This window comes from Panicum virgatum, chromosome 9N (assembly GCF_016808335.1).
Source record: "Panicum virgatum strain AP13 chromosome 9N, P.virgatum_v5, whole genome shotgun sequence".
NCBI lineage: Eukaryota > Viridiplantae > Streptophyta > Magnoliopsida > Poales > Poaceae > Panicum > Panicum virgatum.
The window spans coordinates 52,600,376-52,671,722 of record NC_053153.1 but is presented as its reverse complement, the minus strand read 5'-3'; the positions used below and the strand labels follow the sequence as shown (position 1 = coordinate 52,671,722).

Here is a 71,347-nt window from a genome sequence, read left to right as displayed (position 1 = left end):
CACCGCCAACTCTAACACCTCCACTACCTGGCGAGGAACTTCTCCTCTACATCGCTGCGACTACTCATGTAGTCAGTACGGCGATAGTAGTCGAACGCCCGGAGGAAGGTCACGCCTATGACATTCAGAGACCAGTTTACTTCATCAGTGAAGAACTCTCTGAATCAAAGGTTAGATATCCATCAATCCAGAAACTTCTGTATGGAATTCTAATCACCTCCAGGAAGCTTCGACATTACTTCGATGAGTACAAGATCTCAATAGTAACTGACTTCCCATTGGGGGATATACTCCACAATCGGGATGCCACTGGATGAATTTCAATGTGGGCAGTTGAACTGGGAGCCTTGGAAATCAATTCTAGCCAAGAACAGCAATCAAGTCACAGGGACTAGTCGACTTCTTAGCTGAATGGCACGAAAATCAAATTCCAGCGCCTCATAACATTCCAGAGCATTGGGTAATGTACTTTGACGGCTCACTCAAGCTTGACGGAGGCGGCGCGGGAGTCCTGTTCATCTCCCTAAAGGGAGAGCAATTGAAGTATGTGTTCCAAATCTTGTTCAAGGTCTCCAACAATGAAGCTGAATACGAGGCACTGTTACATGGCCTTCGACTAGCAGTTTCTCTCAGCATCAAGCGACTACTTGTTTACGGCGACTCTCTACTCGTCGTCCAGCAAGTCAATAAAGAATGGGACATCAACAAGGATACAATGGACGCATACATCGAGGAAATCAGAAAGCTAGAAAACAAATTCTCAGGATTGGAAATCCACCACGTAGATCGTGACAATAACGTGGGAGCCGATGTTCTTTCCAAACTTGGATCTACTCGAGCAGTTGTTCCACCTGGAGTTTTTGTTCATGAACTTCACCATCCATCAGTCAAGGTACAAAGCCAACAAGTCAATGACATGGATGCCCTGGCCACAGTCAGAGAAGTACTGATGATCGAAGAAGATTGGTGAATCCAGTTTATCGACTTCATTAAGGAGTTCAAGATTCCACCACATGTCGATCCTAAAAGCGCTGAAGCTGCCCGCATCATCAGGCATAGCAAGGGTTTCATCCTCGTCGGCGACAACCTATACAAGCGATCTGCTTCTGGCATCCTCATGAAGTGTGTTACCTTTGAAGAAGGCAAAGACATCCTCAGAGAGATACTCGAAGGAGTTTGAGGCAATCATGCCGCATCAAGGACACTTGTCGGCAAGGCTTACAGGTCATGTTTCTTCTGGCCAATAGCTGTTTCAGACGTAGAAGACCTTGTCAGACGATGCCCCGGCTGCCAATTCTTCGATAAAAATACTCACATCCCAGCACACAACCTGATAACAATCCCTCCATCATGGCCGTTCTCCATTAACCGTAGCTCCAGGAGGATTTAATCATGTGCTGGTAGCAGTCGACAAGTTCACCAAGTGAATCGAGTACAAGCCCATTGTCAAGATCTCATATGATATAGCAGTGGATTTCATCTCTGACATCATCCACCAGTTTGAATTTCCTCATACCATCATTACGGATCTTGGCTCTAACTTTACGTCACAATCTTTTTGGGATTTCTGTGACAACTCCTACATTGAGGTCAAATATGCTTCAGTAGCTCATCCTCGAGCAAATTTTCAAGTTGAGCGCATCAATGGTTTAGTACTCGACGGCTTGAAGAAAAGACTCTACGACGCCAACACCAAGAAAGGTGGCAAGTGGATTCAAGAATTACCCCATGTGGTATGGGGGCTGCGAGCGCAGCCTAACAAAGCAACTAGACAGTCTCCTTTCTTCCTCACTTATGGGTCAGAGGCTATTCTACCCGCAGATATCATGTGGAAATCTCCAAGAGTAGAAGCCTATCAAGAAGGAGAAGCAGATGAAGCTCGACAACTTGAGTTAGATTCAGTTGAAGAAGCCAGAATTAATGCTTTAACCCAATCAACTAGATATCTTCAAGGAGTCAGACGCTATCATGATCGCAATGTCCAGCAAAGATCCTTCAACGTTGGGGATCTAGTTTTACGAAGGATTCAAGATGAAACGGGATTGCACAAGTTAAATTCCAGATGGGAAGGTCCTTTCATCGTAACTAAGGTTACAAGACCTGGATCATACAGAATTGCGGATGCAGATGGAAATGAGGTATCCAATTCCTGGAATATTGAGCACTTGCGCAAATTCTATCCTTGATCCAAACAATATGATGATGTTAGTTGATGTCTTTAATAAAGCAAGGGTTTTCCACCAGTATATTGACTATATTAAAGGCAGTTTTCAATCTGACAGTGTTGCCTATTTAGGATAGCTTACACAGTTTTCCATCAGGATAACTACACAAGCCACATCCTTGTCCTCGATATGAGAACACAACCTACTTGCCTAGATCAAGAAGGTATATGGATACCTTTACTAGATGTCCACCTTGGGTAACTCGACGGAGTTCATCCTAATAAGTCAACTATAAGGAACTCCAGCCTTGTCTTAAAGGCAAAACAACTCTCTTGCTCGAGTATGTTATGGATACTACTACATTTTGTCCATCTTGGGTAACCCGACGGGGTTCATCCTAACCGATCAATCTTAGTAGTTACTCCAGTCTACAAGTTAGACACCCTATTCACAAGCTTGAATAGGTATTGGATATTTCTAAGATTGTTTCATCTTGGATAATTCAACGAGGTTCATCCTAACAGATCTATCTTAGAAGTTACTCCTGTCCTTGGCCAGGACACCCTACTCGCTTGCTCGAGTAGTTTATGGATATCTATACAGTCTTTTCTATTTGGGTAGTCTGACGGGATTCATCCTAACTGATCAACTACAAAGATTACTCTATGTGAGCATTCTACTCGATTGATCGAGTAGTTTGTATTTATCCTACGGTATCAGATTATACTTCTTAAGACACACCAACAAGATAAGAGATAAAATCTCACTGAAGATTACAAGAGTTGTTACAAGCAGATTACTCAGCCAAGTTCTTCAGAATTTCCTCAGCGATTACTTCTGATTCCTTACAATAGTCCTGGAATTTCTCATCAGAACAATTGGGAGATATTCCTTTAGCTATGGGAGCTAAATTAAACTGAGACAAGTATGATTTGACAACTCCAATCATGTGGGTCAAATAATTCTTGGAGGTAGCCGTCATGACATCAAAGATCTTCTTGGGAGCCTCTTCTAAACGCTCTACCAAGGACTTGCTATTCGACGACCCCTCTTCAGAATCAACCATGTCCACAATGACCTGAGCTGCTGCTACTAGTCGAATATGGTCACCTGAAGAACCTGACGCAAGGATATTTCAGCGATTATTATTGGCAAAGCAATTTCAAGACAAAAGTTCAAATACTCACAAGTCCGAGTAATCTGCAACTATTCTTGAAGCTTTGACTTCTCTTCTTAGAGCTTTGATTTCTCTTCCTCGAGGCTCTTGATCTACCGCTTCATGTTACAAACTTCTAGATGATGCTTTCGGTTTGCTTCGTATAGCTTGTTCCGAGCAGCAAGGGATTCATCTAGTCATTTGGCAATCAAGGCATTATGCTCCTCCAAGATTTTACGGTTGTCAACAGTCTTATATAAAGCATGAGACTTCAAGAAAGACCGATTGGCAACATCCTGTATCATAAAAGGCAAGATTGGTGAGATGTCACTAAACCACTCGACGCATGCAAGCAGCAATAGAGGAAGGCTCACCTTGGTATATTTGAAACACCATTGCATGGAATCTATGAGCTTTTTCATATTATCCACAGACAACAATGGATCATCAAAGAGCACCTTACCCAATTCTTCATGGGAAGATTTTGGCATCGACTGAAAAGGCACTAGTCGAGTAGTTGGATTCTTCGACCCTTCAACTCTGTTACCTCCACATCCAGCAGCACTTGAAGTACCTTCACCAGCTGCAGAAGGAGTAGACGCGGGTACCTCAAGAGTCGGCTCCTTTGACGCCCTAGAAACATCCACACTAGGGGAGAGAGTAGTCGAGTTCTCGATCAATCCAATAATTGGAGACTCAGGGGTGGATCGAGTACTTGTTTCTGGGCTACTCTCCATCCAGTTACGGAAGTCCTGGATTTGGTCTTTCTCTTGTGCTGAAAGATATTGGATCCTAGCCAGGCAAGATTTTAAATAAGAAAGCTAAGGCAAAAAGGATACAATTAAAGAATATCAGATTCTTATTGGCCAGCATCAACATGAGGTATTTTCCTCCGCAGCAAAGCTCCAGGAATGGCCTTCCATTTCTTGCTATCACCAGAAGCAGCATCTACTGAAGTTGGAGGCATACAATGCCATGTCTTATAATTTTTCTACAAAAGAAGCAAGGGTCCATCAGAAGATAAAAACTTTAATTACAAGTACTCGGCGGTGTTTTTCAACACTTACCCATGCATTTTTGGGAGGATTCTTGGCCCAGAAGAGTGTTGGAAGCTTCAAAGATTTGTCAAAATTATCGAGTACTTTACAACATCTTTTGATTACATCAGAATGCGCCATTGGTTCTGGCGACATTCTGGTAGCATCTTTTATCCCTTCATATCTAAAGGATGGATGTTGTCGATGCTGAAGAGGCTGGATCCGATGGCTCACAAAGGAGAAAACCATGTGGTCTCCGGTAACTCCCTTATTTTTCACCTGTGCAATGACTCTAAGGAGGCACTCAACTTGTTGGCCACCAGGTCCTATACTTGTCCAGCTTTCTTGGACTTGGGGGGCACCAGGAACTCTTTCTGGAAGAGGAGATTCAAAGTTCCCGACATGAAATCAGAATTTCTTCCACTCGAGTCCTTTACCCGCCGGATCATACGCTAAGTACTCGTCCCAAGTTTCAGGGCGGAGTATTAGTTCACATCCGCTGACGACGACAGGTTTGGTAGCATTTGGGACGGGGACAAGATTGAAGAAATGTTGAAAAAGGTGAAAGTGGGGAAGAATGCCAAGAAATGTTTTGCAGAAATGAGTAAAAATAGAAAGACGCAAGATGGATTAAGGAGTCAGATGATGCAATTGGATTCCCCAGAATTGCAGAAGAGCATACAAAAATTCTGATATGGGGAGTGCAAGGCCACGTTCCACGAAATCACGGAATACAATGGTTTCAAGGGTACTTTCCATAGGGTAATCTTCTCCCTCGCCTGCACGCCATTGGATCATGCCCTGAGTTTGGAGGAGACCCAAATTCTCCAGTTCTTGCATCGCGGATTCAGACATTTTGCTTTTGCGCCAACCCGTTGAAAGATTGACAACTGCTTCCTCTTCAACCTTGGATTTGTCCTTCTTGGGAGCCATCTCAACGTCACGAGTCCAAGCTCGGGGGCTACGAGAGGGGTTATGGACGGCACCGGGAGTGGGCAAGTATGGATCTGAATTTGACGGCGGCCAGGAGTTCAAAGGGTAAAATCCTCACAAGTTATCAGACGGATTTACATGGTCTCTGGTGGCAATTGTGTGAATATTTGGGAGATCAACAGATTCTTTCCTTTTCAGCGAAATTTTCATTACTTATTCTGCCTCGAGTTTTCTTTGATTCTTAAATCTAAATGGAGAGATTTAAATTCAAGACTCGAGGGTTGCGGGGTATGTGTATCAGATATTTATTTTTCATTTTTTTTGGAAAATAATGAAGCAAAAAGACTGAAGTGACCCTCAGCCTGATTCTGCGATTCAACCTAAGGCTCGGGGGCTGCTCCATATGGAGCGCGAGTACTTCACGCACCATATATGATCAAGATTTCGGGGCTTGAGCACCTCACAGCCTCGGAGCAATTAGAAGTACTTGGAGGACTGTTCGACATATCTGAAGGAATGCCCAGAAGACGTTCTGACTACTTGAAGTACTCGAAGATGCCCAGCCAAGTACTCGATGCCTGTGCCTGCAGGACTCGGCTACGAAGAGCTCGAGGGCTTGTCAGACCCGAGGCAGCGGGACTGCTTATAGGCATAGAATGTTAGAGTAAGGGATAGCCTATGGATGTACCTTACCTCTTTTGTAATTACCCGAATAGGCGTAGAACTAGCTGCAGTACAAAGAAAACTACCCGATTGTGTTGTAGTAGGATTCCAACTGTACTTGACTAGGACTTTCCATATAACCCTATCCCCCCGGATATATAAGGGCGAGCAGGGACCCCTCCAAATAATCAACACCTAAGGCAATACAAACCAGCACACAAGACGTAGGGTATTACGCAACTCACGGCCCGAACCTGTCTAAATCTTTGTGTTAAGGGTATCCCTATCATCGAGTTCCAGATCAGTCGATCCCTACCTACAAACTTTACTGCTAAGGGTATCCCTGAGCAGGCTTGGCGGTAAACACCGACATGGGCTTCGAAAAGGTTGGTCAGCACATATAGCATGATAGTGCGCCACTCTTGATGATTCAAGGTCTTGATGGTCGCTACACTTGCACTTCCGAGTTGCCCTCGGAAAAGACTAGGTTTGAGTCATTTTCCCCAACATTGTAACGAGGGGGTGGATTATGCAGGCTAGGAAGATTGTCAGCATAGTATTTTGATGTAAAGTTTGACACCTCCTCCAGAATATATGCCTTTGCGGTGGAAGCTTCAATTTTACATTTATTTTTGCATTTAGTTCGAATGACCTTCTGACATCTCTTAATTGAATAGCACCAATAGTCCTGCACGGGACCCATTCGTGCCTCGTACGGGAGGTGCCTCATACAACTATTGGAAGAGAACGGAGGGAGGACCAGCTTTAAATGCACCTTTTATTATTTTATAGGGGATGGCGAGAACACGTAGGATGGCCCAGGCCCCAGGCCTAGGCCGCAGCAGTAGCTATCAACTAACTCTGCTCGTGAACTCTATGATCCCCTGCTGATGGGGGAGTGAGCAATGGCTTAGGCCAGTCTCAATGGGTTTCATGAATAGTTTCATGACATTAAATACCATCAATTTTGCTGATATGGTAAGGAGAGAAAATGATGGAGTTTTATGAGATATGAGGAGAATTTCATCTCCATGAAACTCATCTGGCACATTTATCTAGTTTTTAGTCTAAATAACTGTGCCCATAAAACTTCTACTGACACTCAATCAAAATCAACTTCAACCATGGCCCTGTTTAGTTGGTTTTACATGTAAACGCAAAAAAACATTTCGTACGAATCTTGCCAATTTGAAGTACTAAATGAAGTCTATTTACAAAACTTTTTGCACAGATGGATTGTAAATCGCGAGACGAATCTAATGATGCTAATTAATCCATGATTAATCAATAATTAGTGGATGGTTACTGTGGCATCACTGTTGCAAATCATTAGATTCGTCTCACGATTTACAGCCCAACCATGCAAAAAGTTTTGTAAATAGACTTTATTTAGTACTTCAAATTAGCAAGATTTCTTTACACTTTTTTGCGTTTACAGCTTTTTTGCGTTTACGGTGAGAAAGGGCCTAAAAAACTCCAACTACCTAGAGGCTAGAGCCCTAGAGAAGTCGTGCTACAAACACACAGCTTACACATGCTTCCTGTTTTTTTATCCTTTTTTTGTAAAGATAACACGCCGTCCAACCATTCAATTGTAATAGTTGGATTTGGACGTCCATTCATATGGTTTATTTGGTTGGGTGCGTGAGTTTGAATATGATCTCGCCGTGAAATTGGACTTGGCGAATTAATTATCCATTTCAGAGCTGTTTCCGAGGCTAGCTTTGAATATTCAAGTTAAAGAAGAAACTCTGTCAAATACTAGAATCTTGGTCGACATTCAGAAGATGTAAAAGGTGATTCAAATTAGAGGGAGGCCCTTAAATTGGCTGCCCTCCGACTGTGGAGGTAGGGTGCACAGTGGCGGAGCCAGGGGGGTGCAGGGGTGCTCAAGCCCCCTACCACCTTGGCTTCCATGGAAGCCCCCAAGCCCCCCTACAAATTTTGTGGAGGAAGAAGAAGGAGAAAATTTTGAGGAGGAAGAAAAAGGAATGAGAGGAGGGAGGAGGAAGAAGGAAAGGAGAGCCCCCTAGCTCTGGATCCTGGCTCCGCCGCTGGTACAGTGTATATATGAATAGTGGCCATGCTTGCTTTTGCGCTTCTGATTTGATAAGTACCCTACTTTATTAATTAAGTCTTAAGTGTATGTTGTCATTTGGTTGCGCCGTGTCATATGGAGGAGTACTAGTTGCCTTGTTCTCTTGTGCATCAACTGCTTGGCTGGACCAGCAGCCGGTGTTCTCTGTGGACAGTTGCAAACAGCGCGTTTGCAATTGCATGGTTGTCGTCCTACTGCTACTGCATCTACAAGCACGTGTCGTACAGCTGGTTGGTGGCGTGGCACTGTTGCTAGGGCCATTGTAATTGGAGTGCCCCCTTGCCAAGGCAAGCACTCTCTCGCTCGCTCGCTCGCTCATCGTTTTCTCATTAATTAGGTGGACAGAGGTTTGTAGTACAGTGTGTTTCAGGTATGATAACGTCGTAAAAAGGGTTCAGTAGCTATGTAGACAGATTTGGCAGGCGAGTTAAGGGAAATACATGTCCATAAAAGGACCACCCGTGCCCTTTTTATCAAAGTCCGCACATTGATTACTGTTTAATTTAGTGTAAACCAAGAAGTAATGCAACGGTACTATCTTTGAAGTTTTGTTAGAAAACTGTATTGCTATGACATACTCCCTCCGTCCTAAAATGTAGTTCATTCTAGAACTCAAAATTTGTTCTCAAATATAAAAGTAAGTATTATGGTGGGCTATAAGCAGCAGGCTGAATGCTGAGATGAAGCAGAGAGAAAACGAGAGAGAGAGAAGTGGGCTGTAAATTTACAGCCAGCTTCGACACAAGAACCAAGAAAATTTTTGAGATAGACAAATGTGTCATATATTAATGATGGAGAGTTAAACCACTATACAAGTAGGCTGAGATATGAGCTGCAAAAATTCTTGCAGCCAGCAGCTGGCTAAATCATTAACCTTGCTCTAAGACATTCTAGATTGAAAGTAGATCCAACCATCTTAATTGTGCATCGTTTTCGGGTCTTTCTCAATAGAAAAACGTGCACACAATCATGTATAGAAGGTGCATGTGGGGGAGGTGCATGTGGAAATAGTATGCTATCTTAATTAGCATATATTTAATGATCCAAATAGAGTCTCAATCTTACTATTACTAATTGGAGGCTCTTTTCAAACCTCCACATGAAGCCACCTAGGATCCTAAGTGAATACTCTACAAAAATAGAGAAATTCTAGAAATTCTCACAGAAATCAGAAATATCTGGTTATTAATCCGACAACTCTAATTATAATAGCCAATGAATCTATTATCTTTCCTAACAATTACTCATCTTTGTCATTATGAAAATAGACTAAAGTAACCCCTAAACATGTATCTAAATTACTCACCTTTGTCATTATAGAAAACTAAAATAACCCCCTAATCTTGGTGTAAATTACCCACTTTTTCCATTATAAAAAATAATACAAATAATCTCCTAATTTACATATAAATTATTCAATTATATTAATCTGACCGGATATCTGAAGAAGCAATTTTCCCAAGCACTCTATTGACCTGGACGGAGTACGAGAAATATTCTCATGCGTATGCTCTGATGTGGCGAAATACCCAAATGGCGTTTGCTTGCCAATATTAGCCAGCAGCGTCCTTGAATTTGGGCCATTTTTCAATGCTTTCTTTTGCCGTTGGAATTTAAACCAATAATCTTTAACAATCAGAGTGATATTTGCGAGTGACGCATCGACAGCCGGTTTGGGCTTTATTAAATTGCACCAATATAAAATTCTAATTACTATTTTTATCATTATATATTATTTATGTTATTTTTGTATAAAATACTACCCACGGGATGTATTACCATATGTTCATGTATGATGGAAAAGATAAGAATATTAATTCACAAATAAATGGTTCAATTAAACATATATCAAACATACATGCATGGAGGTGTGATGCAAAATAAAATCTATTGCAACTAGATAATGATAAATATGTATTTAGAGTATATGTTGGAATATTTAATAGATGAAAGAGGGAAAGGTAAATAATTATAATTATTAGCTATAAGCTCTATTTTTACTAAGCAATTATACCTGTGCGTTGCTATGGACAAAACTGGTATAAATATCAGATATGTATAATTGCTCGTGTGTTAATTTGTAGAAATCTACATGATCAAATGGTGGACGGAGTGAGCTGGTCCGACTCGAATACGAAATGGACTAAGACCCTCCCGTCAATAACACGAGACGGATCAAACAAAAAATTGAGGTGGAAACCTTACTAACTTTATAAATAGGTACAACTATAGGAAAATTTGACCATGCATTGCTACGGACAAAGTTGGTATAAGTATCGGATACATACAGCTACCCGTATATTATTTTATATAGGGATCTACGTGATCGAGTTGTAGATGGAGGGATGTGGTCGACTCGCATACGGGTGTCAACGATATAAGACGGATTAAATCAAAAATTTAGATAGAAACTTTTACTCGCTTTAGAAATCAGTATATATTCATTCTAATTATTACGCGTGCGGGAGCACGGGTTGATAGGCTAGTGCATAATAATTAGGGGTAGTAGAGTTTTTTCTACACAACCATAATATGTCCTAAAAACTCCAGAATGCCCTACATTTCAGGATGGAGGGAGTACAATATTAACTCATTGAATTTTTATGTACCAAACTACAAGCTCTATACTATTATACTTGATGCAAAAAAAAAATATTTAGTTTGACGGCACCACATTTTCCAGTGTAGCTCACCTGGTAAAGTTTATTGTGGTAGAACCTGCTCATCCGGATTCAAGTTCTGGACTCAGCACAGGTGCTTGTATTTTTCTAAATTTATTTCAAGATTTAACCGGCGCTCTTATTTCGTTAGTAAGTGGCGTGACTATTGATAGTGAGACATTTGTGGTGACTTCGTCAATCTCGAGTATTCGCCAGCTCAATTTGTTCGGAGGTGCTAATAGAAGTAGGGTTGTGTGTATGCGGGTGTCTGTGCCTGCATTGTGTTTCAAATAAAATGAAATTATTAAAAGCAATAGGAGCAAATTAATTGGTAACAATCTGTTAAGGAGAAAGGAAGCTCCTGCACAGCAACAACAACATACTGATTATTGTTGGCCATCGCCTTTCTCCACGTCAGATGAGCGTGCGACGTTGTTTTCCACCCGTGGTCATCTCCCCTGACTATTGTTGGCCTGTACTGGATCGTTGCTCAGTCCTGGTTGCTAATAAATTCAGGAGTGTATAATGTTCTGTAAAGAACATGGTCTTAATTATTAGGTTATTGTTTGTGATTTTGGTGATTGTGTGACAACATAATTAATATGACTAATAAGTTTGTGAGATCATATTTATAGAATTTTTAGGTTCCATGGATGATGTCCAATCCATCTCCAAGATGTCCAATTCACCGCAGAGATGTTTCCAATCCACCGCTGAGATGACAAGTCGCAGTGAGAAAACAAAGATAGAATATATTTTGAAGTGTCCAAATGACCGCAGCAACGATTTGGACAAGTGGATGCAGAAGCAAAAGCACCGGTTTAACCGACACCAATACACCGGTCCAACCGGTTAGCACCGGATAAACCGATGAAGGAGCACCGGTGCATTGGACTAAGCGCGTGAGTATCAAGTCAGGAAAATTTAGTTGCACCGGTTGAACCGATGGTGCCAAGTTGAGGTATCGATGCATTCACCATACTATCCTTCAGAGACGATATCAAACGACCGAGAAGCAGTTCTTCAGCACCGGTTGAACCGATGGGGCAACGGAGCAATACACCGGTGCAATTTTCACGTCAGCTGTAGAAGAATCAGGGCAGAATCTTTCAGCACCGGTTGAACTGTCGAGGCATCGGTGCAATACACCGGTCTAACCGGTGACTACCATGTCAGCGTGTCAGAAGGTCAACGGCTAGGATAGAGTCGTGAGTGACCGGTTACACTGGTGCCCCCTCACCGGTCTAACCGGTGCCCTGCGCAGAAAAAGCCCAACGGCTACAAACGGCTACTTCAAATTTGTGGGCTATATATATGGCTTCCCCCGGCCATTTTGGAGTTGCTGGAGTTCAGGAACATCACACCCACACCCAAGAACATCTCCAAGCTATCCAAGAGCTTAGTGATCATATCTTTAGTTCTTAGCACATATTTGAGAGTGCAAGTACTAGGTTAGCTCTTTAGAGAGTGAGAGAGCAAGACTTTGAGCCTTTGTGCTGTGGTTCTTTAGTGAACCAATAAGATATCTTGGTGCGCCGACCCCTTGGAGCTCTGAGGCTCGCCTACAACGTCAACGGCCCTCTGACTTGGTGTGGAGCGGCGTGGACGATCTTGTGCGGGGGACGTGGAGACCTCCATCCTTTATGGAGAAGCTCCATAGTGGAAAACGGGATCAAGGTGACCGTGATTTTGTCCACGGAAGAGACTTGATTGCTGGAAGCGATACTCTTAGTGAGTGCTTCAACAACGTGGATGTAGATGTGCCTTTGTGGCTAACCGAACTACAGGATAAACAACCGCGTCGAGAGTTTGCTTCCTCCTATCCCGCTCTTTATGTTTCCACACTTTATACTAGCTTCTTTGTGTGCCTTTACTTTCATAGAGTAGTATCTTGATAGGAAATGCTATAGGTTGCTAAACTCTTTTGGGATAGGGGTTTCACACTAGCAAAATCATAGTTGCACATATAGATAGCATATTTTAGTTTAATATTGTGCAAATTAGTTGGAACCATAGATTAAAGTTTTAAGTTGTCTAATTCACCTCCTCTCCCTCTTAGACTAGAGCACACAATCCAATCACTTTCATGTTCCTGCAGTTCTTACCAAACTAACTGATTAATCATTTTTTCCTTGAGAATCAACTAACAAACAATCCGTGTAATGTGGGATCAGGGATCTTATACGATGTTTGTAAGGCATTTATTAGTACGTGCCTTGTTGAAAAATTGATATCATCCGTTGACTGAGAAAGGGTATTTTAGGGATACTGCAGTTGTTATTCAATCAAACACCTACTCCTATCTCGGCCTCTCTGTCCCCCTGCTTGAACTGATGAGCCTAAGGCCAGTCTCAGTGGGAGTGTCATCGACACAGTTACCGACTGAAAATTTAAGAACTGTGACAGTGGAGTGTTATGGTGATGACACTCCTCTCACATTTCGTGACATTCCTCTCTCCTCATACTATTGGTACATGTTAGCAAATTTAATGTCCCTGACACTCCTATAACACTCCCACTGAGATTGGTCTAACACACATGGTAAATTACAAAGAAACAGGACCGTCTTGAATCTAAAGTTTGTATCATATCCCAGCTGCCGGCGTGAATTGGATGCAATTCAACAACAACTTATCCGTTTGTGGAGCCCTCGATGTTCAGCTGTTGTTTTCGATCTCCAGTTTTGGACAGGTTTGCGATCATGATTCATGAATTCGTTCTTTTTTACACACTGGTCAAGAATTCATGATTGAACAAAGACCAGGAAACGTTAGCATATATGTAACCCTCCAAGAGATTCTTTCCATGTATCACAGCCACCTCAATAAAACTTAAGCATGCAAGTTGCCATTGCTTAAACAGAAACAGAGAGATTAGCCCTGAAGTTGTCAAGTGCTGGGCAACGTGGACCACGTTATTCACCAACACTTTCCATACTTTATCATTTGTTTAGGTTAGATATTTAGAAATTACCCATCTATCATTTTGCTATACTGGTACCTTTGTGTCTTTGTCACAAATTTTGTTATCAGAGCTATTAAGTCAGGCATGATTCATGAAGCTAACTATCATTCAGGAATGGTCCTGCGATTTTTTAATTGATGTTGATATATATGCATATGCATATGCGATTTTTGCCCGTTTCCGAAGGCAGGAAGGCCTAGAAAGTCATAGTTTTCAGACTATATTATCATAGTGTTAGCATCGATATGTGAAACACTATATGAACAGTAGTCTGATTGCTTTCCGCGGATACAAAATAAATAACAGAGAATTAGGTCCTCAGGGCCAACTGCTTCTTCTCTGTTCACTTTGCCTTTGTCACTTCGTTGTCCATCTCCTGTGCTGCTACCTAGGGATGCAAATGGGTACCCAATGGTGTTTTTTTTGGACTAGCTAATTAATTATGATGGTATACTACTCTAATTCATTTCTCATCCCAAATTATTTACGCATAATACCAGTCTAGTTCATTTTATCAACTTTTTGGGTCGACCCAATAACTCAAAAATTATCCAACTTGCATCAATCATGTTTTCGGAAACGCCAAATGTAACTGATTAATAATATTTCTTGTTTAATTTGTTTTTGAATTATCAATAATGTTTCTTGTTTAATTTTGCTCCACGTCCAAGTGCAATAATTTGCATATCTTGCCAGATCCAGAGAATCGTCTAAACGAGGTAGGTTTCTCCTTGGAGACTTCAGATCTGGTACAATGGCAGCAATTACATGTTTTTCAGAGTTCAGATGCATGGACAGGGACACGTGCTAACAATCTGTGCACAAGGCAGGTATATCCTTGTCAACACTGCAAATTATTCGGTCAGTATTAGCGCAAGTAGAATAAGCTAGCAGATCTCCTTCTTGTTCGTTTGAAAACAGAAAAGAACTATTTGTTCATTTCAAAAACAAAAGAAAGAGTAATTCACAAGAATCATTTCACTCCCTCTTAAATTAGTTTTCTTAGGGGTCGCCCAAGATAGGAATACGACCTGATTTTCCAAAAGCTTCACATGTGGGAGAGATGCACCATCACGCTGCGAAGCATCTAATCATGGCGAGTGAAAGGTAGCCACAGCCAGCCTGCTAGCTCTTGACTGTAGCTGCGTCCATACCATATGACGGATCAGCTCCCTTTCCAACACTAAACAACTGTCAGGCAAGCCATGACCCCATCCATCCATCTCCTGTGCTGCTGCCTTGCAGAGATGGGTTTCGTTCCTCATCGCTCGATCAGAACGAACATGCAGGCCAGCAAAGGTCTGATCGATCGAGACACACAAGTGTACGAGTTGGGGTCTGCATGCTAGCTAGCTAGCTAGCTTGTGGTTTCGCTTTGCTTTATTCCTTTCTTGTAGTCGCAGCACAGTGCCCCTCATGGCAGTAGCTTGTTCTTCTCCACGGGCCACGGCCGGTGTCCTTTTTTTCCTTTTCCCATGAAAGCAACCGAGTCAAGCAAAAAAATTTGCACCCTTTGTTTGTTGTCCAGTCATTGTTAATACACTTTGAGTTGGCCACGGTTGCGTCCTCCTCCTTTTTCCAAAGTCCTTACTAGATCTTGACTAATCGGCGGATTAAGCATGTAGGAACTAGGAAGATCTGGACATCGATCATTAGGTTGAGATCCATACGTTTCTAAACTACCTCAAAAAGCAGAGTGTCGAGCTAGCCAGCTACTGCACTCGTTTTATCAAAAGTACTAATTACCTATGCTATGTACTACTATACTATGATACTGTTAATCCTTAAGTTTTTCATGTGCAATATTGCATTGCATTTGTGTGCATGCCCTATACTGGCACAACATGATGAGGTTGTGATCACAGCTTTGAATCCAGTACAAGTTGAAAGATCTGCTTTGATTGGTTCCCCTCTTGCCTTTGCTTTAATTGCATTCATGAGGTGCTTTTTGTGGGACTGCACTGTACTAATAAGCATGCAATTTCCTGCTAACCCCCATATGAAATGCAGGTTGATGTCACCTCCTCATCTGTGTTATTATCTCTTTGGAAAAAGGAAACTGAGGGGGCGGGTCAGCGTCGACGAAAAGACGAAGCCAACGTGCAGTCCCACCACATAAACAACATACTATGGTTGTTACTTTGGAAAAATTCTACTTAACCCCCTGAACTATCAGGGATAGTCTACTTCAACCCCCCCAATTTTAAAACCGTCTACTTTACGCCCCCCAACTATCCAAAACCGGTCAAATAACCCCCTCAGGCGGTTTCGGACGGCGGTTTTACTACAGTAACACAATTTTTCCTTTTTCTTTTTTATTTATTTTCACTAAATCTTTGAAAAATCATAGTAGATCATAGAAAAATTATAAAAATAAAAAATCTAATTTTATTGGACTCTACATGAGTAGATCTACACAGTGAGCATATAATATGGTATAGTTTTGTACAAAATTTTTGATGTAGCTTTAGATATATATATTTTTCTATAATTAATTGGAATAATTCATATCTGCAGCTTCTATGGTCCAATTGGGGTGAAATTTTTATGATAAGAAAATTATTGTATGCTTGAACTGTAATAAAAATTTCATACCCTGGAGCTTGTTAGTTCTGATACAATTAGCGCTGGACAAACCAAAGATATGTTTGTTAAGTTAATAATTGTTGTTAGGTAAGCGCGTGCTTTCGACAAACTAACCCATTATGTCCTAACCAAGACAATTTGTTTGAGGCCTGCTGTCCTTTCTTCAGAGGAGAGGAAACCACAGCAGACTAACAAGCATATGTCATTTCTTATATTAAGTACTTCAACATAAAATTTACTAAATGGCAAATGCTAACCACCCCAACATCAACTACCGAATTAAGGTCGGAGGAAAATTGCGATGACATATTCTCTCCTTTATACTTGGTGAGTATTGAAGAGGAAATAATATGCAATGGAGCAGGCAGTCAAGTTCATGCGAGTCAATAAGAATCATGGACCTGGTTAATTTACCTTTGCAAGATCTTCACCTTACGCTGTAGACACACTGTTTTCACGTCAAGCTGTTGCGAAGCAACGCAAATCCCAAGTAGCTAGCCCTAGCTACCAATGCAAGAAACCGTCCTTGTTGAAGTATGCCTCACAACAAGAGAACATGACCCGTCATGATCAATCCATCTCCTCTGTCTGAGTAACCTTTAGCCATCATCGACGACACGAGCCGGACAAGCCTATTACCAGCAGCAGCAGTCTCTTGATTGTTTCAAGTCACTGTAGTTACCATCCTGGACGTTATACATATGTGTCTTTTATCACCTGTCACTCTGTCAATAACGCTGTCAGTGTAATTACGGAACGGGACCCTGAGTGCAACGGAACGGAGACTTAGCAGCTTGTCAGAGGAGGTAACGGTGATCTCTCCCCGGCTGCGACAGTAATATATCGATCTTAGGCTCGTAGCTGCTAGATTATGCGTTAGACTCAAAACCTTATCTCCCCTGCGTTCAATATTTTTACCGTGAAAAGATTAAAAAAAAACAACCAAATTGTCAATTTTCTAACATTTGTAGTATTGGCGTTCTCGCTCTACCACGATTTTGGTTACTCCCTGAATTTCAGTATGTTTACTTACAACCTTAAGAAAATGCATTTCACTATTTTACATGTTGTTAGCATCATTAGACTTTCAGCTATTACCTATTGATACTCGCAAAAAAAAAAAGCTATTGCCTATTGATGGCATCACTCATATATTGGGGAAATACGAAAACACATTAGACTTTCAGTTCAGGGAAGTGAGATGCATGTGGATACTTGACATAAACCCCTGCCTTCATTATATGTTGGTTTTGTAATTTTTCCTTGAGCTTCTTTTTAACTTAATTTTTAAAGTACCAATAGGTACTTTTAGGTACTTTTGCTTTGAGATTTTTTTCTGGCCGTTGATCAATGGAAGATGGCCCTGTTTGGTTTCTTTTGGAACAATGGAAGATGGCCCTGTTTGGTTTCTTTTGGAACATCCTGGAATGTGTCTTCCAGGTTCCGCATGAAGCACTAAATTAAATTTATTTGCAAAATCTTTCACGACGAATCTAATGACAGTAATTAATTATTGATTGGCTATAGTAATGCTACGGTAACCATCCTATAATTACGCGGTCAAATGCCTCATTAGATTCTTCAGGGTTCCTAGCGCAGGGGTTGTGGAGTTGGTTTTGTAAATTGTCTTTATTTAACACCCCTAATTAGCGGTCAAAGTGCATTCTGGTCTATTCTAGGGACAAACTAAACAAGGCCGATATATATTTACAAAAATTAAATTAAATTTGTATTCAGTTCCACGTTTTGGTATTTGATCCCACATTTTTATACTACTAGGTACTTTAGTGTCGGTATTTTTCGGTGCTTTCTACCTTGACCACCGTATGATTCTGTCATATAGACGGCTCTTATCTTTTCAATTACTGTAAAAATTCTGTAATTTTTAACTTCATTACGATGTGCTAAAACAGGTAGCGAGACCGAGGGAGTAAATTTCTAGAGAACACGAAAGCATTGGCACCCGTATTTGCTGACAACACCACGCGAAGATACTGTGTTAGATGCTCCTCCGCCCCTCGTTGGTTGCTGGCCAATTAATTGCACACGAGGGTGACAACTGTGCCCAGCTCGACCGCACCACGGCACCAGTCCCCGGCCGCGATCCACACATCCCGAAAACGATCCGCGTGGCGACGTGACGTGCTGCGTACGTACGTACGTAGGGGGGGTACCATGTACTGTACAGAGACCGCACGTCGTATCCGTCTACGTACATCCACGCCAAACCGTACGCGTCCAAGTATTCTCACCGCACTCCCAGTCTCCCACGCACAAGTTAAACCTGAGCTGGACGCTGACCGGAGCACGCCGCGTCCTGCGGTGGCGGTGCGGCGCCGCTGATCGCCAGCCCAGCGTCCCGGCCGCCGACGTGGCAGGGCCCCAGCGCGGGCCAGCGTGGCGCGCCCAGCCTCTGCCTGCTCTGCCACGCGGCCTTCGCGCACACCGGCAGGCGGGGCCCACGCACTGGGCTTGCCCTGCCGGGACGGGAGGGGCAGCGCGCCCCCTGCTCCAGCGAGAGCGCAGAGCATGGGGTGCACGCCGTTCCGCCATGGTAATCGGCAGCAAGAGCGGGCACCGGCTTTCCGCGCTGCAGATGGTGGCCGCGCTTAAAATAATCAATCCCCCCCTCCCCCGATCACACCGCGGCGCCGGCAGCGTCGGCATCGGCATCTCCGGAAAAGGAAAAGGAGGCAGGAGCCTTCCAAAGCTGCAGAGAAGCTGCAGATGGAAGGCGAGATGCTGCAGCTAGGCCACATGAGGAATGCTACCCTTTGTCACCACTTGATCATGGGGGCAGGCCGAGACTGGCCACTCGAGTGAGGATTCAGACAGGCAGGCACGGCCCCCTGCTGCCGCGGGGCAATAAGTTAACTACAGTTGCTGATGGCACTATGGCAGGAAGTGGACTGATCGGTTCTGCATAACTGTAAATGCGCTGCCTGCAGCCTGCAGGTTGGCGATTAACAATTGATATACCTCTGTGAGGTTAAGATACTAATTTCAAGGTCAGCAGTGAGGCTCATTAGATACACTTTCTCGCTGGGGAATTTGGTACAGTACACATGGGGCAGAGGAAGCGCAGAGCAACTAAAATCTAGCATGGTCAACTGCTGCTGCTGCTGCAATTCACACATTAGAAGTAGCATCAGTACATGCAGTGATAATTGACTGGTAGTAGGTACTTACTCTTATAAGTACATGGCTTATATCTCTCGTTTATATATGTTTATACTTATTAACCCAGTAGAAAGAAGAAGAGGAAAAGTAGCTGCTTTTCTTCAGAGTAAACTAAAAAGAGAGAGAGGAAGAAGAAGAGATAGGCTAGTACTACGGTTGTTTAGTCTTTGCAACGCAAGCATCTCTGACTGCTACTCCCAAAGCAGCGGCTCCTCGAGGCGCAGCTCCGCATTGACCTCCTCCACATCGGCGAGCGGCGCCCACATCGGCGGGAAGCACCCGAACCCGTCCCGGATGTCCAGGAGCAGGTCCGGCAGGTCGAACAGCTGGCGCTCCTCCTCTACGCTGCTCGACGGCGTCGCCGGTTGGGAGACCGGCGGTGGTACCGGTGCCTCGGCGGCGGCCTCCTCGGGCGCGGCGGCGACGTTCTTGGTTGCGGGCTCTTCTTGGGCGTGGCACGGCTCCGTCACCCCGGCCCCGGGCTCCGACGACGTCGACTCGAACGCGGCGGCCAATGCGGCCGCGGCCTGGACGTCCTTGGGCGCCGCGGACGCGGCGCGCGGGAGCACTCCGGCCAGGTCCGGGAAGTTGAGGTGCGCGGCGCGGCCCTTGATGGCGAGCGCGGCGACGTCGTGGGCGCGCGCGGCCATCTCGGCGGTGGGGAACGTGCCGAGCCAGATGCGCGACTTCTTGCGGGGCTCGCGGATCTCCGATACCCACTTGCCCCACGCCCGCATCCGCACGCCGCGGTACGTCGGGTGCTTCCCCTCGCTGCTCCGCTTCCTCTTCTTGGCCGCCGCCGCCGTCTTACCCGCGAACTCTTCCTCCTCCTCCTCCCCACCCACCTCGGCCTCCGCCTCCGCCTCCGCCGCCTGCCGCTTCCGTGGCGCGGGCGCGGCATTGGCCGCCGCAGGCGACGGGGGCGAGGAAGACGAGTCCGTCACGGTGGACGAGCAGCAGGAGGTGGTACACGACGAGGTGGTGGTGGCAGAGGAGGAGGAGGTTTCTTGGAGCTCTTTAGCCATGGCTAGCAGCTAGCGGCGCGCACTGCGTAGGAGGATGAGGTGATGAGGAGTATGGGCTGCTGCTTGCTTGGGTTGCTGCTGCTCCTTGGAAGACTTGGGATTTGGGAGTGTTCTGCCTCTGTTTGTATGTGGGAGTGAGGGCCTTTTATCATGAGTGCCAAATGAGGGTGGGGATGCAGGAAAAGTTACATGGGGGGAAATCAAGAACGTGGGTTGCTATATATGCTAGGCGCCCCCCGTGTTATCCCACTGTTTTGTTGCTTCTGTTTGAGGGGAGAGGTACTAGTAGCTTTTTGATTGTATCATGTGCTTCTCTGGTTGCTTGTACTACTACTTAAACCGCGTGATGAAAGTGTTTTACTTGTTGTGCTAGGCTTCGTGTGGTACAATTCGAGTGGTTGGCGCTAGGACTATAGATTAATTAGTGGTGCTGATGTACTAATTACTTGTTTCAAATGTTCATCTCACCACGTGCTGTCATTTTTTTTGGCAGGCGATTGAGCGAGCTACCTTTAAGTGAACGGTACAATGGAAAAATTACATTTTCTTTTGAAGAAATGCAAAAAAAAATGAGTTGACTTTTATGTGCATCATGTGTTTTGTAAATTTTCTGCTGTTGGTATTGGTCGTAGTGATGGAATGCTCAGCGGGATTAGTCAGAGTAGTTTTCTAACTACATAGTAATAGGAGGCTTGAACGGACTTGTAAACTTTCAAAACTAGAACCACTACAAAAATAGACACTTTATTTGTAAATTGGTAGAAAGAAAAATTTTATCAGCGTAGACACCACACCGAGCAAGACACGGTTTCTTCTAGAACTAATCCACACATTCGCACTGAAATGTAAGTCGAGGATTTGAGCTCGATGATCTCTAGCTCAGAACTACTTTGAGGACGATGTAACCAGAACTTGTTTTAGAACTACTTTGAGGACGATGTAACCAGAACTTGTTTTATTGGTTTCGATCTGATTGTGCGTTGTCAATTTGGCAGCAATAATAGATTAACCTATAGCTGCCTTTCATCTCTCAATCCATAACATCGTCATACATGTACCATTCTCGTCTTATTTAACCTTTCGAATAAATCCTTAGACTTCGCGTACGGTTTTTATGTTCCGTCACCTTTCTGCTAGACACACTATTCATCACTAGTGATGGGTTGCCTTCCACATTACTAACCTAGCTACAGTGTACGAAAGCAATACGAGGCTCAGGCAACACTGCACATGTCGACCAAGAAACAACCAACAACTAACCCGAAGTTTAAGCTACACTTGGCGAAAAAACTGGGGACACTTCGCGGCCGGTCACAGAAGCATCATTATTTGCCGCTACTATGTGAAAACGTCTTTGCCAGCCTCGTGGTGCAAGCACCCGGGGGCATCAGTCTTATCAGGATGGCACTTGCACTTTCGTTCATTTCTGCGGTGCGACGCAGGGGTGATGGGATGGGCCCATGCAGAGCGACGAAGACCAGTCTTGTTTGGTTTGGCGCACAATTCTAGCGCTAGAAGAAAATCTTTTCCGCATGTAGGACTGAATGAAGTCTATTTGTAAAATTTTTTTAAGGATAGATGTAAATTTTCGTGACGAATCTAATGATGTTAATTAATCACTGATTTGCTACAGCTATGCTACAGTAACCATCCTCTGATCGCGCGGTCAGAAGCCTTATTAGATTCGTCAGGGTCACTAGCGTGAGGGTTCTGAAATTGGTTTTATAAACTGTCTTTATTTGACACCACAATTAATGGTCAAACTGTCACTATTTACTAGCACGCTGCAAACCAAACGGGGCCAAGGAGGAACGGCCAGGTGTAAGGATCGATGGACCAAGAGGGGGGTGAATTGGGCCTTTTTCAAAATTCTAAAGCAATAAAACAACCTTAACCTATGCAAGGCTAGTAAGGCTCAATTCACCAACCGGCTAAACAAAGCAAACTACACAAGCTAACAAAGATATGAAACTAAGCAAGGTAGAGCTAAGCTATGATCTCTAAGGTCAAGCACATGAAAGAAAGCATGAAAGTAAGTGCTTGAAATGAAAGAGAGTGCAAGAGACAACCGGATTTTTCCCGTGGTGTCGATGTGTTGGCACACACCCCTAATCCACGTTGTGACACTCACTAAGAGTCTTGTCACCTCCCATGTCACCGAGACTTGGGCGCTCACTAAGAGTCTCCGTTCACCATCCCGGCGTGGTGGAGCTCAAGCCACGTACAATCTTCTTCTCCGGGCTCCCACAATCCTTGGCAAGCTCCGCGAGAAACACTTCGATCACCAAGATCGTCTAGGTGCTGCCAAACACCAAGAGTAACAAGTTCCTAAGCCTTCACTTGACCTACACTCAGTTGGCCCTAGCTCAAGCACACTTGCTACACTTGCAATGGATGAGTTCTTCAAGGTTGAAGCACAAACTAAGCACTAGATCTTCTCTCTTTTGCTCAAAGCTCTATCTCTTCTTCTCAAGGGTGGCCTCAGGTTTTCAAGGTGTCAAAGGCAACTGAAATGAACCAGGGGGTACCCTTATATAGAGTGGAGGAGGTCACATAGCCGTTGGAGGTTTTCTGCACAAAAACCGTGACCACCGGAAGAACCGACGGTATAGAAAATGTGTTCGTCGGTTCAACCGGTCTCTCTGTGTCAAAGAAGTAGCCGTTGAAGTTCTGACACAGTATCCACGCTTGCGTCATTGCACCGGTGCATGCTCCGTAGGGGCATCGGTTCAACCGGTGCTGAAGAGGTTCGCTGATCAATTCAAACAAGCGTTCTGGAACAAAGTACATCCAATGCACCGGTGCTTTGATTCTGAACCGTCGGTTCAACCGGTGCTGAAGAGAAGTTGGAGTCCACCAAACATGCTCTCTGGAACAAAGGACTTTCATTGCACCGGTGCTTTGATTCTGAACCGTCGGTTCAACCGGTGCTGAAAGGGGGTTGAAATCCATCAAAACATGCTCTCTGGAACAAAGGGCTTTCATTGCACCGGTGCTTATCTTCTTGACCATCGGTTCAACCGGTGCTTTACTTGATGTCTGTCTTCATCCAGAGAAGATAGACCGACAGGGCATCGGTCCTTCCGCCATGCATCGGATGCTCCGATGCTAGTGCACCGGTTCAACCGGTGCTACTGATTTTCTTTGTTTTCAGCTGTTTTGACTTGGATTCGAATGTGACTTTGATTGTTTCTTCTTCCAAGAGTTGTGTTGACTTCTGTTGACCATCTTTTGCTGTTTTTGAGTGAGTGTGTAATATTTCTAGGGCCAACTTAAGATTGATCAAGCTACAAACTCATGAACCCCTCTTAATAGTGCGATCACTACAAAACTATAAAACCTATACTAACCTAAGTGTCCTTCTCAACCTTGTGACACTTAGGACTAGAAAGATCCTTAGCCTTGACAAATATAAGTTAAAAGCCGAGATCGCCTTTTTGAATGATCGAAATTTGAGGGGCCTCTTTTGACATATGACCAAATGAGCGATAATGATCTATTAAGTTGCACAAACTCATTAGTCACAATAATGGTTGTCATTAATCACCGAAACATACCTTGAGGGCCTAGATGCTTACAATCTCCCCCTTTTTGGTGATTGATGACAACACAACCATAAATAACGAGAGAGCGAGAAGATAAAGCAGGAAAAACACGAGCAAACCAAAAGCAGGACCAAAGAGCTCAACGGCTCAAACGAAATCCATAGATATGTCTCAAAGAGCGGCATACTCAAGCGACAAATGTACATATCCATGAATTAACACCAAATGTGATACAAAGAATCAAAGTCCTGATAACTACGAGCTCTCTCTCTAGCTCTACCCTCCCCCTAACTCTCTACCCTCCCCCTAACACCTCTCCCCCTTTGGCAACAAAGCACCAAAAAGGAAGGCGATCTAATCCTGAGCTGGAGAAGGCGGGGTCTTCCGGCTGGGTCCGGTGGAGAACTGAGCGGCGGAGTCGTCGGCGTCGTCGTCTGTCCAGTCGTCGTCGACCGAAGAAGACTTCTGCTCGACCGGAGTCGTCGGAGCAGCAGAAGTAGCTGGAGTAGCGGTAGGAGCTGGTGCGGCGACGATCGTGGAGTCCGTCGGAGGAGCAGACGTGACGGGAGTCAGGTCTGGCTGAGTGGGGCGCACGACGGACGGACGGAGCACCTCGGGCTGAGAAGGAGAGTCGAACGTGAGTGACTGAGCCGAGGGGTGCTGGAGCTGGTGTAGGATCTGCTGCTGTCTATGAAACTCTGCACGCTGCTCGGCTGTCCAGACACTAGGCTGTGGAGCAGGAGCCGGGGCAGCAGTAGGAACAGGACTGGCAAACAACCCGGTCGGTAGAAGTGGTGACACCGGGAAAGATGACAAGGGTGTCTGCATGAATCCGCCAGCAGGTGGAGGAGGAGCAGTGGGGTCGAACTGGAGCTGCTGGGGTGTAGGGAGCTGAGGCTCTGGCAGTCCAGTGTGTCGGTACAGCTGACCGAAGCATCCCGAGAAGAAGGTAAACATCTGCTGCTGGATCTGGGACTGCTGCTGAAGCTGTAACCTCATGGCCTCCTGCTGCTGCCGAATCCCCTCAAGTACTAGAGTCTGGGCCTCCTGCTGGCGAGCCTGCTCGGCCTGCATGTTCAGCTGAGCTGCTGCAAATCTGTCCTGCTGATCTGAGAGCCGAGTAAGAATAGCAGCGAGTGCATCTGGCTGAGTGACCTGAGCGGTGGAGACTGGAGGAGCGGGGGCTCGTGCTGCACCAGAAGATCCTGCCTCATCATCATGAGCTCCTCGAGGGACGGTAACAGTGGGAATGAAGTCCTCGTCATCCTCCGAGTCCTCTGAGTCAGTGATCAGGTAGTGTGGGAGCTGGGCTTCTGCAGCTGCTAGTGAAGCGTCCTCGGCTGCTGTCGGATCATCTGCAACTCTGCCCTCAGCCAAGAAACGCTCATCCAGAACCCGCTGTGCTCGGCGCTGGCCTCTCGAGCCACGACGACCGTCTCGAGGAGTAGCTGGTGAGTAAAAACTGAACTGTGTCCTCGAGTGCTCCAGCTCATCCATATGCTCATTCTGACTTAGCTGAGCCAGAATCCAACAGATCCAATGAGCAAACGGATGCCGACGGTGAACTGTCATGCCATCCAGAATCACATCCTCTAGCTCGCAGATAAAGAAGTCGACTAGGTCAAAGTCACGACCTGTCATGATATGAAGTAGAAGCCACTGCTGCAGAGCTGTGATCCCCTCATTGTATCCAATCCGAAACAACAAGCTCTTCCTCAAGGCTAGATGGATAGTGTGTGCCATGGGAGTCAGCCTGTCCGGAGTCCTCGGTGTGCCAGGTAGGAAAGGCTGCTGAAACAGAACACTGATCTCCTCATCAGATGGAACGTGAGACTCGTGAGGACGTCGAGGAGGTACCGTGCTGCCATAAGCCTGATAGTGTATGAAGTGTGGCTCCTCGGCAATCTGAACTCCAAGATAGGTAGCCAGTCGTGCTCGGGTCAAGCGATAGTGCCTTTCCTGGAACATGAAGTCTATAAACTGCCGGTCCTCCTCAATAAACAGAGTGGCGTAGAAGACTCGAACCCACTCTCGAATATACCTGGACCTCTCACTGAGTAGAGCAGGCAATCCAACATATCTCTCAAAGAGAGGAAGCACTGGAGTCCCACCTGCTGCTACACGCATAGCTACCCAGTGGAGCATCTTGTGCTCACTAATCTTGATGTCCAACTGGCAGTAGGTGTGGTAAAAAGACTCCTGAAGCAGAGTGTAAAAACGACGATCAACTCCGACATCCCTCTGCTCGGGAAACCACTGCTCTGGGGTCACATAACGCAATCTCTTGACCCTAGGTCCTGGAATGCCCCTGAGATCGAACAACTCAACCTCGGGCAGCTCCTCACCACTGTCCAGACCACCTGTCTGAGTCTGACTGTCGGTGTGCTGCTGCGGTGCATGACCTGCTCCCCTCTGAGTGCCACCACCTCGAGTCCGTGGACGTGAGCGGGACTCAGGTGTGGCCTGAGCTGTCTGAGTACGTCCTGAGCGACGTAACTGCTGCTGTGGCTCCCCCTGAGCCTGAGGCTCTCTGATCCTGAGTGAGCCCTGCCTGTCAGCTGCATCTGCCACTGCCTCGGCCTGCTCTCGCTCGCGGTCCTCACGGGTGCGCTTCTTCTTTTTCTGCACAACCATCTTGCTCTTGCCTTTCTTGTCTCCTGCCATCTGTCATAGAAGTAGTATGATGGGATATGAGCCTAAAACAAGAATTCTAGTGGATATCCTCGGAAAGAACACACTAATAAAGATCTTGAAGTGTTTGAGCAAGAGTGTGATTTGTGCAAGATAAGTAATATATGTGAGCATGTGTGTAACTGAAGTGAAACAGAGACACAACACATGACGAGGAGGTTAAGATCATACCCTGATAGATCAAATGAGGAAAAACCGACAAAAACAACACAAGTTGTCTTAGAGACAAACTGTCGAACACCTTGAGTGCAGATGAGCACAAGGTGGGAGGGGCACGGGAGCTCGGTTTCCTGCGCGTGAGGAGATTCAGAGGAGGATGCACGGCGCGCGGAGAAGGCGTGCTGGCTTTACAGGCGGCGGCGCTGGGTCAGCGGTGCACAGGCGGCGCAGGTGCGGAGCAGGACGGCGCGAGCGTGGCTCGGGCGCGCGCGAGAGGCGGCGAACGGGCGCGAGGTTTGTGGCGCGGCGGCGAAGCGGTGCAGGTGCGGCGCGCGTGCGGCAGCAGAGGGGCGGCGCAGGAGTGGCGGCGGCGGAGAGGCGTACGGGCGTGTGTGAGGGCGGCGGTTTCGCGTGAAGGAAGAAGAACAGTGAGTGAGACTGACGCGTGGGCCCGCGGAAAGAGTTAAGAGGAAACAGAACGAGCGGGCCCGCCAACCCTAAGCACCGGAAGGTCCGATGGTATGGAGAAAAGAACGTCGGTGTAATCACCGGTGTAAGTTTGACCAGATTTGAACGAGATTGAAACGTGGTCAGAAGGGCATCGGAAGATCCGCCACTGAGGCACCGGAACACCCGATGGGCGTCGGTGTATCTGCAGGAGTAAGGTCCAGAGGCTATGCAAGGCCCATTTACTCCACGCAGTAGCACCGGTTGAACCGATGCTGAAGCGTCGGTTCATCCGCCATACATCGGAAGCACCGGTGATGCATCGGAGTAACGGCCGGAGGATGTTCCAGAGGCGTTGCAGAAACCTAGCCACGAAGACTTAAGCACCGGTTGAACCGATGAGATGAAAAGCAAGGCGTCGGTTTAACCGGTGGTTAAAGGAATTTTCTGCTGAACTACAAACTTTACTTCTGATCCAAAAACTTAAAGCCAAAGCCATAAACACTCAGTTTTGGATCATTTTCGAGAGACAACCTCACCCCTCAAACACTCAAACTAAATGCTCGCAAGCTTTTATGTTAACTTAGGCAAATTAAGATCCAAGCGAGGTTTAAACACAAAAAAAAACAAATGTATGAGCCATTTTGCCTATGAACTTAGAGATAGAAACTTTAAGTTCGATAGAACGTGACTCAATAGGCATGAAAGCACAACATTGATCTTATCACCCTTGTAGAGATGATATATCATATTTAGCATGAATATCTTTCTCGAAGTGTGATTTGCTCCCTTGTGATGCTATTAACGAGATGCAATGCCAATGCAAAGCGTGAAATTAAACATGGATGCATTCTATATGACAAGCACATGCATTGCAAAATTTGAATCTATCTTGTCAAGTTTGAACCCTCGTCAAGCTTCTTCATGATGAACCATTCTTCATGCCATGAGCAAAACCAAGACCACCGGCTCATGCAAGACCCATGTTCATCACTATCTTGACAAGGTTAGACAAGCCCCTAGCTCATGTACATATGAAATGCATCTATATGACAAGGCAATTATATGACGTTAGAAGCATCTAGAACGTTAAGCTCACTCCTTAGCCTAACAAAAGTACTCTCGTCTAAAGGTTTTGTGAATATATCCGCCAATTGCTCCTCGGATCTCACACCTTGTAGAGATATATCTCCTTTGGCTTCGTGATCACGCAAGAAGTGATGGCGAATATCAATGTGCTTTGTGCGAGAGTGTTGAACCGGATTTTTGGCAATTTTTACGGCACTTTCATTATCACAAAGGAGCGGGATCCTATCTAGTTTCACACCAAAGTCCAAAAGGGTTTGCTTCATATATAGGATTTGGGCACAACATGCACCGGCCGCTATATATTCCGCTTCCGCGGTGGACAAAGCCACGGAATTTTGCTTCTTACTTGACCAAGAAACTAGAGAACGCCCAAGCAAGTGGCAACCCCCGGAGGTACTCTTGCGATCCACACGGCTTCCGGCAAAATCCGAATCCGAGTATCCCAAGAGATCTAAACTAGCGCCTTTGGGGTACCACAAGCCTATGCTAGGGGTGTGCTTGAGATACCGAAGGATCCTATTCACAGCCGAAAGGTGTGACTCCTTTGGGTTAGCTTGAAAGCGGGCACACAAGCACACACTAAACATTATATCGGGCCTAGATGCGGTAAGGTAAAGCAAAGACCCTATCATTGAACGATAGAGGGATTGATCAACCGGTTTACCGTCCACATCCAAGTCGAGATGCCCATTGGTTGCCATGGGTGTCTTGATTGGCTTGCACTCATCCATCTTGAACTTCTTCAAGATATCTTTAGTATACTTTTCTTGATGGATGAATGTCCCTTCCTTCATTTGTTTGACTTGAAAACCAAGGAAGAAGGTCAATTCGCCAATCATGGACATCTCGAATTCCCTAGACATCATGGTAGCAAACTCATGGCTTAGTAAATCATTAGTTGAGCCAAAGATAATATCGTCAACATAAATTTGACAAATGAAAAGATCCCCATTGACGTCTTTTGTGAACAACGTGGTGTCCACCCTCCCGATCTTGAAGCCTTGCATGATTAGGAAGTCACGAAGCCTCTCATACCAAGCCCTTGGAGCTTGTTTTAGCCCATAGAGTGCCTTGTGCAACCTATAAACATGGTTAGGATTCCTCGGATCTTCAAACCCGGGAGGTTGCTCAACATAAACAAGTTCGTTAATAACGCCATTTAAGAATGCACTTTTCACATCCATTTGATACAACTTAATGTTATGATGTGAAGAGTAAGCAAGAAGGATACGGATAGCTTCAAGTCTTGCGACCGGAGCAAAAGTTTCACCAAAATCCAAACCTTCGACTTGAGAGAACCCTTTTGCCACAAGTCTTGCTTTGTTGCGTATCACCACCCCATGTTCATCTTGCTTGTTTCGAAAGACCCACTTGGTGCCGATGATGTTCTTGTCTTTTGGAGGAGCTTCGAGGACCCAAACTTCATTGCGGGTGAAGTTGTTCAATTCTTCTTGCATGGCCATCACCCAATCCGAGTCCTCAAGCGCTTCCTCTATGCTAGTGGGTTCAATACAAGAAACAAACGAGTGATGTTCACAAAATGAAGCATGCTTAGAGCGAGTTCTTACTCCCTTGGAAGGACTACCAATGATTTGACCAATTGGATGATCCTTGGAGATGCGACCATGCTTCACTAGCGGTATTTGCGTGGATGGTTGTTGGGGTGGATCTTGTGTGACTTGTACTTGTTGTGGAACACTTTGCTCTTCTTGTTCTTGGACTTGGGGTGTTGGTGTTGGCACATCTTCTTGAGGTAGTGGATCATCTTTTTCTTGATCTTTATCCACTTGGGGTGCCTTGGAGGTGCTTGGTGTAGATGAGAAAGGTCCTCCCCCTTGATCATTGCCTTTATGCACCTCTTCCGGCTTGATATCCCCAATGGACATATTCTTCAAAGCTTCATCAATCTCTTCATCACCTACATTTTCATAGCCAACAACCTCCTCTTGGGAGCCATTAGATTCATCAAACTCCACATCACATGTTTCTTCAACTAACCCGGAGGTTTGATTGAATACTCTATATGCTTTGGAGTTTGATGCATAACCAAGAAAGAAACCTTCATCACATCTACTTTCAAACTTACCGAGCCTTTTCTTCTTGTAGATGAAGCATTTGCAACCAAAGACTCGAAAGTATGATATATTTGGTTTCTTCCCGGTGATGAGCTCATATGGAGTTTTCTTGAGGAGTCGGTGGGGATACACTCGGTTGGATGCATGACACGCCGTGTTGATTGCTTCTGCCCAAAACTTCTCGGACGTGCCATAATCATCCAACATTGCTCTTGCTAGGGTGATGAGTGTCTTGTTCTTTCTTTCCACCACTCCATTTTGTTGAGGCGTGTAGGTGGCGGAAAACTCATGCTTGATGCCCTCTTCATCGCACCATTCTTCAATCTTCATGTTCTTGAACTCGGTGCCGTTGTCACTACGGATCTTCACAATTGGGGAGTTGTACTCCCTTTGAGCTCTTCTTGCAAAAGTCTTGAAGATTTCCGGAGTTTCACCCTTATCGCCTAGAAACATAACCCAAGTGTAACGTGAAAAATCATCAACGATTACTAGGCAATAGAGGTTACCACCAATGCTCTTGTATGTAGTTGGACCAAAGAGATCCATGTGAAGTAGCTCGAGCGGCTTGGAGGTAGACAACATCGTCTTGATGGGATGATGTGTTGCAACTTGCTTTCCGGCTTGACATGCTTTACATAGCTTGTTCTTGTCAAAGGTGACGTCCTTCAAGCCGGTGATCATCCCTCTCTTGTGGGCTTTCTTGAGGTTGCTCATGCCAATATGAGCAATTCTTCTATGCCAAAGCCACCCAAGAGAAGACTTGGTGAAGAGGCATGTCATGGTGCTTGTTTGCTTTGAAGAAAAGTCCACTAAATAGATGTTGCCATGCCTAAACCCCGTGAATACCATTGACTTGTCTTCTTCAAGAGTTACTACAACACCATTCTTGTCAAAGGTACACGTTAGTCCAAGATCACATAATTGAGCAATAGAAATGAGATTAAAACTAAGTGCTTCTACAAACAAAACATTTGAAATAGATAAATCTTTAGAGATAGCTATTCTACCCAAACCTAAGACTTTCCCCCTTGAGTTATCACCATAGGTGACATGTTCATGATCGCCGGGGTCTTCAAGAGAGGTGAACATGCTATCATTGCCGGTCATGTGTTGAGAGCAACCGCTATCTAGTACCCAATGTTTTCCACCGGCTTTGTAGTTCACCTACACACATGAGAATTCACTTTTGAGTTTTAGGAACCCAATCAAGCTTTGGGCCTTGCACATGTGTGACAAGAGCTTTTGGGACCCAAAGTTGCTTGGGGAGCTTCTTCTTTGACTCCTTAGTGAGTTTGCCAATGAATTTGGCCTTCACCTTGCCCTTCACTTTACTCAAGAGAAAATGGTTATTTTCAAACATTGAAGAGTAATTCTTGGGTAATTTAGGAAGAGGACGTGATGGTAAAGTGCACTCCCTAGTGTGGTGCCCGGTGACTTGGCAATGTTGGCAATATGATCCAACTTCCTTGATGAAGCTAATCTTGATCTCCGGAGAAGGAGTAGTAGCTATGTTTGGCTCCGGAAATGAACCAAGACCTCTCTTGCCATAGTCACGGGCATTGTTGAAGAGAATCTCCTTGTGGATGTATTCTCCTCTTGAGAGCTTCTCCACACTACTCTTGAGGCTTGCAACTTGATCCATCAATTCCTTTTCCCTAGAAGGTGCAAGCTTGGGCAAAGCATTAGTAGCATTTGCATTAATGAGTAGGTCATCACATGAAGTAGAAGCATTGACCTTCTCAATAGTTTCATGAGCAAAGTTCTCAAGACTTGGGTCAATTGCTTCATAGGCAAATTCAAGTTCTTGATATTTGTGAGCCAACTCCCTATGCTCTTGTTTAAGCTTTTTGTGGCTCTCTTCAACTTGCTTAGCAAGTACAAGTGACTCATTGTGCTTTTTGAGCAAGTCATTGTACTTGCCAAGCAAGTCGGAGTGGGCAAGCTCTAACTTGGCATGAGTGCTCTCAAGAATCTTGACTTTGCCCTTTTCCCTCTTGATGACGGATGTATACTCATTAATGAGGTTAGTAAACTCATTAGGGTCAAGCTCATCATCACTATCATTTTCACTCTCACATACCTTAGAGTTACCTTTGGCCATGAGGCACATTGGAGGTGGAGGTAGTGATGGTTCTTCATTTGTGAGGGCGATGGTGACTATGTCTTCTTCATCACTTGATTCTTCGCTTGATGAGACATCGGTCACCCACTCTTGCTTTTCCACCAAGAAGCTTCTCTTGGTGTGCCCTTTCTTCTTTGGGAAGAGCTTGGTCTTCTTGTCATGGCTCTTCTTCTTCCCAAGCTTCTTGTTCTTGTTCTTCTTCTCATCTTCTTCATCATCACTTGAATCATGGCGATGTTTGACTTTGTTGTCCTTCTTCCTTTTGTCCGGCTTGGGGCAATCGGGAGAGATGTGGCCTTTTTCTCCACAATTATAGCAAGTTTTGTTCTTGACATCTCCCCATGGCCGGAACATTCTTCTTTTGGGGTCAAAGTTGAAACCCTTTTTGTTGATCTTGTCATTCAAGCGTGTGAACTTTCTCATCATGAGAGCAAGTTCTCCATCATCTTCTTCATCGGATGAGCTCTCATGATTATCCTCTTCTTCATTGCTTGAGCTTGATTCTTGCTTGACCATCTTGAGCTTGCGGGATTTGTTAGCCTTGGTTTTGAGAGCAATTGACTTGCTTGTTGTTGGCTCTTCGGTCATACCAAGGATACTCATTTCATGAGCGCGAATTTCGCCCACAAGCTCTCCCACTTCCATTGTATCAAGATTCTCCTTTTGAAGCATAGCATTGATAATGTTGTACTTGGGCTTCGGAAGGAGCATGAGAATCTTGCGGTTGATGGAGCCACTGTCAATTTTGGAAACTTCAAGAGCATTAATGTCCTTGACAATGACATTCAAGCGGGAATACATATCATTGCAATTTTCATGAGCAAGCATTTTAAAAGAATCATATTTTGCTCTAAACAAGTGATATTTTTGTTCACGGACTTTTGTGGAGCCTTCATGAATTTCAATTAGCTCTTTCCATATATCACTTGCTAAGTCCATGCCATTTACTCTAGCAAAGACTTCCTCACTAATGGCTTCGAAAATTGCATTTCTAGCCTTTGCATTCCATTTTAATTGCTCCGTGGTGGGAGTTCCGGTGAACCCGGTCTTTGTTGCCAACCACACTTCGGGGGCAATCGCATCAAGGTATGCGGCCATACGAACTTTCCAATAGGCAAAGTTCTTGCCCTCGAAGTGAGGCGGCGAACCTCCCATCTTGGCCATAGCTCTAGGCGGTGAAGCCTAATGATCCAAATGAGCAACGAGGCTCTGATACCAATTGTAAGGATCGATGGACCAAGAGGGGGGGTGAATTGGGCCTTTTTCAAAATTCTAAAGCAATAAAACAACCTTAACCTATGCAAGGCTAGTAAGGCTCAATTCACCAACCGGCTAAACAAAGCAAACTACACAAGCTAACAAAGATATGAAACTAAGCAAGGTAGAGCTAAGCTATGATCTCTAAGGTCAAGCACATGAAAGAAAGCATGAAAGTAAGTGCTTGAAATGAAAGAGAGTGCAAGAGACAACCGGATTTTTCCCGTGGTGTCGATGTGTTGGCACACACCCCTAATCCACGTTGTGACACTCACTAAGAGTCTTGTCACCTCCCATGTCACCGAGACTTGGGCGCTCACTAAGAGTCTCCGTTCACCATCCCGGCGTGGTGGAGCTCAAGCCACGTACAATCTTCTTCTCCGGGCTCCCACAATCCTTGGCAAGCTCCGCGAGAAACACTTCGATCACCAAGATCGTATAGGTGCTGCCAAACACCAAGAGTAACAAGTTCCTAAGCCTTCACTTGACCTACACTCAGTTGGCCCTAGCTCAAGCACACTTGCTACACTTGCAATGGATGAGTTCTTCAAGGTTGAAGCACAAACTAAGCACTAGATCTTCTCTCTTTTGCTCAAAGCTCTATCTCTTCTTCTCAAGGGTGGCCTCAGGTTTTCAAGGTGTCAAAGGCAACTGAAATGAACCAGGGGGTACCCTTATATAGAGTGGAGGAGGTCACATAGCCGTTGGAGGTTTTCTGCACAAAAACCGTGACCACCGGAAGAACCGACGGTATAGAAAATGTGTTCGTCGGTTCAACCGGTCTCTCTGTGTCAAAGAAGTAGCCGTTGAAGTTCTGACACAGTATCCACGCTTGCGTCATTGCACCGGTGCATGCTCCGTAGGGGCATCGGTTCAACCGGTGCTGAAGAGGTTCGCTGATCAATTCAAACAAGCGTTCTGGAACAAAGTACATCCAATGCACCGGTGCTTTGATTCTGAACCGTCGGTTCAACCGGTGCTGAAGAGAAGTTGGAGTCCACCAAACATGCTCTCTGGAACAAAGGACTTTCATTGCACCGGTGCTTTGATTCTGAACCGTCGGTTCAACCGGTGCTGAAAGGGGGTTGAAATCCATCAAAACATGCTCTCTGGAACAAAGGGCTTTCATTGCACCGGTGCTTATCTTCTTGACCATCGGTTCAACCGGTGCTTTACTTGATGTCTGTCTTCATCCAGAGAAGATAGACCGACAGGGCATCGGTCCTTCCGCCATGCATCGGATGCTCCGATGCTAGTGCACCGGTTCAACCGGTGCTACTGATTTTCTTTGTTTTCAGCTGTTTTGACTTGGATTCGAATGTGACTTTGATTGTTTCTTCTTCCAAGAGTTGTGTTGACTTCTGTTGACCATCTTTTGCTGTTTTTGAGTGAGTGTGTAATATTTCTAGGGCCAACTTAAGATTGATCAAGCTACAAACTCATGAACCCCTCTTAATAGTGCGATCACTACAAAACTATAAAACCTATACTAACCTAAGTGTCCTTCTCAACCTTGTGACACTTAGGACTAGAAAGATCCTTAGCCTTGACAAATATAAGTTAAAAGCCGAGATCGCCTTTTTGAATGATCGAAATTTGAGGGGCCTCTTTTGACATATGACCAAATGAGCGATAATGATCTATTAAGTTGCACAAACTCATTAGTCACAATAATGGTTGTCATTAATCACCGAAACATACCTTGAGGGCCTAGATGCTTACACCAGGACAGCACCTACCGCTGCCAAGTGCCTCTCCCAATTCCTTCTGTTTATTTTTCTTTCTTTCTAAATTACTCCCTCCGTTCGGTTATAAGCTACGTATTACGTCTGGAAAAGTATTCGGAAGTAATCTTCGTATTTGCTTTGCCAGCCGTTTTGTTCGCACCGAGCGAGGCCGCGTCTGTTGGGGTTCCGTGCGCGTTAATGCTTTGCACTGGCCACGCGCGTTAACGCATCGCACGCGCGAGACGGCCGTTTGCATGCCCGTTTGCATGCCGCATGCAAGGATATGCCCGTTAGCTTGTTTCCCTTTCCTTCTTATACGGCCGACTGTTAGCTTCCTTCCGTATTTCTTTCTTTCCATCCTCCTCTATACGCAGCACTACTCTGCTCCTTTCTTGCTTCATTTCTTTGCATCCTCCTCTTCTCTCAGTTGCACCTGTGGCATCCACAAGTATGGAAGGTGACCGCCTCATCTGTGGGGTGAACTGGGCATCGGATAGCAGCGACGACAGCGAAGAGTCTGATGAGGTCCGGTTCGTGATGGATTCAATGGCCGGTAATACAGAGGTCCCGGACTCTCAAGAATGCACTGGACAACTCATCTGTGGGGTGAACTGGGCACCGGATAGCGACGACGATGAAGAGTCTGATGATGTCCTGGTGGAAGGCATGGTTGAAGTCAAGGACGTCGCGCTTACACTTCAACAGCTCGCGTTGATAGAGGTTAGCAAATTTGATGCCGACAAGCAGCTAAAAAATGTAACAGATTTGATGCTACCTGTCTTACTTCCTCAATTGTATGGAGAGCACAATGAGCAAGTGATTCGTGCTGCTACTGACCTTCTTTGGTTTGCACATGGTCATGCCCATGGACATGGCCGAGATGAACCTATGCTAGACGAAGAATGAGTACTTATATTTGTTTTAGTCAGTCTCATATGAGCAGTACTTAGACTTGTTATCGATGTTAAGTTGATCTGTATTAGTCAGTCTACTTATGAGTACTCAGATTTGTTATCGATCATCATTTTTTCTTCCAATCAATCAAGAGTACTCAGAATGAGAATAGATAATCAAGTTCCTAACAAAGCTAAAGGCGATAGCACCATGCATCTAAGCTACAAACTCTAAAGCCTGATTATATATGTCGATTGGGCACTGAAAGCTAGTGGGGAGAGCACCCTGCATCTCCAATGTTTTCTTCCTGGTGTGTGGGATGTTGTAAAATTGCCCTCCATTATGCTTCATAATCTCTAGCATGCATGACTGCTGTGTTAGGAAAATTCTATTGGACCTTTCATTTGGATATTCCTGAAATGCATTTTCAACCTTGTCCACGATCTTGTCGATGTTGTTTGGAGTGCTCTTCTGAAACAAAGCTTGGATTGCAGCAAAAAAACCAAGATCTAATACATTTAGATCCGGTGAGTTTGGAGGTTGGCATGTTAGACGTCTCCATCTTGCAGGTACCACCCCTCCATCTCCGGCTCCTTCTGCATCTTCCATATCAGCGTCTCCATCTTCGGTAAGAAGAAAAGCAAGAAGAACAACCAATCAGTATCATACAAATTGACAGAAACTACTCCATCATGCCACCTTTGGAATCGGATAATACTCACCTGCTTCATCTCCATCATGCCACACAAGGTTGTAGTCGAGCTCATGGGCAGGACCATCCCATTCTTCAATGCCATCCCAATCGATGGGATCATTTTGGTCTAAATCATCTGATGGTGGATCAAGGTTCAGGTCGAGTTCTATTCCTCCCATGGATCGGTGGCTGCACAGAAGATTGGTGAACTGAGGATGGATTCCCTTCAATACATGGTGGTATATATAGGGCCATGAAACGGAGAGGACGACGGGGCGGCCGCGGGATTTCAAAATTTTGATCGGCACTCTCGATTTGGCACGGATTTTTGGCGAGGCCGCGGCGCCGGCGCGAGGAAGCGAGCGCGCGCGATTTTCGGGAGGCAAGAGTTTTGCCATGCCACGCTACGCGGGCGGTTTTTGGCGAGGCCGCGTCGCCGGCGCGAGGAAGCGAGCGCGCGCGATTTTCGCGAGGCCGTGATGCGGCGCGAGGGAGCGAGTAGACGGAGGGAGACGGACGTTTTGCTTCTGTTGGTGAGGAGTCGAGAATTTATTTTACAGTGGCGTGTGGGGAGAAGTCGAAGCAATCCGTTTTAATGCAGCAGTGTCGTCCGCATCTCCTTGCTTGGTCTCCGTGCAATGGATAAATATGTAGCTTATAACCGAACGGAGGGAGTATTAAATCAAAACCCTGATGGATCTTGCACTCGGAAATCGCGGACACATGGGCCCCCATGGCAGGAATGGAGCCATGGACAGGTGGAGCGGACACAATGAGGCGCCCCCAACGCTCCGTTGTTTTCAGCCCCCTCCTCTGCTGGTGTCTTGCTGGTGACACACCCGGGGGAGCCTCCAAAGCACGCCGCGGCCGTCATGTGTGTACGCCAGGCCACCACCGCGGCCGCGGGGCCGCCGATTTACAACTCATCCGGGGGTAGCAAATAACCTATGCATGGAGTACTAAATGTAGGTAAATAAAAAAACTAATTGCATAGTTTTGATGTACGTTGCGAGACGAATCTTTTGAGCCTAGTTAGGTCATGGTATGACAACATTTACCACAAACAAACGAAAAGTGCTACCGTGTACTACGGTGTTTTTCCTCTATCGCTACAGTGCTTTTCGGGGGACTGACACACAGCCTGAGCTGCCTTGCCGCAAAAGTCGACGGGTGCGACCGCGACTTGCTGCAGGCGGCCACAAGGGCAACCTGGCTAGGATCGATCTGTGGGTGGGAGGGAAATGGGGTTATCTCCGATCATTGCTCCTCTCCAACTGCTCCCAAACATATTATTTACTATATTTTACTACTTTTCTCTAAAAAATTCCTTCCCATATAACTCCTTCTTTCCAACCATTCTCCCCATATCTATTCCTTCTATATACTATCACTCATTAACTAACTATTTATTTATCGTTTTTGAATTTAAAAAAATCATACAATATTTGTACTATCATAATACACATTATCATCATGTTATGGGGCTCAAACGAAATTAATATCGTGAAGAAATAGTGTGATTAGAATATACAGGGAGTTGAAACTCACCATTATATGAGTGGAGTTTCAACTCCCTCCGTGTATATAGGGGAGCTTTGGGGTTCTCCCAAAACTCCCCCTACGTAGGGTGGGGGGGCGGTTCCGAGTGAACCATTGGAGCAAGCCTTCCTACGCACAGGGGCGACCTGCAGAGCATATGGCTAGGGACGCGATCGGGGTTGGGGCACATGGATTTGCCCTGCCTGGTGCTTGCCCACAACGCTCACTGGGGATGAGAGGGATGGCGCTCTCTCCTGGTCAGTGGGCCCATCCGGCCTTTTGCCACGCCCTGCTGGCCTGCTGTCTCTGGAAGGGAAAACCAACCACACGCTGGCAGCCATGGCAGTTGTTTGTTTTTACACGCTATTCCATTCTATAAAAAAAATCTTCCATGCATGGTATATTAAATGAAGTCTATTTGCAAAACTTTTTTATGGATGTGTGTAATTTTTCGCGACGAATCTAACAACAGTAATTAATCGACGATTTGCTACATTGATGCTACAGTAACCCCATTCTCTAATCGTGCGGTCAAATGCCTCATTAGATTTTTCAGGGTCACTAGCGCGGAGGTTCTGAAGTTGATTTTTGTAAACTGGCTTTGCTTGATACCGTAATTAGCGGTTAAACTGTCACTATTCATTATCACGCTGCAAAAGAAACAAGGAGTGTTGCTGCTGCTCCTGCTCCGGCTTCCTTGGACCCATGCGGCAAGTGAGGTGAGCCGGCGAGGGCGAGCCCTCTCCGATCTCCATGATTGGGGGCTGGGTCTCCTTGGATTCCAGAAACGCTGTATCTTATGCGCGCAGCTGGACTCCGGTCGCAGTTGGCACGGCGTCGCCGCCACATGCGATGCGATGCCATGCGAAGGCGGGCGATCCTCCCTGCCCCGTTCCGGAACGAGCTGCCAGGTCGATCCGCGCCTCGCAGGGCTCGTACCCTTGTCCCCCATGGCTGTGTTTAGTTCCCTCAAAAACCCCACAAAAACATCACATCTCCATCACATCGAAACATTAAATGTAGCAAATGACCCATGCATGGAGTACTAAATGTAGGTAAATAAAAAAACTAATTGCATAGTTTTGATGTACGTTGCGAGACGAATCTTTTGAGCCTAGTTAGGTCATGATAGGACAATATTTACCACAAACAAACGAAACGTGCTACAGTGTGCTACAGTGTGTGATGTGACTTTTCGTATCCCTTTCCACAACATCTGAACACAGCCCATGTCGTATCGGGTAATTCTGTCTGTTTCCCTTGCTCTCCTTGCGCGGCGCGCCCACTGCTGGTACGCTTCTGTCTGCTGCTGCGGCTCGCTGCCGGACTCTGCCTGCGCGTTTCAGACGAGGAGCGTGCGCCGTGCCAGTTTCAACGGCTCCGCTCCGAGCCTCCGACAACGCGACGTCGCTTCCACCAGTTCACCGGGCTGCGCGTGATGCGTGCAGGGGAGAAGCCGGGAGAAAATATCAGCAGCGCCCTGTCCCCTGGGCCCTGTGGCCTGGCCTGTGCGAGATATGGGTCGCGATCGCCCGCGGGGCCGGCGTGCTGGCGATTACCCCCCTGGCTCCCGCTGAAACGGGGGCGGCGGACGCGCGCGCGCCGGTGCGGGAAACAGGAGCGGATGGATGGACGGGCGGCGGCGTGGGCATGTGCCGGTTGACCACCACCCCCAGCCGGCCAGCCCCCTCGCTCCGGCGCCCGCGGCCCGCCCCATGTGCGCCCGACATGTTCCGCGCCTGGACTGTCCGCCACCGCGCACACCGTCCCAGCAGGGGCGGACCAAATTGAACCGTCCCGAACAAGCCACGGCCGGCAGTGCACGGCGCACCGCCTCCGGCGCTGCTGCTTCTCGCTCGTGCTCGCGCTCTTGGCCCACGGCGATTTTCGGTCCAATCGCGGCGCGCCAGTGCTGTACGTCCCGCGCTGCCTCCTGCTGGCTTTGCTGCTGGAAACCAGCGAGTCAATGGCTCCGCTCGACGCCCCTGCTCGCTGTGACTCATCGGCGACGTCTGCCGGCCTCCTCTCCGTTTCTCCGCGTGCCTGTCCTGATCTCTTGCAGCTGCTGCCGCGCACTACCTCCGATCCGAATCCACTGCTGTTGCCGCAGCCGGCGATCTCGTCTCGTTTATTTCCTCTCCGATTATTACAGGGAAGGCACGCACACTGACACACATCGGGCGCGCGATAGCCTACCGAGGGTCCTCTTTCTTTGTACAATACCTCGTCCCGTTCCGGTCCGTGCCGTCGTGCCGAGACGTACCACGCTGTCCCTCCTTTTCCTTGCTGCTGTTCTCTCGTGTCTTTTTTTTCTGCTTCGTCATTAACTCGTCGCAGGAGAACCGTAGCACAGCTGGTTGTTGCGTGTTTCACTGCTGCCGTGCAGTACCGCCGCTCCTGCTCCTGCTCCGCACTGCACTGCGCGCCTTTTATTTCACTGGCGCGCCTTTTATTTCACTGGCCTTTTCTTGATGGCATCGGCGCACGGCACAAAGCAACTCCCCCCCTTGCTTTGCAGTCTTCACAAGAAACGCATTCCGGCCCATGGGTTGCCTTTTTTTGTTATGTTGTGTCAAGTTGTGTTTACATAGTTCGTGTACCTTTTTGCCGTGAAGATGATGGTTAGCCTCACCGTACTAATCCAAATTGGCAAATTATCGGCCGTACCGGCCTTTAATCCCATCGTACTAATCCGAATCAGAAGCAAGGCGAGTGGTGTTGAGTGCCTTGTACTGTATTACAGTCGCTTGGAAGCACGGTTCTTGCTTCTGCTTTGTGCGTGGATTGATGATTGCCAAATGCCAACTGTGTTTTTTTTTGATAAGACGTATCTGTATTTAGATCAGGAAGACGTACAAAAACTCAAAACACATACAGATACGCACAAGTAGGATACACGGACAGCTGTCCAGACCAGCTTGCACAGAGGCACCTAAAGAAACAAAAATTACATTGAGGTCCCTAGCCCCTGTGTTTCCCGGCAATCCTTGTTTTTTCTTCTTTTCTGGAGACGAGGGCCTAGAGGTCATCAAGGCCCAATGAGAACTTGCTGGGTTTAGGCCTACGGCCGAAAGTCTGAATGAAGTAGACTTCAAGAGCCTGGACAGCTTGTTGGGCTTCTTAAACATATTAGGCCCACCATTTTCTTTAATGTGGGCCGTCTGATGTTTTTGGTTCTCACAGTTTTTGTTCTAGTAATAATCAAGTAATCGTGGCAAATCCGTGTTGCCCGTTGGCGGGTGGGCCAACCTACCTGCCCATCCCCCTGCGCGGCGGCGCCCGCCGGCACGCTACCCAAAGTCCCAGCTCTCACCAAGCGGTGCCGGGCGAGCTTGCTCTCCTCCTATCTGCGTGCGCGCTCCGCCGCCGTCCCACCCGCGCCGCCCGTTCGACGAGATGGCGCAGTGGGACGCTCTGGTGGACGCCGCGCTCGCGAGGCTGGAGGCCAGGAGCCTGCTCCGTGCCACGCGCCCCATCGCGCTCGCGCCGCCGCCCGTGTCCCCCGAGACCTTCGCCGGCCCGGGGCCGTGGGACCGCGCCGCCGTCGAGATCCGGCTCGACCACGGCACCCTCCACCAATGGCTCGCTGAAGGTCGGTTCCAAGCAAAGCTTCCTCTCTCCCCTTTGTGGAAACATGGCCAACGACCTAGCGATGCAGCCTGCGAATTTTCCCCCTACTTATGGAGTATGCACACGTTCGATTTGCTTAGGTGGTGAGACGGTTGAGCAGGAAGAGAAGCTGGACGCGAATCTGATTCTTTTCTCCGGGAATGACTACATGGGCCTCAGCTCGCATCCCGCAGTCCGTGAGGCTGCAGTGAAGGTGTGCCAATTCTTTGCTGCGGCAAGGTGATATGCTATCGATTATTAGTTTCAATTAACAACTAAGTGTATGTTTGCTAGGCAGCACAAGAGTATGGCATGGGCCCAAGAGGTTCCGCGTTGATATGTGGCTATACAACTTATCACAAATTGGTGGAGGAATCATTGGCAGAACTCAAGAAAAAAGAGGTACCCTATCATGTTTTTTATTTGCAAATTTTGCACACGTGCCATCATTGCTTTAGCTTTGAATCCTTACTTTGTAGTGGTTCTGCAGGATTGTCTTCTATGCCCCACTGGATTTTCGGCCAATATGGCTGTGATGACAGCCCTGGGGAGTATCAGCTCTCTTTTGGCTGTTGGGAGAAAGCCTGCAGAGGATGAGAGAATTGTGATCTTCTCAGATGCGCTGAACCATGCTTCAATCATTGATGGTATTCGCCTTTTGGAGCGACAGCAAGAAGCATTAGTGTTTGTCTACAAGCACTGCAACACGTCCCATCTTGAATTTCTGCTGTATGTTCCTTCTTCACAAAACAGTAATATTATGCAGAATATTGAGAAGAAGTTAGCTATAACAATATCTTGATTCTCCGTGCAGATCTAGTTGCTCTATGGAGAAGAAAGTTGTTGTCACAGATAGGCAAGGCATCACTGAATAAGTGTTTATGTTATTGTTAATATTGATGACTAGTGATTTCTTGCATTTGCATATTTGAGACTAACAAACTGAGAACTTTTTCATTTATAAATTACAGCCTGTTCAGCATGGATGGTGATTTTGCTCCATTCCCTGAACTTGTCAAGTTACGCAGAAAGTATGGGTTTTTGTTGGTCATCGATGATGTTAGTATTTTGTCTCCTCTCAAATACAATTTTACAGATCTTGGTGCTAATCGAATTCTGTTCATATTTTATTTTTTGAAGGCTCATGGGACACTTGTTTGTGGTGAGAATGGTGGTGGTGCAGCTGAGCTGTTTGATTGTGAAAATGACATCGACATCAGTGTTGGCACCTTAAGTAAAGCTGCTGGCTGCCAAGGTGGTTTTATAGCATGCAGGTAATGTATTCAAATTCTCATATTTAATTTTTTAAGGGAAAGAAATTCACGATTACATACTAAACTGTGCAAATGAAGAACATCTGTCTAAACATAGAGGCTATACAAAATCTGTGAGACAATATATTAATACAACAATATGCGGAGAAATGTGAGGATCAAATATTGTGGCATCAGATGTTTTAGGTCATGCCATCTGGATTAGTAATTACAATGTTGCGCTGTGTAGCTGCAGACTCTCATGTTTACAAATTCTATGAAGAGGGGATGGCTTTTCTCTGAATACCGGAATGTGGAATGTTCAGTAGTAATCAGATTTTTACAGGAAAAACAGCAGGAGAATTATCTCTATTTGCTCTATGAATAACGAAGGCTGAATCTGATTTACTCCTCTATACAAATAAACACTCTATTGCTAGATTTATAACTAATAGTTTGCAATCTGTTGAGCAGCACTAGATGGAAGAGTTTGATTCAATCACGAGGTCGCTCATTCATATTTTCGACTGCTTTGCCAGTGCCAGTAGTTGCTTCTGTGCATGGTAATATTCACAATTTATCACCATGACAGAGCATAGTTGTCATTCAATATATTGAGATGGGCATCTATATTCATTTCTACCATTTTTTTTTCTGTCACATTCTTGTGTATGAGAAAAAAAATGCAACATGGTGTTTTACGGCTTTGACGTTAGTCTGTAAGAATGAGTATAATTAGGAAATTGCTGCTGTCCTAAAAGATACAGTTGGAGGGTGTATATCAGGGATATTTTATTAATAGAACTATTTTGGATTTCAGCTGCCCTTTATGTCTCAAGGAAGGAGGTATGGCGAAGATCAGTAGTCTGGAGGCATGTGCAATATTTTGCCTCTTTGACTAAAGTTGACATAACTAGTCCCATAATATCCATTGTAGTTGGAAGTGAACAAGCAGCACTTAGGGCTGGCAGGTTTACTCTTTGCGCCCCTAACATTGAAAGTAGTCTTTCATTACTTCACGTAGCTGATATTTATATATATATATTTTTAAATGCAGGCATTTGCTAAGATCTGGATTTCATGTTACACCAATCCGACCGCCCACAGTGCCACCCAACTCCTGCAGGTTCAGATTCTCCTTTGTAATTGTTATTTTGCACTTCCACCCGACTCAAGGTCATTGTCAACCAGATTAAAATTATGCAGTGGGTTTTATAGTGGTCATAGAACGAGTAGTCGGAGACTTTAGACTACATTTCGTAACATAAATTCCGGTTAACTTGTATGGGTCATCTTGCTTGCTGTATATGAATCTTCACTAGACTTTGCTGTTGATATAACCTTCTTTTGATCTACAGAGATTAGCTTATAACTTGGGTTCTTTGCAGGTTGCGAATTACTCTTAGTGCTTCTCATTCCTCAGATGATATCAAAAGGCTGGTTGATGCACTCACACCCTGGCTTCCTGACAAACATGCTGAGCAGAGTTACGCTGCAGTGTCAAAGCTGTAAGCAATAATCCATCTGAGTTCAGGTTCCAGGTCCGGATTTAGGAAGTGGTAGTAGCTGAGGTGATGCTGGATCCTACAGGAAGAGTTCGTTTAGACTAGTGTTGCTTGACAAGGTTATTTGTATGCATTCATCATCGTTTGTACCACGGACAAACCTCTGCAGAATCTCTGTAGTCTCATCCTGATAGATATATCCTGATAGAAATGGGGAAAGGCATCTCCACATGTATTTGTGGCCACATGGCCTATCTCGGCCATTCGTTCCTCTCACATGATATTCATATAATATAAATGAGGTTGGTTTTGCCGCACACTGGGAACTGTTCAAAATACTACCCAGGTTTGTTGATTAGGCCGTGCCAGGGGAGACACTGCATTTGTTTTCCAGAACGAGAGATCCCTATCATCTAAATCAACCGGGAGACACTACATTTTGAGTGAGATCAGCAGCACCTCGAAACTAGAAACTTGCCAGGCACAGTCACGGCATCACAACCTTTTTCTTTTATACTTACGGCATCACAAACATTTATTGAACACAAGGGTGGCACATGGCGAACATAACGGGTACACCGTACACGGCGAAGTTTGAAACTCACACAGGCGTATGTACATAGCACAGACACACAGACATGTAACACTCAGATTATTTATTCGACGGGACAGTTGTGCAACGCTGTGATTCACAGCTTACCCCGGCTTCGACATGGCACGTACGTAACATCAGTAAGCTCCAGCTCTGCTCTGCTCTGCTCTGACCCCGCGGCTTCTCATCTGCAGAGCGCAGTGGCTGGCATCAGGCGTCGGAGAGCCTGGTGCTGGGGATGTAGATCCTGGCCCAGAGGTGCCTGCCTTTGATCAGGAACTTGGCTGTCTGCCTCCCGTCCAGCACCACCGGGATCATGGCCGCGCTGCGCAGGACCACCCGCCCGTACACAGGCTGCTGCCCGGGCGCCACCTTCTCAACCATCACCGTCTCAATGCACGGCCCGAACACCCTGCAACGCGCCATGTACGCGCAGATTATCTAGCGCTGCCTACATATATACATATGTGTATGCATGTATAATGTATTGTTATGTCCCTGAACAATCATGCCCCTAATTTCAAAAAAAAAAGCAAATAGCTAGCTTTTTGATTTTTTTTTGTGCATCCGCACCCACAACTTATAACTTAGCTCCTTGCCTGCCTAATAGAGAAGCTTGAACAAAAATCAACATAGACTAATTCAATGGATCGCGTAGTAATTTCTTTTGCAGAGCACAAATTTATTGCCTTTTTAGCTGGTCCATAAGCTCTTCACCACTGATTGAACAGTTCTAGATCCCAACCATTTTGTCATTGAAAGCCTTTTAATTAATCCCAATAGAAAGTTTTGGAATCACATTCAAAAGTTCTTAGTTTTGATTTGTGAAGTACCCAAATAAGATCTTTGAAATTCTGGTTTTTCAAAGTTCCATTGGGTAAAATTTGGAAACATCTAAAAAATGTAAAAGCCGGACACGTATTGTCGGCTTCTTGAGCTAGGTTTTAAAAAAGTTCCATTATACATCGATTCGATGTCGAAAACTTTTGAAAACGTAGCGTTTACGCAACTATTGTCCGTCACTCTGAGAAATAACGTGTGACTCCATTGCAAGGCGCCTCGATAAAAAGAGACACGGTTCGCCCCCTGACTATGCACAAGGAAGTGCTAGGGTTCAGATCTAATTAGCCGTATCCACGCACACAAGCGGAGAAGAAGAGTAGTGTGCTTACGAGTTGAAGAACTCCATGATGTCCTCCTTGCTGATGGGGTAGCCTTTGGAGAAGGTGATGAACAGGGATCGGTAGTCGTCTGGCAAGGGGCTTTGCATTATTGGAATCCACGGGGATGCCATGGGGTTTAGTGGAAAGGATGTTGCCATCGGGTTAAGTGGCAAGGGTGCCACCCTCGGGGTGGCGCGGATTATTGGGGAGCTGACCGTCGCCCTCGGCGGGGTAGCAGGCACACTACCTGTGTTGCTGCTGGGCATGCAAGTGGTGTTGTTGCCGACGTTGCAAACGGCGAGGCAGATGTTCTTGTGCTGGTGGATCACGCCGTCCAAGACTTCACGGCGACCTTGGAAGGAGGCCACGTCGTTGATGGGCTCGGCCAGGAGCGCGTTCGTGCAGGGCAGGCGCCTGTCGCATCCGTCGCCATCGCTAGCCGCCGTGGCCCCCTGGCCCGGGCTGGCAAGGCAGCGGAGGCACGCGATCGCCTCCTCGACGAACCGGAGCACGACCGGCCCTGGCAGCGCGGCCACGCGGCGGATGAAGTCGTGGTGGCCGACGGACTCGAACCAGAGCCAGAGCGCGATCACCCACCGCATGGCCGCCGGGTCCTGGGCGAGGTCGTGCACCAGCCGGTGGAACAGGTCGCGCTCGAGCTTGTGGAAGAGGAGCATCTTCTCCATGGTGGTCAGGCTGCTGGCCATGGTGATCGTCGTCGGCCGAGCTCGATCTCTTCACGAACAGCAAGGCCAATGATACGGTGCACGCGACCACCTCGAGGGGCGCGCGTCACTAGATGAGGAGCGAGAAGAGCATGCAACCCAGGTGAAAAAAAAGGCAGGAGCCACTTCACCACCCATTGAGAGAAAAGCAAGCATGCATCCAACGAGGGTGTTGCTTGCTGGTGGCTACGAGACAAGAGAGTGCCACACGAGGGAGCATGCATGGCACTGTGGTCACACACGTAGATATACCTAGCCAAACCTTGCCTTACATGAAAATTAAAGCCCCAAAACACTACTAACCTCCTTAGCCTTTGCGAGATTTGTGCTGCAGTTTCTCTTTTATTTTGGAAGCACAGTCGGGCCTTGTGGATCTGTATTATTTGCTTTTTCACCTTGATGTTTTATTATCTTTTTATTTGGTCATATTAGAGTTAGGTACATATAACTCCGAGGCTCCTTAAGGGAAAAGAAGCTTTTTTTAGGATGTTCACATTGTTGGTGAATAGATATACATGCTTGTAAGGATTATCCAAAGCAACAACAATAATGAGTCATATTGGACGATCGATAGGATTATGAGTTGTACGAGAGGAAGAATGGTAGACAGTGGTGAGACACACTTTTTCTCTTAGTTTTGAGCGGCGGGAAAGCACGGTCGAACGGATGTGGACAGTCACCTGACTTTGTCTCTCTATAAGGCTCTCTCTTCCCTCGTTCATGCCATGGCGATCAACCCACAGGGTGTTCTTATGGTTGATTCTGATCATGCGAGGAGTGATCACCAAAATAGACTTTTACATACACATGCACACTTCAAAGACGATTGAGCCTTTTAACATATTGTAGAAATACTAAAAGTAGGAAACTACATAATTCTTTAGGGTAGTCCAAGAGACTAGCTAAAACGTGGTGGCTATATTCAAAACTGGGTCCATGTCATCAATTTGCATCGGGCTATTCTCCTTCCGCCTCCACGCGCCGTCGCTGATATTTGACGCCACCGCCGCCGCCCTCCATCGATCCTGCACACTCTCGGGCAAGCTAGTATATTTGTGCGTGTACAAGCTAGCATAAAGTTCAATATCTGCTATATAGGTGCAAAAGGAAGCTACGTAAATTTGTGCCATGCTCAAGATCCTTGAGCACTGTACTTACCCCTGCTTGTTGCATAATTGACTCTGGTAGCGCAGCATCTCCATAATTTGCTTCTAGGCAAAAAGGTTTGTTTGTTTGGAGCATGACATTTACAACATGCTCTGAAAGTACTTTGTATATACATGTGTACAGTTCTGCTAATAATCAGCTTCATGTCTGCACCAATGATGCCTTACATATGCTTGTAGGGATCAAATCAAACACATGCACACAGGTTCATTTCTTCAGCAGGAACACATGGACACAGGTTCATTTTTGACAGAAACAATGCACACAGGATCTTTTGACAGAAACAATGCACACAGGTTCAGCAGTTGATTCAAGTAATAGCAAACCTTCACTGGAACTTAACAGTTACAACCATAGCTCGAAGCAAAAGTATCCTGGGCATCCAGATGATAAAAACTGTTTTATGACCGACAAAGGTAGACAACGATAGATTGAACTAAACTGAACTTAAACCCGAACAAAACAGTTTTTTTTAACTGACCGAACAAAACAGTTTCATAACTGAACCTGAACTAAATTGAGAACAAATCTAGATATTCAAACGCCTTTCAAGAATCTTATTCTTACGATCCTGATGAAATTACCCAAGTAAAGGGAGTACACTGACTTTTGAAGTCTGTACTTGCCTACTTGCTCTAGATCATCTTCAGATTGCAAAATGGACACTTCATCAGTAACTACAACTTCTAAAGTCAAATGATTGCTGGTTAATGCGATGATTGTTACACAACAATTTAATCAATACTTCATCAGGGGCATGATATTTTCATCTCTTGTTCATCAGGTGCAGGTAGTGCTCCCCTTTTCCTTTCAGCCATGCTCAGAATGTCATGTTCAACACCGGCAGATAGTAGCAGTAGCAAGTAGTGGGTAGCAGTAAGAATAAGCACAAGTTTCAATCGCCCAATCCCTACCAGGTATTACTACTCATCTATACCCCATCACAAATTCGTTAACCAGGAACATCAACAACTCCTCATCTCAGAGAACCTAGCATCATCAATTCCTTGTCTCCGTGAACCATTCAACCAGAAATTGAATCTTACCATTGCTCAGGTCGTCGGCGAACTCCGTTCCGTCACTGTGAATGGACTCTAGATCATCAGATCCTTGCGGGACCAGCCGGCCCAGAGCTAACCACGCAGCATCGTGGCCGAAGTTGGCGGCTAGCGCCGCTCGGGGATGCGGTGGCCGGGACATGGCGAGTCCGGCGACGCCGACGCTGGATCGAGGAGCGCCGATTTGGTGCATCTACCGGACTCGTTGGCGACGATTTGGTGGGGAAACTGGCGCGCGCGCGAACAGGCCGGCGAAGGGGCGGGAAGGAGGAGCAAGGAAGTGGGAAGGAGGAGCGAGGGGGCAGGAAGGAGGGGCGAGAGTGCGGGAACGATGGGGGCGGGCGGTGGCGAGCGCAGATGGCTAGCGCTCGGGCTTTGCAAAAAAGACGAGGGGAGGGGTAAGAATACATAACCTGGATAGATGACTGACTCGTTTACAATAGCTGTTGGATAGAGTTTTTCCTCCCAGTTTTCTTTTTTAGCCACCCAAGGTAGGATAGAAGAGCTGTTGGAGATGCTCTTAGACACTTCTAAACAATTTCCTACCATATATAGTTGCTTTCACACTGTGACGCGAATCAGGATTTGTGTTCCACAAAGATATGCTCTAAATGAGGCAATTTCATGATTCTATATGTGAATCAGAATTTGAGATCCACATAGATGTACTTAGTTCTAAATGAAGCAATTTCACTAGTCCAGTTGCTGCAAATTTGAAAGGTTGTAATAACACCAGTAAATGTACAACCACCTTGCATAATATTCTTGCTCACCTCTCTCTAGCCAGGTTCGTCCAGCCTGTGAACTTGTTGCTAGTGCTAGCTGAATAGCTGATTCACACTATCTCCATGGAGACTCCACTGCTGTAACTTTGTTTTATGTACAACCCAGCAGCCTCTCTACTGGGCCAAGCGTAGCATCCATCAGCTCTCTCGCCTTTCTCTCCCTCCTCCGTCAGTCTAGAACTCTAGATCTCCATTATTCTCGACACCATGAGGTCTAACAACAAGGTAGTTCGGGTGTTGGAAGTCCTCAATGCCAGAGCCACTGCCCGGCAGGCGTACCAGGTTGTCCTCGCAAGGCCGACCGAGCTGGAGGTTGCCAAGAACGTGGTCTGCCTCCTCCTCTGGCTGGAGACGATCATGGGCGTCCAAGTTCTCGACAGTGTGGCGGCCATGGCTCCCACCGCCGACGCTTCGCTCACGCTGCTTGTCATGGAAGCGAGCGCCCTGTCCAGCTACATCCTCCACGGCCACCCGCTGCCGGCGCCTCTCGAGGGCATCCCCACCATCGTGGCCCTCTGCGGCGTGGACCGGCTGGTCGACCTCAGGTTCTTCAAGTTCCACAAGGACCTGGTCACTCGCGGCCTCGCCGTGATCCGGGACAACCTCGGGGCGCTCTTGTTCAACGACAGCCTCCTCGCCATGCTGCGCCGGTTCGAGGAGGATGCCAACTTGTCCCTGACTCCCAGACCGTTGCCAGCTCCGGAGCTCATGGCGCCGTTCGTTGCCACGACGAGGACGCCGCCCGAGGACTCTCGGACGGCATTCGTCGCGTTCCCGGAGTGCCACTGCCACCGTCCAAGTTCACAGGACATCGTGAACTACTTCGAAAAGTATGTGGAGCCCAGTCAGGAATTCGCGCTTTCATGCCCTATCTGTATGAGCATCTTTATATCTTTGTCTAAAAATGAACATGTTTATATATACACATCTCTAATAAATCGCAGGACTCTGGGGTTTGGGCGTTGCATCGAGCGCGTCGAGACGGAGCGGCCGGGCGCGGGGCAGGCAATGAAGCACGGGATCATTGTGTTCATGAGCGAGGAGCTGAGGGACGAGGCGATGTTCCAGGAGACCGCGGCGTTCTTCAGGGTCGACGGCCATGACACATGGGTGCAGCTCTACATGCCTCCGCTCTAAGCTACTCGCCTCCATCGCCGGGGCTGACCGATCTATGTATATTTGCACCGCCATATGGTAGATGATTGATCAGGCGATCAGCGGTAGTCCATCCGTTTCTTGGAATTGATTAGTAATTGTTGTTTGATCCGGCGAGTAATCTTGGCTGTCGTGTCGTCGGCTTTTGTTTGGTATGACAATTTCTAGCCGATATGAATTCTGTGCAGGATAGGCATACAAAATTTGTTTGGGGTGCAAAGAGGTGCATCTAAGGATATCCACTCTAATGAGCTCTTGGAATGGAACGAGGAAAAAGTACTCCCGTTGTTATGCATGACTTGATCATGAGAATAAACCAAGTAGTTAAAGACTCCTCGTTCGCAAGTGTTAGAAATAGTTTCGAAATTATGGCAGCAAAGTTTGTGTCATATTTCGAGGGGGAGAAAATTAGAAAGACAAGAAAAATTAAAATTTAAAAGAATTTCCCCTCAAAGTTAATTCCTCAAAGTAAGGATGATCTATTAAAGTGAATATGACCGAGAAGGGAGTACAACGGTCATAACATTGATACCCCAATAATAAAAGTAAGTGAAATTCCTAGAGTTTTTCAGCTCCAAATAGGAAGAAAAGATAGTTGAGCCTCAAAGCAACCGAAAAGAAAAGGTGCTTAAAGCATCCTACGAGGCATGTAAAGTCAAACCCAAACAAAAGCAAAGATATTCCATCTTTATAATAGATGGGATAATCTGGGGGAGTAAAGTATGTCGAGAAATAAGGCTTGAAGAGAAGTGGGACCGTATGTTCACTCCTATGATTCAAGCACTACAATTGTCTCATCATATGTTGAGGCGTTGAATGAATGGCTGAAATTGAGGTGTCTCAATCATCGAAATGGTAAGAAGCCATGGAAGATGTCATGAGACTTAGAAGTTCCAAAACTTGTTTTGGAACATAGAATAAGTTCCTAATGGAGCCAAGACAGTAGACTATAATGGGTCTACATGATTTAAGTGTGACTCCAGAGGGAACATGTAAAGTTGCTAAGCGCGACTTGTGTCAAAAGGCTTTATGCAAAGAAAAGGATAAGTTATAATGAGACATTTTATTCAGTCTTATGAAAGGATTCTTTTAGAATTATAATGCAATTGATGGCATACAGCTTTTAGAATTACATCAGATGGATATTGGAGCAATATCCCCGACGGAGATTTGCACAAGAAAGTATATACATGACATAACCAAATGTTTTTTTTTGTTGTGGAAAGAAAAGAACATCGGAATACCATCTGATAAAATCAGATGACAGAATAGTGATATCTAAAGTTTTATGAGAACAAAGAAAGTTTTGGGTTTTAAGTAAAGCTCAAGATGACAAATTGCAAATATGCAAAGTTCAATGTTGGGAAATTCCTTTTCCCGCAAAGTTCAAAGAAGGTTATTTTGACCTCTAGTTTTGATAAGAATAATCTCGGTGAAGAGTCATTCACTTTAGAAAAGGAAATTCACCGGGATAAAAGAAAAGGGGTATCATGACTATCGCAGAGGACATACTTAGAAAAGAGTTCTAAAAGATATATAATATGCATGCGAATAAGCCTACGCCTGTCCTATTGTCAAGGGTAATAGTTTTGGAATTTTCAGGATTCCAGGAACCGTTATATGATCGATCAAAAGAAAAAGGTTCCATGTGCTTCAGCTGTTGGAAGCAAAATCAGTGCTCAAATAATTTACCCTGACATAGCGCTAGTATCCGGGATATTTTAGCAGAAGTCCAGTCCAGCAATAGATCACTGGAATGGAGTTATAGAATGTTTTGTAATTTTGTAAAATATTATAAGCCTCATGCTAAGTAAGAAAGCAACATGTACTTTCAAATGGTTGTGAGTAAAAAGAATCAAGTTTTGGCGAGTTTAGTGAAGCCCACAGTAGTAGCTAACACTCGAGTTTGGAGTTTTATTGTGGAAAAGCTCCAAAGCAAAATAGTTGTGATATTGTGGGTCGTGTACCCAAAGTTTAGCATTATATGAGGCTACAGGACAGGCAAAATGGTTAAGGAAACCATTACCCGGAATTGATAATGGTAGACAACAGCAATATACCATTCGAATGTTTTCACTCCTATGGCAACATGTCAAGTGTGCTGCTAAACACATTGACAATGGGTTATATGTTGCAAAGGAGAAAATCCAGAATCATATGAAATCATGGAGCACCAAAGTATCAAGCAAGTGCTTGCGGATCCGCTTAACAAAAGGCCTACCGCCCAAGTCGACATGGATTTTACGGGAGGACTACGGTTTCTGGATTACTAAAGGGCCCAAAGAAAGATTAAGGTCTTGTTTTAATACAGAAAGGTACATTGTGGCTGTTAAGTCTGACGGTAACTAATAACCGTCATGATGAGGCACGCTCTACGTACTGATCTGCAATAAGATGAGGCCAATAGCAAAGCAACTAAAGAAAAAGTAAAGAGTTAAGTTCAAATTGAGAAGTTTAGAGTATAAAGGTGAGATCAAGGGGGAGAATGTTAGTATTGATCACCACCGACTCGGTCCAACGACCGAGTTGGGCCCTTGACTCGGCTCCTTGGTCGGGGGAGCCCAACCCTATTGGGTTGTGGGCCCCTGTCGCGCCAGCGCTATATAGAGGAGGTGGGGGCGCAGAGGCACGCAGGCCAAGAGAGTCGCCCCACTCCCACCAACCGACCGACCGAGGTGGTGCCGGAAGCGACAGGAAGCCCGCCGCCCCTGAGCCACGCATCTACACCGCCCGTCGCTGCCTGTGCGCTGCCTCCGTCAACGAACGAGATCGTGCCGGTACCCTCGATGGCGACAACAGTGACAAGGTATTTATCCACAGTTAACGTTTTACCCACTCGATCTACTCCTAGGCGAACCAACAAAGATCCTAACAACAGGCACGTGTTAGATGCGAAGACGAATAGATGATGAAGAACAACAAGATCAACCACAAGAGACAGGAGGATTTAACATGGAAAACCCCTCCAATGTGGAAGGAAAAAACCACGGGCACCAGCAAGCAAATCTTCACTATATCAGGTGTGTGTTTACAACGCCTAACGGCGGCTGACAAGATGATTAATCAGCGAGGAATCACAATATAACAGCACAGACACAGCAGCGAGGCCAGCAGGCACGGGTGCACGGCGGGGCTGGCGTCGCATGAGGCTGGAGCCTATGGCGGCTAGTAGGCACAAGGGCACACAAAGGGCCGAGCGCGTGGTGGCGAGGGCGGCAGCCGTCAGGCATGGGGGAATACTTCATGGTGGCTGCTACGAATGCTCTAGGAAGAAGAAATTCCATCATGAGAGGCACCAGTCATCGATGTAGCATCTAGATTTTGTGATGTTGCAGCAGGCATTTGAAGATGTTTCGAGTAGTATTCACTGATGTTGCAGCAGTGAATTTTTTATGTTGCATGGTTGGCAATGATTTTTCTAACTGAAGGTGGATGATGATTTTATTCTGAGTTCGGGATGTTGCAATAATGTAAAATTCAGATGTTGCATTTCGTTGTTTAGAGATTTGATGTTGCACATGGTTTTGCCAGATATTTTGATGAAAGGATTTTTTCCAATCAAACATTACTCGAAACGTTCACAAATTTTGTGATGGGTCCTTTTTTTATGTGTGGAGATTTGTTTCCAAAATTTTATTCTTTGCAGGTTGCATACAACATGTGATGCATGGTTCAGCGGGATTTTTTCAGCTTTCCAACCGTCCGACACTAACTCCCTGTATTGGACATCCGGACACTAGCAACTCCGTTTTAATAGTAGGACAACGAAAGAACACATATGTTTTTTCAAACTATTCACATAGGCGAATTTTTCAATGGGTCACCACCGAGAGCGCAACCTGGTGAAGTAAAGTTCACACCAGCCATACATGAATTTTGAATTAATTAGCCTATCAACTCGTGCTCCCGCACGGGCTAATTAGAATTAATATAAAAATAAGACTTATAGCTAATTATAATTATCTATCTCACATCCTCTTTCATCTATTAAATATTCTAACACATACTCTAAAATATATATATTTATCATTATACAATTGCAATAGATTTCATCTTGCATCACACCTTCATGTATGTTTAATATATTGAACCATTTGTTTGTGAATTGGGTATTCTTATCTTTTCCATCATACATGAATACATGGTGACACATATCATGTGTAGTATTTTTTTTATAAATAACAACATAAATAATATAATAATAATGATACAGATAGTAATTTAGATTTTTATATTGGTATACTTTAATATTTAATTGTAATTATATAATTTAGATTCATATTTAGATGTTATTTTAAATTTAATTATGAAATAATTGGATAATTTACATGCAAATTTAGTGGGTTATTTGTGTTACTTTTATAATGGGATAGGTGGATAATTTACACGAAGATTAAGGGGTTACTTTAGATTTTTTATAATGACAGAGGATGGGTAATTTAGATACATATTTAGGGGGTTAATTTTGTCTATTTTCGTAATGACAAACTGAGTAATTTATTAGGAAAAATAACAGATCCAATGGCAATTACAATTAGATTTGTGGGATTGATTTTTATGAGATCCAATCTCTATTTTTGTAGATTGTCCATATATGATCTTAGGTGACTTCATGTGGAAATTTAAAAGGAGCCTCCGATTAATAATAGTAAAATTGGATTTTTTGAAACTGTATATGCACCTCTATACACCTCACCACATAAGTCGGTTTCACACCGCGGTGGTTTGAGCTAGAATTGGCTATCCAATAAATATATGTTCTGAATGAAGCAAATTAACTAGTCCAGCTTTTTTTAGACAGCATGGAAATGGTAAGACCCATTGAATGCATTCGGTCGTCCGCGTATCTCTCATCCAGGTCAACTAAACCTGTGAGACTGCGACAACCTTGCTGCAAGCTGGTGTTGATTCACAACACCTCCACGCCGTTCAAACCTTCTTCAGCCCAAGGCTATACATATGCTTCTCCAGGATGGGTGCATAGCTCGTGCTGCCTCTCCCTTTGTCTCCCCCAATCCACCAGTTTATTCCAGATGTCCACTATGCGGTCCAAGGTCATTCGGGTGTGGGAAGTGCTCGACGCCGGGGAGACTGCCCGCAGCGCGTATGAGCGGGTCCTCGCTCGGCCGACCAGTCTAGAGGTTGCCAAGAACACGATCTGCCTTCTCCTCTGGCTGGAGACGATCGCGGGCGTCCATGTTCTCGAAGACGTGTCAGCCATGGAGGTCAGCGGCATCACGCTGTCGCGGCTCGTCATGGAGGCTGACGCCCTCCACAACTACCTCCTCCACGGGCCGGAGAAGCTGCCGGAGCCCCTCGTGGGCGGCATCCCAGCCATTGAGGCACTCTGCAGCAGCGGACGGCTGGTGGACTTCAGGTTCTTCAAGTTCCATAGGGACCTTGTCGCGCGCGGCCTCGTCGTGATCCGGGACACCATCGCGGAGGTCATCATCAGCGACCACCTTCACATGATGTTGCGCCGGTTTGAGGATGAGTTCCACTCATTGGCACCGGTGACGACCAGCGTGCCAGCGCCGGAGCTGATCGCGCCGTTCGTCGCCATTGCAAGGACGCTACCCGAGGACTCCCGAACGGCGTTCGTCGCCTTCTGGGAAGGCCACCCTCTTAGCTCACAGGACATCATCAACTACTTTGAGCGGTAGGACTGAGTCTGAGCCTTTGGCAATCACCAGTAAAATTAACACACGGTCTCTTTACTTTTTGTATCCCTGAATTGCCAGGATTAATTTGATGTGCGTCTTGTCAGGCTTCTAGGGTTCGGGCACTGCATCAAGCGCGTCGAGACGGAGCAGCCGTGTGCGGGGCAGACACCAAAGCATGCCATCATCGTGTTCTCGAGCGCGGAGCTGAGGGAGCAGGTGATGTTCAACGAGACCGCAGTGTATTATAGGATCAACGGCTACGACATGTGGGTGCAGGCCTATAAGCCTCCGTTGTAAGCTCGTCATATCCATATTGATATATCGATCGGAGGTAGTGCATTTGTTTACTAAAATTGATTTGCCAGCTAGATCATGTTATTGCTTGATCAATCCGGCGAGCGATCAGGGTATTTGGACTTTGGAGTGATGATTTAATTTCTAGTTGATTTGAATCCCGTGGAAGCTAGACATACAAAAATAGTCCATGCCAAATCCTGGGCTAGCAAATCTTGTGGTGTGATGTGCAGCTCCTAATTTCACCAATTTGGAATCTCATTAGCTCATTTGTTATGCAAACTAAGTCCTATACATGTTGTATACTAATATTGGGGCTGTTTGCAACAGTTTTGAGCTCTGAGGGTCTCTTTGCAAAGATGCCTTTATATGGCTCTTCCTAACTCGGGATTGAACTGAGAGAGTAAGGGTCTTGTTCTTCCCGTTTGGTGGTTGAGATGGGGAGAGAGGAGATGTGAGGGGTGAGGCTTTGATCTACTGAATTCATCCATTGGAGAGTGAAATCGGAGGGGATTTGAAGTCTTCCCCAACCTTGTTGGCTCCCACCTCTTGTATTCTTCATCTTCATAGTGGATTGCTTGCTCGTTGCTGCCCGTGGTTTTTCCGCGCAAGGGGTTTCCATGTAAATCCGTGTGTCTACTTATGATTCGGTATTTATCTTACCATACTTGTTGATTGGTTGCTATCTTGCTTGCTATTGGTGCCATATTGTTCAAGTTGATGGTGTATGGTTGAGATTGGCATATGATGCATGCATGAGTTCTTTGATATCTTGATGACGGGGATTGATGTGTTAGTGAACTAATCTTTATAAGTATATTTCCATACGGGAAGTTTGTGCAGCACCATGTTTGAAGAATCGATATTATGGGGCTGTGTTGATATATGCACATAAGGAGTTAGTTGAAATGCATGTTTGAAGAATCGCTGCTAGCAGAGAACAAATAAGAGCAAGGGTCAATATATTAGAACACGTGACGGCGTGATGTGGGCTAGCGGCGTTGTTGCACCACTCTGCAAAGCGGAACACAATGGGACTGGCAGTGCGGAGACATGATAGTTGATGACATGATGAGGAACATGCCCCTTAAGCTAGTGGAAGAGGAGTTGTGGATTTTTCGACACGACACGAGGTCGCCCCATTTCCATTATTCAAAATGGAAATACATAATGTTTTGGCAGAGCTGGGAAAGAAAGAGAGGGGGGGCTAAACGAAGCAATTCAAATTGCTTCGTTTAGCCTCAACCCCACCCCCGCTCACCCTCCCCCCGGCGGTCCCGTCTAACCCTTCCTCGTGCGGGCGCTTGTTTGGTTTTCATACTAAAATCATGTAAACCGTGGTCTAACAGACCTACCGAAGACAGTGCCACGAGATGGAGGAAAGTCGACAACCATGAATTGCAAGCGGAATTTCCAAATTTCAAATCTTGGGCCCTTCTAAACAATTTCCTACCATATATAGCTGCTTTCACACTGGTGATGCGAATCAGGATTTGTGATCCACAAAGATATGCTCTAAATGAGGCAATTTCACAATTCTATATGTGAATCAGAATTTGAGATCCACATATATGTATTTAGTTCTACATGAAGCAATTTCACTAGTCCTGTTGCTGCAAATTTGGAAGGTTGTAATAACACCAGTAAATGTACAACCACCTTGCATAATATTCCTTCTCACCTCTCTTTAGCCAGGTTCGTCCAGCCTGTGAAGCGTAGCATCCATCAGCTCTCTCGCCTTTCTCTCCCTCTTCAGTCAGTCTAGAACTCTAGATCTCCATTATTCTCGACACCATGAGGTCTAACAACAAGGTAGTTCGGGTGTTGGAAGTCCTCAATGCCAGAGCCACTGCCCAGCAGGCGTACCAGAAGGTTGTCTTCGCAAGGCCGACCGAGCTGGAGGTTGCCAAGAACTTGGTCTGCCTCCTCCTCACTTGGTCTGCCTCCTCCTCTGGCTGGAGACGATCATGGGCGTCCAAGTCCTCGACAACGTGGCAGCCATAGCTCCCGCCGACGTCTGACTCATGCTGGTTGTCACGGAGGCGAGCGCCCTGTCCAGCTACATCCTCCACGGCCACCCGCTGTCGACGCCTCTCGAGGGCATCCCCACCATCGTGGCACTCTGCGGTGAAGGTCAGCTGGTTGACTTCAGGTTCTTCAAGTTCCACAAGGACCTGGTCGCTCGCGGAGTCGCCGTGATCCGGGACAACGTTGGGGCGCTCTTGTTTGACGACAACCTCGATGCGATGCTGCACCGGTTTGAAGAGGATGCCAACTTGTTCTCGACGCCCACACCGCTGCCAGCTCCGGAGCTCATGGCGCCGTTCGTCGCAACGTCGAGGACGTCGCCCGAGGACTCCCGGATGGCGTTCATCGCGTTCCTTGAGTGCCACTGCAAACATCCAAGCTCACAGGACATCGTGAACTACTTCGAAAAGTATGTGGAAGTGGAACCCCGTAAGAAATTTGCTTCGGCAAACCATCTTTATATAATTTATATACATCTCTAAAAATAACCACAGGACTCTGGGGTTTGGGCGTTGCATCGAGCACGTCGAGACGGAGCGGCCGGGCGTGGGGCAGGCGACGAATCACGACATCATCGTGTTCATGAGCGCAAAGCTTAGGGACCAGGCGATGTTCCAGGAGACCGCTGCGTTCTTCAAGATCGACGGCCATAACACATGGGTGCAGCTCTACATGCCCCCGCTCTAAGCTACTCGCCTCCATCGCCGGGGCTGACCAATCTATGTATATTTGCACCGCCATATATGTTAGATGATTGATCAGCGATAGTCCGTTTCTTGGTATTGATCGGTAATTGTTGTTCGATCGGGCGAGTAACCGGCTGTCGTATAAAAATTAGATATAAAGTTTCGCGCTGTTCATTTCTGAATTGCATGTACTTGTTGTCTGTCCACATCATCTCGTTCACATGGTGTGTAAGATTGACTATTTTGTTAGTATTGATCTCTGCCAGTTAGCCCAACGGCGAACTGGGCCCTTGACTCGCGTCCTGATCGGGGACGCCCAGCCCAATAGACGGCTGGTGGGCCCTTGTCGCGCAGTGCTATATATAGAGGAGGTGGGGACTGCGGCACAAGATACGAGGTTCGTCACCGCCACTGTTTCCCCACCTCCAAACCCTAGCCGATCTACGGGAGAGGCTGCCAGCGGCGGGATGCGCCACCAGCAAGCCATCACCACCCCTTCGACCACGTGCAGTGATGGCGCATTCATTCTACACCGACCGTCGCTGCCATGTGCTAAACGCCACCTCGTCACCGGCCATGGTGCCGGCTACAGTTTCACCGACAAGTGCACAAGGTACGCCGTCCAGAGACAGTTCTATACCCACTCGATCTACTCCTAGAATTAATAGAATCTAACATTGGTATCAAGAGCCAGGTTTAGCGAGTAGATCTGAGTTTGGGGAAAGGATCGATCTCGGATCGATGAACAGAAAAGGAAAAGGAAAAGAAATGAAAAACCCAAACCCTAACCCTAGATCGGACCCGCAAGGGAAAAGAAAGAAAAGGGATGAGCGGAGGTACTTATCGGGACCTCGCCATCATTGTGCCACCGCCGGCTCGCCGGAAGTGGTAGAGACGACCGTGCCGGCTCGCCGGTGCGGGATAGGCTCCATGACGCCCCGCCCACCACCCGGCGCTCCTCTGAGCGCGTGAGCACGGGTCCCAAAGGCTCCATGACGCCCCGCCCACCATCCGGCCGCACGCATGCACCGGCGAGGGGCGCCATAGTGGCGCCGCCGGCCACCATTCCTACGCTTGGCTCGGGTCCAGGGAAGCAAGGGGAAGAAGAGAAGCCCAGCACCCGCTGAGCCACGGGCGAGCGCGCGGCCGCCGCGGGGGGTGGCCTGCAGCGGCGGCGCCGCCACCTCCGGCGCCACCAAGGGCCGCCGGCGGCGGCGGCTCGGATCGGAACCACTCCGGCCGCCGCCTCTAGCAAGAGAGAGAAAGGGGGATGAGGGATAATGGAGCTAGGGTTACGGGTGAGCAGGCCGCCGCGGTTTTGATCCGCGAAAAGCGAGGCCGACCGTCTGATTCGATCCGACGGCTCAGGAGCCGCCGGATCCTTGTGGGCCGGGTTGCGGCCCGTGAGGGAAAGAGGGGTTGCGTCCCGTTTTGGCGGCCCGATCGTCGGTTATCGGGCCAAAGGCCCAGACGGGCGAGCGCCAAGCAGGCCGCGGGCTGCTTTTGCTGCTAGGCTTTTTGGGCCGCGCGAGTGCGCGCATGGGCCGCGCGAGTGCGCGCGTGGGCCGCGCTCGGAGGCACTCCGCGGACCGAGCTGGGTCGCGCGCGAAGAAAAGGCCGCGGGCCAAATTTGCAGTATGGGCTGCAAAGCACAATAAAGAAGTTTTACGGTTTTCCATTTTTCACAATTTTTTTAATGATAGTTTGCTGATTTTGTGCATACTTGCATCTCTATTCAATTTTGATTCAACGGGATAAATAGTTTAGAGAGCAAAAGAGTACAAAAATGCTTCTGAATAAGTGAATTTTGTTAAGTTTATGCTGCAAAGTAAAAGTTTCATCCTCTATTTAAATTGGAACCAACGGGAAAATTTAAATAGAGGAGTAAAAGATATTTGGTTTAAAGTTAATTATGATATTGTTATTTTCTGATCAACGTTGATGATAACAATATTATAATTTCATTGTGATTTTAAGTTCAATGTTAATTCAGAGAATTGAAAAAGACAAAGAAAAGCTTATGAAAGAAAGAAAAATTCTCCGCTGTAATAAAGAAAGATAAACTCAGATGAGTTTTTCCCTGTGGGAAAAAAGAGCCTGTAATTTTAAGGTTAAGAAAAGCTTCCGCTGTTGAAAATCAAAGAAATATTGTTTTGGCACAATTTTACCATTGTAAGTGTCAAGTTGAGCATTAGTTTGCTCTTAAAAGAAACGAAATTTAAAGTTTATTATGATGTTGTCATTTTCTGACCAAAGTTGATGATGGCAATATTATAATTTTTATTCTTGTCATGTGTTCTATTTCTGTCCAATGGTGATATAGAATTGAAAGTAAAGAAAAGTTGTATATTTTAATTTTGACCAATGTTAAATTAAGACATACAATTCTTCCCAAGTAGAGAGAAATTAACAAACAAAAGTTGATTCCGATCAACATTACAGATAAAGTTTTAAGGTTACTAAGCTGTATAGTTGAGGTTAAGAAAGAAAAGTGCTTGTTCCATTCTGATTTTTAGTTGATATGGGAAAGAGATGCAACTTATTCGGAAAGGTTTTTGGTTTTTCTCTCACTAAAGTTTTTGTAATATAGAGATTTGTTAAATTTTCTGATTAAATTGGAACCAATGGGAAGATTTAATCAGAAAATAAAGTATATATGCATGTTTTAGTCATTGTGACCAAAGTTTTTTCGTCCTTCAACAACAGTAAAGATAATGGTTGAAATGAGTTTGATGCATGTTCAATTTGACCAATGTTGAATTAAACATGTGTTAAAAATGCATTTAAAGTTTATTACCGCAAGTCGGAAAAGTTTTGGCACTTGTGCCATTCATATCCTGCATGACAGGGAAAGTTTTTGTGATGACTCACGTCTCATATCACATAAAAGTGAAGAAATCCAAGGAAGCTTTTAAAGTTATCCCAACAATTCTCATGCACTACTATAGTGGCATGTTGGATATTGACTTGAAAAGAATCGAAGGACAAAAAGAAAGTTGTATGCGAACCAAGATTGCAAGCATGACTTGCAAAAGTACAGTAATATGAAGAACTCATGAGTTCTTTGAAAGTGTAACAGAAAGAACTCCGATGAGCTCTTGAAATGGAACGAGGAAATGATACTCTTGTTGCTTTGCATGACTTGATCATGTGAATAAACAAAGTAATAAAATACTCCTCGTTCGCAAGTGTTAAAAATAGTTTCGAAATTATGGCAGCAAAGTTTGTGCCATATTTCGAGGGGGAGAAAGATTAGAAAGACAAGAAATATTAAAATTTAAAAGAAATTTCCCCTTAAAGTTAAATGCGATGCATTTTAAAGCAAGAGTGATCTATTAAAGAAGAATTTGGCTGTAAAGGGAGTACAACGATCATTATATTGGTACCCCATGTAAAGAAATAGCTAAATTTTAGTATTTATGCTGGACGACTCTCAAAGATAGTAAGATGGTGCTTACAGAGCACATATAAAGTTCTTGACAGATGAAGCCCAAACAAAAAAAAAGTTTCACTGATACGCCATCTTTACAAAAGATGGCGAAATCTGGGGGAGCATGGTAATGTGTCTCCACTTCGATGATTCAAGAGCAACAAGGTTCTCATATCAGCTGATGTTGTATACAACACGTGTTGTTAGCTCTCAAAGAAAAAGAATAGTGTAAAGAGGGATCTTGTTATGCAGGATCTTGTAAGTCCATTGCCATTTGGCAAAAAGGAGCAACAACAGCCCTATACAATGTAAAGAAAGTCAAATGGATGTTGATTCCCTCCATTTGAAGAAGTCACAAGAATTCCATGGGTTAAGTCCATGGAAAAGGAAATGATTTCTAAAACAGCCATCACAGTAGGTTATAATGGACCTATAAAGCAAAATGTGACTCCAGAGGGAATGTTGAACGATATAAAGCAAAACTTGGGACAAAAGTTTTAGTCAAAGAGAAGAAAGAACAGGTGGTATACCACTTTTAGAATTGTATCAGATGGATGTTGGAACAATATCCCCAACGGAGATTTGTACAAGAAAATATATTCATGACATAACTAAATGTTTTTGTTGTGGAAAGAAAAGGACATTAGGATACTACCTGATGAAATCAGATCACGGAATAGTGGCCTCTAAAGTTTTGTGAGAATAATTTTTTTTGAGTTTTAAGTAAAGGTCAAGATGACAAATTATAAATATGCAAAGTTTAAAGATGGGAAATTCTTTTTCCCGCAAAGTTCAAAGAAGGTTATTATTACCTCTAGTTTTGATAAGAATAATCTCGGTGAAGAGCCATTCACTCTAGGAAAGGAAATTCACCGGGATAAAAGAAAAGGGGGTATCAGGACTATCGCAGAAAGCATACTTAGAAAAGAGTTCTAAAGATATATAGTATGCATGCGAGTAAGCCTACGCCTGTCCTATTGTCAAGGGTAATAGTTTTGGAATTTTCAGAATTCTAGGAACCGTTGTATGATCGATCAAAAGAAAAAGGTTCCATGTGCTTCAGCTGTTGGAAGCAAAATTAGTGCTCAAAAGAATTTACCCTGACATAGTGCAAGTATCCGGGACATTTTGGCAGAAGTCCAGTCCAGCAATAGATCACTGGAATGGAGTTATAGAATGTTTTGCAATTTTGCAAAATATTGTCAGCCTCATGCTAAGTAAGAAAGGAACATGTACTCTGAAAAGGATGTGAGTAAAAGGAATTAAGTTTTGGCGAGATGTTTAGTGAAGCCCACAGTAGTAGCTAACACTCGCGCTTGGAGTTTTATTGTGGAAAAGCTCCAAAGCAAAATAGTTATGATATCGTGGGTCGTGTACCCAAAGTTTAGCATGATATGAGGCTACAGGACAGGCAAAATGGTTGAAGAAACCTTTACCCGGAATTGATAATGGTACACAACAGAAATATACCATTCGAATATTTTCTCTCCTATGGCAACATGTCAAGTGTGCTGCCAAACACATTGACGGTGAGTTATATGTTGCAAAGGAGAAAATCCAGAATCATATGAAATCATGTAGCACCAAAGTATCAAGCAAGTGTTTGCGGATCCGCTTACCAAAAGGCCTACTGCCCAAGTCGACATGGGTTTTATGGGAGGCCTATGATTTCTGGATTACTAAAGGGCCCAAAGAAAGGTTAAGGTCTTGTTTCAATACAGAAAGGTGTATTGTGACTGTTAATCTGATGGTAAGTGATAACTGTCATGACGAAGCACGCCCTACGTACCGATCTGCAATGAGATGAGGATCGAAAGTAAAGCAAGTAAAGAAAAGTAAAGAGTTAAGTTCAAGTTTGAAAGTTTAAAAGTGTAAGGTGAGATCAAGGGGGAGAATGTTAGTATTGATCTCCACCAGTTGGCCCAACGGCGAACTGGGCCCTTGACTCGCGTCCTGATCGGGGACGCCCAGCCCAATAGACGGCTGGTGGGCCTCCGTCGCGCAGTGCCATATATAGAGGAGGTGGGGACTGCGGCACAAGATACGAGGTTCGTCGCCGCCACTGTTTCCCCACCTCCAAACCCTAGCCGATCTACGGGAGAGGCTGCCAATGGCGGGATGCGCCACCAGCAAGCCATCACCACCCCTTCGACCACGTGCAGTGATGGCGCATTCATTCTACACCGACCGTCGCTGCCATGTGCTAAACGCCACCTCGTCACCGGCCATGGTGCCGGCTACAGTTTCACCGACAAGTGCACAAGGTACGCCGTCCACAGACAGTTCTATACCCACTTGATCTACTCCTAGAATTAATAGAATCTAACATATTTGACTAGACGGGCTGAATGAGGGCTCCAATCAATTTCTTAGATGGCGAATCTAGATTTTTACGAAACACAACAACTCCAATAGCCCAGCTAGACAAGCAGCTAAATCTATTTAGCTGGATAAATTTGGATTAGGGGTGGTAAAAACTCCATCCAACAATCTCTCCATCTTGCTCCGTTCGCTTCGCACTCGGCATCTATTCCCCTCCGCTACCTTTTATTTGCCGAGCGAGATCCTCTCGCCATCTTCCTCCGGCGCGCCTTGGTGCCTTCCCGCCCACTCGCCCCATTCCAGCCCGTTCGCACCGACACTGCCCCCTAGCCCCGTTCCGGCCTGCTCGCGCCGCGCCATCCACTGGTCCTGCTCCAGCCCCGTTCGCGCTAGCGGTGCACCCTCACGGCGTTCCCGCTCACTTTCGCCGGCGCCACCCTCTCGCCCCGTTCTAGCCTGCTCACGCCGGCTCACCGATGTACGCCACTGCCGCTACCGAGGCGGAGGGGAGTGGAGGCCGACCGAGAAGGCTAAAGGAGGGGAAAGGAAGGGGATGACACGTTGGACCTAAACATCAGTATGTGTGGAGCGTGAGAGTTGAAAGAGCTGTTGTGATTTGGAGAGTGAGAAATGGAGGAATTTTTTAGAGAGCCAAATAGAGAGCAAAAAATAAAAAACCACCAAAATTACACATTCCCTAGTGTTGATCCTAACACAGGTTAGAAAGCTGATAAACACCGAGAAGTAGGCGGCCGGAAAGAACGGAAAACAGTTTTTAATTCATTCTCCACTTTTATCTATTATAAACGTTTCGTACTCCAAAGTACTTCAAACTTCAATGGATTTTTCTGATTGATCATTGAGGCTATTCGCCTGAGATTAACTTATCTTGGGTTCCTTTGCAGGTTACGAATTACTTTTAGCATTTCTCATGGTCACGATACAACAAACATTTATTGGACACAAAGGGTACATGGTAACATGGCAAACTCTGGAACGTATAGTAAATATATACCAGACACTCAATGAGTTGGCACAAAGACCGACAGTTCAGCAAAGCTCTGATTACAGCTTACTCCCTGGCTTAGCTAGCTCCAGACTAAGCTCTGGGCTGTGTTTGGTTGCATCTTGTAAATTTTTTGAAAAAACATCTTTCTATATTTGAAGTATTAAACATAGACTAATCATAAAAATAATTACAGAACTCGTCTGTAAATCGCGAGACGAATCTAATGAGCCTAATTAATCCGTCATTAGAGGTTATTTACTGTAGCATTACTGTAGCAATTTAGCATCTAATTGCAGCCTAATTAGGTTCATTAGATTCGTCTCGCCATTTACAGACAGCAGTCGCAATGCGTTTTTTATTTCGTCTAGATTTAAATCTCCATGCAGGTGCCGGAAAATTTTTTTGGAATTTGGAATTTTGTAACTGAACACGGCCAGGTAGTTTGGTATAGGTGTCTAGCATTAGTAGGCTCCTGGCTCTTGCTCTGCTCTTTCCACGGCTTCTTAGAGCAGGGCTAATGGATGCGGCGGCAGCGGGCGAAAAGGAAAGGAGCGGGAGCAACATTTAATACTGCAGTGGGACCAGTGCATGCAATAGCAACCAGTAAATAGAGAGCAGGCGACAAGCGCAGCCAATAAGAGGCCCCAACGCACCCATGCGCCCGCTCGCGGCCGGCGTCTCGCGAGACGTTCACTCTTTTCTCTCTCCTGATTTCTCTCTCTTCCACATTAGATTCAGCCCGCTCTCAGCCATCCATAATACTTGCTCTTACCTATAGAGCGCAGTGGCTGGCGTCAGGTGTCGGAGAGGTTGGTGCATGGGATGTAGATGTTGATCCACCCCATATTTAGGGGTGCCAGCCTTTGATCAGGAATGAACTTGGCTGTCTGCCTCCCTCCAGCACCACAGGGATGGACGCCGCTGCGCTGTTCAGGATCACCCGCCCATACACCGGCAGCTACCCTAGCGCCACCTTCCCAACCATATCACCATTTCCACGCACGCCCCAAGGAACCTGCAATCAGGGGCGGAGCGAGGATTTGATTACTGGGGGGCCAAGCAGTGATTGGGGGGGCCAAAAGTCTTGCCGCAGGCTGTCACTGGGGTAAATTCCACCTTTGATAATAGTGCTATAATGGTGCTACGGGATCATTAAGGGGGGCCAGGCCACTACCCGCCCCCCTTGTCTCCGCCCCTGCCTGCAATGCATCATGCATGTTTGCACAAACCATCTAGTATATGTATTATGTCCCAGCACAATCATGCACCTAGTAGATCGGAGACGGTTGAACAAATTTCAATAAACTAATCCAATGGACTACACAATAATTTCTTTTGCAGAGAGCATTTTTTTCGATTTTGTTAGCTGGTCCATGAGCTCTTTGCCGGTGATCGATCGACTCTAGATGCCAACCATATTTTGTCGTCAAAAGCTACGTTCTGAATCTCAATTGTAAAGGCTACGTAACTATTATCCGCCACTCTGTTGGCAGTCGATTTCAATGATTTTTACCGCCAACATTCCTTAGGATTTCATGCTTTTGGAACCATATCACTATAATTTTTACTAACATTAACAACTTCCACAAGTTTTGGTAATTACTTGAACCCAGGAGCAACATCTGCAAATTTGGGCCAAAATGGGGCAAACCCCAGGCCGGCCGGCCTATCCCTGTCACACTTTGCCATGAAACTTCATGGAGGGTGTCCTGAGCCCAAGGCCAAGTCGTACCGAGGTGGGTTTGACAAGATTCACAAGATAGAACCGAAAGGCCTGAACCAAGTTAAGTTGAAGTCAAAACCAGTGACAACCCGAAGAATCAGAGCCCAATTCAACTTGTGAAGCAATGTGGGCCTAGAGAACAACAAGTCGGTGCAACATGAGCCTGAGCCGAGCCAGAGCCAGGCCGGCCGGCCTAGGAGAGGCCGGCCGGCCTCTAACCGTCACCGTTGAAGCTACGCAACTGTTACCGACCTCAAGAGAACATCCAGAGCGTCCCTGCAAAGGTGGTGGCCATGCGGCCACATCCCCAGGCCGGCCGGCCTAGGGGAGGCCGGCCGGCCCCACCTAGCGGCCTCTGGAGCTCTCCCTTGGCGTGAAAGACAAGCATAACCGTCTTACATGCGTGCAACTGACGTTCAGCCCAGTACCGACCTCAGAATAGTATAAATAGAGCACCATACCCCTCTTATAACACACACCATTCCATATAGAAGAGTGTCTCTTGTACACTTGTGTTGAGTAGGAAGAGAGTGAGGTGAGTGCTCTGGCGAAAGCCGAGCTGAAAGGAGCGGACTCGAGTTCGCTCGGTCTTACTCCACTTTGTATCCACCTCGGAGGAATTTATTTGAGTAAGTTCCTTGTCTCAACTTCAGTTTCTCGCTAGCTTTACTTTCTATCTTAGTTACTTGTTAAGTACTTACTTTGATCTGCGGAATCGTGAGTCTGCGTAAGTAGCAAGTTCTGCTTATTTGAGGTTGCTTTCTATCTAAGTACACGGTAGGAGCAAGTAGCTCGAGGGCTGTGGGCGTGGTGCCCAGGTTTGGTAGCTACATTATGTTGTGTTCCACCCCACGGAACCGTTGTGGTAGTCGGTAGGTGGTGACAGCCCTATCCGTCCTTTGTAGTCCACCACGTTCGGGTGTTTTCATAGCAGTAGTGCAGGTTGCTGTTGGACTCCCCTCTCATCTCTTTCTGAAGTCCTTCCTCTTCCAGCCGCCGAAGCAGATCAAGTTGGTAGTTAGCTCATTAGCTAGTCAGAGTAGTAGGTTATCTGGAGTTAGCCCCTCTTCCCTTATCTTCTTCTCGCTGGTTGTGTCCGGTTGAAGATCTCTAAGTTCGGTCGAAGCTTTACCGTTTCTTAGATTCGATATCCCAGGTATACTCCTTGGTGAAAGCTACAATCGGTCTCTGTGCGCTTGCGGAGTAATTCGTTAGGCTAAGGAGTGCCAACAAGCTTTCTGGCGCCGTTGCCGGGGAACGGGAGCAACACTAGGCTTAGAGCTAATCAGCCGTACGACTTTCCATCCATCCACATGGAGTATTCTCCTAGTTATCCGGCAGTTCCATCTCGTGGGTATTTGGAACCGCCACAATCTTGCCACCCCATCCTATCCGATGGTTACGAGATCCGTCCCAGTCTCGTAGCCATGGTTCGTGCACAGTCCTTCTCTGAAAAGAAGGACGAGTGTCCCTATGCTCACTTGCAAATCTTCGAAGAGAATTGTTCTCTTCTGATTATACCCGACATGTCCCAAAACACCTTATGGTGGAAGCTATTCCCGTTCTCTCTGACGGGGGAAGCCAAGTTCTGGCACAACCGGACGGCAAGGAGAGTCGGAGGAGATTGGATACAACTGAAGGATGGATTTTGCTTGTTCTTCTATCCTATCTCCAAAGTGATTCCCCATTGAAAACAGCTACTATCATTCGAGCAAGGCGATGAATCACTTGGAGTAGCCTGGGCTAGATTCATGCATTTAGTAGACTCCGGGCCACCACATCAGATGCCAGAGGAAATACTTATGCAACACTTCTTCTATGGCCTTAAACCGGAAAGTGCACATTTCATGAATGTGGCTTCCAAGGGATCCGTCATGTACAAGACAGTGGCTGAAGTCAGAACTCTCCTAGAGAAGGTTATGAACAGCACTGATTACACCGGTATCTATGACGATCCACCTGATCCTTTAGAACAGCCCAGTGAGACACAACAACTTCGAATCCTCTCAGCCACATCCTCTCCACCTCCACCATACATAGAGGAAATAACCGAACCACCAAAGTCCTCATATCATGAGCACTTCATCGAGGATATGCCCATGTTCGTACTCGACCTCTTCACAGAGGAAGAGTATTTGGAACTCGGCAATGCTACAAGCATGCCGAAGGAACATAAGTGCATCTGCTCAAGATCTAAGGCGTTCATTCCCGAAGTTTCATCGCAGATAGAGGGCCTTTCTGCGATTATAAGTAAGGAATGGACAGAGGAAGCCGAGGGCAGCAGTAGCATAATTCAGATCTACTGTAATCCTAGAGTGTTCCTCTGCACTATTGGGGACGCCGAACCACAAGAAACTTTTTACAACCCGAAGGTCGGGGTGAACGTGATGTCCAAAAACTTGGCAGATCACATTTCATCTGAGCCCCTGACCTTCTCTTGTAAGCACTTGAAGTGGATCGACGGCCAGATCATG

General features: G+C 46.0%; 4 protein-coding genes across 5 annotated transcripts; 1 reads left to right on the top strand and 3 right to left on the bottom strand.

The window, feature by feature from the left end:
* Window positions 1-19,263: 19,263 nt before the first annotated feature.
* Window positions 19,264-20,632, bottom strand: LOC120688192 (ethylene-responsive transcription factor ERF038-like). Its single transcript, XM_039970379.1, has one exon. The coding sequence runs from the start codon at window positions 20,465-20,467 to the stop codon at window positions 19,634-19,636; it is 834 nt and encodes a 277-aa protein (XP_039826313.1). The 5' UTR covers window positions 20,468-20,632; the 3' UTR covers window positions 19,264-19,633.
* Window positions 20,633-36,539: 15,907 nt separating this feature from the next.
* On the bottom strand, window positions 36,540-37,486 carry LOC120688190. The gene is made up of 2 exons (XM_039970378.1): window positions 37,196-37,486; window positions 36,540-37,096 (listed from the first exon to the last, which is right to left on the bottom strand). The coding sequence occupies exons 1-2, from the start codon at window positions 37,344-37,346 to the stop codon at window positions 36,690-36,692; spliced, it is 558 nt and encodes a 185-aa protein (XP_039826312.1). The 5' UTR covers window positions 37,347-37,486; the 3' UTR covers window positions 36,540-36,689.
* Window positions 37,487-41,979: 4,493 nt separating this feature from the next.
* LOC120688189 (8-amino-7-oxononanoate synthase-like) lies at window positions 41,980-45,392 on the top strand. Of its 2 annotated transcripts, none has more exons than XM_039970376.1 (11): window positions 41,980-42,298; window positions 42,417-42,529; window positions 42,610-42,717; window positions 42,806-43,044; window positions 43,130-43,171; window positions 43,287-43,374; window positions 43,456-43,589; window positions 44,031-44,131; window positions 44,389-44,539; window positions 44,626-44,694; window positions 44,957-45,392. In XM_039970376.1, the coding sequence occupies exons 1-11, from the start codon at window positions 42,103-42,105 to the stop codon at window positions 45,078-45,080; spliced, it is 1,365 nt and encodes a 454-aa protein (XP_039826310.1). In that variant the 5' UTR covers window positions 41,980-42,102; the 3' UTR covers window positions 45,081-45,392. The 2 variants fall into 2 exon arrangements, with proteins under 2 accessions (XP_039826310.1, XP_039826311.1); XM_039970377.1 differs by having other exon boundaries at window positions 41,987-42,298; window positions 44,043-44,131.
* A 453-nt stretch (window positions 45,393-45,845) lies between these two features.
* LOC120689107 lies at window positions 45,846-47,535 on the bottom strand. The gene is made up of 2 exons (XM_039971442.1): window positions 46,838-47,535; window positions 45,846-46,077 (listed from the first exon to the last, which is right to left on the bottom strand). The coding sequence occupies exons 1-2, from the start codon at window positions 47,533-47,535 to the stop codon at window positions 45,876-45,878; spliced, it is 900 nt and encodes a 299-aa protein (XP_039827376.1). The 3' UTR covers window positions 45,846-45,875.
* Between the last annotated feature and the right edge of the window lie 23,812 nt (window positions 47,536-71,347).

Bases quoted from the DNA above. Each gene is read 5' to 3' on its own strand.
- LOC120688192 (XM_039970379.1), bottom strand. From the start codon at position 20,467: ATGGCTAAAGAGCTCCAAGAAACCTCCTCCTCCTCTGCCACCACCACC.
- LOC120688190 (XM_039970378.1), bottom strand. From the start codon at position 37,346: ATGGGAGGAATAGAACTCGACCTGAACCTTGATCCACCATCAGATGAT. The intron at 37,097-37,195 runs GTGAGTATTATC...TTCTTACCGAAG, and splicing joins GCATGATGGAGATGAAGCAG to ATGGAGACGCTGATATGGAA.
- LOC120688189 (XM_039970376.1), top strand. From the start codon at position 42,103: ATGGCGCAGTGGGACGCTCTGGTGGACGCCGCGCTCGCGAGGCTGGAG. The intron at 42,530-42,609 runs GTGTGCCAATTC...TATGTTTGCTAG, and splicing joins TCCGTGAGGCTGCAGTGAAG to GCAGCACAAGAGTATGGCAT. The intron at 43,590-44,030 runs GTAATGTATTCA...AATAGTTTGCAA, and splicing joins GGTGGTTTTATAGCATGCAG to TCTGTTGAGCAGCACTAGAT.
- LOC120689107 (XM_039971442.1), bottom strand. From the start codon at position 47,535: ATGGCCAGCAGCCTGACCACCATGGAGAAGATGCTCCTCTTCCACAAG. The intron at 46,078-46,837 runs GTAAGCACACTA...GGCGCGTTGCAG, and splicing joins ATCATGGAGTTCTTCAACTC to GGTGTTCGGGCCGTGCATTG.